Here is a 72089-nt window from a genome sequence, read left to right as displayed (position 1 = left end):
GACCTTTACCAAATTGCTGAGGAAAGACAAGATGGCTGGCTGTTCCCTAGAGAGGTAAATATAGGTGTAATGTTGTATGATGTTTTTGTAATTGAAGCTTATATACTATTGTTTGCTATCAATATTGTATGTATTTACTGCCCCTTTTTATATACAGATGTAACACTTGCAAAATGCATTTTCACCATATAGTACCAAGTGTACTGCGTTATTTGACCAATATTTTTAACATGGTGACGTGAAACTGCATGTTTTTATTTACAGAAATCTACGTTTGTTGATGGTGTGGAGATACCAGTACACATCATTGGGGATGCTGCTTACCCTTTGAGGCGCTGGCTGATGAAGGGGTTCACTCAGCAATATCACCTGTCTCAGGAACAGATCCGGTTTACACATACCCTCAGCTCTGCTCGGATGGTGGTGAAAAATGCTTTTGGGCGCTTGAAAGGACGTTGGCGCTGTCTATTGAAGCACATTGACACCAAGCTTGTGCCCCACGTGGTTGCTGCTTGCTGTATTTTACATAACATTTGTGAAATTCAAAAAGAGCAATTTCTACCTGAGTGGAATGTGCAGGAATCTGAAATGCCAGTGCTGTCAGTGGACTCCAGTACTTTTGAAGGAGAGCGCACCAATACCTCTGCTGAACTTATTAGGACCACCCTACTGCCAATTTGACCTCACTTGTTTGAATGTACCACACAAATGTAAAAATAAAAAATATATGTTTATTTCACATATTGTATTTTGTTTTGTACATATTTCCTCATATGTCTCTTCACAAAAAATATAAAATGACACAATATAAAAGTGCTTACTTGCATGTAGAAAAAAATAAAATATATACATAAGTAGTAAACCGAAGACACAAATGTGCCCAAACAGTAAGTGCAAATTTGCTTTTCACGTTATATATATATATGAGAAGCTAACGGTGTGATTCCAGATCACACGTAACATACATGATAACAATTAACTGTGAAACATTTGACCATAAAACATGATTATTACAATTGCCTATATTGTGGCATTTCTGGTGGTGGAGTGGTTTGGAGTGGAAAACCCGGTGGGTATTCTATGTTGGGGTTACCCATAGGTTGAGCATGTTGTGTATTCTGTACCGGGTTTGGAGGGTTATTGTTGCCTAACATGGGTTGCCCCCGCTGGTACATAGGATAATGTCCATCATAATAGTAAGGACTTGGAGGAGGTGCCTGCACCCGTGAGAGGAGTCTGTCCATGAATCCCATAATACACTCACGATTTTCGCGTAACACGCGTTCCTGCATGTTCATGATTTGCATGAGGAAAGAGTCCTGCAGTTCCCGCTCATTGTCCATGAAAAGCTGCAGTTGTGTATTATGGTGTTCCCTCATGGTGCTGTCCATCTCCCGCAGTTGATCCATCATGACAGTTGTCATTGTTTTAGTTGCTTGGTCCATTTTGTTGGGCCTTTTGCATTTTTTAGGAACGTTGTAAACTATACGTAGAAAAAAACACAGTAAAACATACATTAGAATATATAATGTGGCAGAACAAAAAAGCAGTGTTGTAATCTGATATTTGTGCTTGAGGCCTCCTCCCTCTTGCCCAGTAATTTTGCACTGCAACATATGTATGTTAATGTTTTAATACTTTGGAGTGTATTATATTTGTCTTTTGGGCTTTTTGTTGATATAGTTCTCTTTTTAAAGTTATGTAGAAACATTGGTGTTTGATTTGCATTTATGTTGATATACTTCTCTTTTTTTTACAGTTATGTTCAAACATTTTTTTATTTTTTTAAAGTTATGTAGATATATTTTTGGGTATTTGGCTTGCATTTCGGTTGATATAGTTCTCTGTTTTTGGGACTTTTGTTTATACAGTTCTTTTTTTTTACCAATTATGTAGATATAAATGTATGTATATATGGTTGGTTATTATGTGAGATTATTAAAGATACTTACTGTTGGAGCGTAAACTGTGACCTGGCGTAGACTTTGACACCGGCACTGGTTCTGGCTGCATTTCTTGCGAAGTCTCTGTAATGACTTGCGCAGCAGGGAATGGCTGTGAATCGTTCAATTCCTCCCAAGACATGTTGGTGTCATCTGTTGTGGCAGAGCACTCCAGTTCTGGGGTGTCTTCAATAGAATCTTCTATTATTATCGTTGCGGTCTCGCTTGTCTGTGTGCTCTCTGGTGGTGTTGGTATAGCCGCATCCACATTGCTAGAAGATGACAGTGCACTTGGATTTGTCAGAGGAGAATGTCCAAAGACCATATTGCACTGGTCATAAAAGGGCCAGTCCATTCTTTCAGCGCCACTTTTGCGCCTGTTGTGGTCATGGACTTTAGTGTACTGCTTCTTCAGGGACTTCAATTTGTTCAGGACTTGTTGCTGTGTCCTCTTTATGCCACGTTGTGTGAGTATTTTGGCAATGTTGTAGTACACTGTGGCATCCTTCACAGTCCCAGTCGCTTGCCTTCTAATTTCTTCCTCCCCTCTGACATTCAGCAGCTCACGCACCTCTTCCTCCATCCAGTGTGTCATAATTGCTGTAAATAAACACTGTTTTTGTAAACTATTAAAAGCAATTTTCTCACTAAAATAACGCTTCTGCTTCAGCTTTAGGTTGAGAACACCATCCACCATCTCTCCTAAAAAGCTTCTACAATGTTCCACGGGCTTCCAACGATGACATCATCCTCCAGAGACAGGCAGACAGCCAATCAGCATGTTTTCTGTGCACCATTCATAGTGCAGGCGACCCGGGTCCGACCCGGGAATTACCCCTCAATAAATCCCGGGTTGAAGACCCGGGTTTTTAGACCCGGGATTTTGGACTTGTACCATTCATACTGCACCAAGACCCAGGTCGTTTGAGCTCGCCTCGGCAAAAACCCGGGATTTTGGTGCAGTATGAATGGGGTATTATTATTAGAGAAGATGCCAAGGCCTCAACTTTGTCACTTTCCTCTGTATATTTATCAGAAAGAGTCTTTTCTTCATGGAGCAATCGTTCAAGCTTTTTACTCTCTGCAGCCAGATACAGTCTCTCTAATTTGCATTCCACAACGTCCTTTACAGACTGCCTTGATGTGTGCACCTCTTGCTGAACAAGCTTTTGTTTTAAAACAGCAATTTCTTGGTCTTTCTCTACTGCTATCTCTGTAAGAGCTCCCGCTGTTTTTTCTCTTTCTTCATACAATTTCTACAACTCCCTTAACTCTTCTTTCAGGGATTCAAAGACCACATTGTCTTGCTCACTATGCTGTATTGTCTCTGCAGTTTCTTTAAGAGTCTCTACTGGTTTTACTCTTTCCTCCTATCATTTTTTTTAACTCAACTATTAATTTGAGCTCCTGAATTATTTTTCATGCGAGGAGATTTGTGCTCTAAAAGTTTTCCTCAAGCGATCACACATTTCGCTATTCCCACATAATCCTCTATAAAACTTTTCTCCAAGCAATCATACTCTTTTCTGGCCACATAATCCTGCACAGGTAACACAGGCATGTGCAGGAGCATGAGATTTTCCAACTTCATATCCATTCTGCAAACTCCAATGCAGGTTTTCCAGATTTTCCTGCTGGGACTGAATTTCAGACACAGCTGTTTGTAAACTTTCTTTTTGACATATTTTCTTCTTCTTCTTGCCCATCATAGCTGTAATAAAGCCATTTGTACTGGCAACAACTTCTTTTTGTTTTATTGAGCCCTTTAAACCAGAAGTTTGATCTTTACATTCATCCAGTACTTTCCACAGGAAATTACCAATACAAACAGGTGCTTTAGCCTCCCACACATACAAAACAGCAGACTTCTGTGCACAGGACCACAACCAACTCACAGCTCAGAGAATAAACAAGGTGTGGCACTACAATGTCCAGCAATTTTTAAAACTTTTGCTTTTATTAAAAAAAAACAGGTGCTGAACAGTTCACAGTAATATTGCTCCTTTCTGTCTCTCCACAGAGAAAACATTTGCTTTCTCTGCAATACAGAAATCTCCCCACTGCAACTGAGAGCTTTAGAAACAGGTTAATGTGTGATAGTGGTATTCATTACATTTCACTCACCAGCATTGCATCTAGTTGGCTGGATAGACAGCCTTGCTTTGGCTGTCCTTTACAGATCCCATGATGACACCACTTGTAGAACTTGTGACACTGACACCCTGCAGACATCAGACACCAATAGCTTTTTGCATGCAATCAACCAGTGTTTTATTGTTCACATGACAATAATAGCATACATTCTTTCATTATTATTATTATTATTCATTTTTATTTATAGGGCGCCACAAGGTGTCCGTAGCGCCGTACAGGGACTAACGAATTACAATACAAGGTGAGACAGCACAGTACAGTAAACATTAAGCACAGTAACTCAGTAAGCTCAATGCACAGCTAGAGAGGGCTGGGGAAGGGGGAGGGATTATCCGCAATGATGGGGCCCAAGAAGGAGGGTGTGGAAGACAGAGAGACCCCCAGAGGGGGGAGGAGGGAGCGAGAGGGGATGGGAAGGAGGAGGGCCCTCGAGGAGGAGGGCTAAGTAGCTTGAGAGCAGAGTTAAAAGTGGTGGAAACAGGAGGATAGATGGCCCTGCTCAGAGGAGCGTACAATCTAAGGGGTGGGGTGGACAGACAGAGAGACGCAGGGGAGAGAGGGAGAGAAGGAGGAACGGAGGCAGATAAAGGGAAGGGGAAAGAAGGGGGAGAGGCAGAAGATAAAGTAGGAAGTTAAGTGGGAGACTGGAAGGCTTTAAGAAAAAGGTGGGTTTTTAAAGCCCGTTTGAAACTGGACAGATTAGGGGAAGTTCTGATGGAGGGAGGGAGCTTGTTCCAGTGGAGGGGGGCAGCGCGGGCAAAGTCTTGGATACGTGCGTGGGAGGAGGTGATCAGGGGGGAGAGAGGCGATGATCATTGGCAGATCGGAGAGGGCGGGATGGCGCATGAATACATAGGAGTGTGGAGATGTAGGGTGCAGTGGCGTTGGCGAGGGCCTTGTATGTAAGAGTGAGGAGCTTGAGCAGAATTCTGTAGTGGAAGGGGAGCCAGTGAAGGGATTGGTAGAGGGGGGAGACAGAAGAGAAAGGAAGATAAGCCTAGGGGCTGCGTTAAGTACAGATCGAAGGGGAGCGAGATGAGAGACGGGGAGGCCAGTAAGGAGGATGTTGCAGTAGTCCAAGCTGGAGATGGATAGGGCAGCACGGTGGCGAAGTGGTTAGCACATCAGCCTCACAGCACTGGGGTCATGAGTTCAATTCCCGACCATGGCTTTATCTGTGTGGAGTTTGTATGTTCTCCTTGTGTTTGCGTGGGTTTCCTGCGGGTGCTCCGGTTTCCTCCCACACTCCAAAAACATACTGGTAGGTTAATTGGCTGCTATAAAAAAAATAAAAAAAAAATTGACCCTAGTCTCTCTCTCTCTATGTCTGTCTGTGTGTGTGTTAGGGAATTTAGACTGTAAGCTCCAATTGGGCAGGGACTGATGTGAATGAGTTCTCTGTACAGCGCTGCGGAATCAGTGGCGCTATATAAATAAGTGATGATGATGATGAGATGATTGGGAGATGATTCTTGTCAGGATGACACCAGTAAGCAATACCAAGTTGCCTACACCTCTTGGTGACTCTAATGCTAGCTATCACAGTCCAGCTCTCTATCCACTGGCAGACTTGTTCATCATCAGTCACAAACATAGCAGCACAGTACAGGTTTAAATACCATAAAACCCTCCCTTTAATCTAATTACCTCATTAGACCATTTCATTAAACTTTTCAGTTAAATGTTAATCATATTCATCACGTTAATGATGTTAAATGCTGTATGTGTTCTGCAGCTGCATCAAGTCTTGTTTTGTTTTTTTTTGTTTTTTAATGGACATGAATTTTGTTTTTAGATATAAAGCTGCCAGATCCTAGGATATAATTTTATGGATTACAGATGAAGAACCTGGATTTCAAATAAAGTTGTTTTATTTACATTTTGTCTTGGTACTCGACAGAGCCCAGTGGGCCCTTGTTGCCAGTGCATGCTGGTACTGATATTGCCGTTTGAATGTTAACATTGTGACTGTCAACTTTATTACCTGTCAACAGTCACAAATGTTGCCATTTTAAACAAAGCGAATCTGTTGACAATTCTGAATGTCCACATTTTGGTGTCAACAGTCCAGCTGTCGACATGTTCGGCATCAACAGATTGACTACATGCCTTAAAATTGTTATAGTATAGTGTTAAAAGATTTTTGCTCAATTTCTAGGTATGTATCAAGAATACACAGTAGCATGGTAGAATACCTCATGAGTGTTCTATAGATAATTCCTGAGGGATAGGTAAGGAACAATTGCTTTAGGTTGCTTCCGTTCACTTTTGTAAGATTACACAAACATGAATTTGGCACATATTAATCATTAATTGCAATGAAAAGATAATATAGAACTGTTCTACAGTGCTTCAACCACTGAAAGAAAGGGAGGCTCAAATGAGCCCTACAGCACATGTCAGGCCTTCACACTGAAATAAGCCCATAAAGATCAGTGCCTAATATATTTTTTTATGAGATGTTGTTGGGTTTATGGAGCATTCTTCTAAGTTCATATTCTACTTACTGCTGCCTGACTGCTTTACAGGCTGCCTTATGGGTATGGTGGTGAGGGGGGGTTGAAATCCAAAGTACTAGGACCTGGGCCTGCCTGTGTAGTGGGCGGAGCTGCCAACCTGATATGTCGGCTATGGAAGGGGTCCCCAAGAAGCTGCTGTAAAGGGACCTGAAATTCCTCTTGGCAGCCCTGGGTGTTTTTTTATATTAACTGGTATCAATCCTTCTATGTATTATCCAAATTTTGGGTGTCAGTGCCCATCAGAGCCAGGCACAGTTTTATTTGAATGGTGTAGAGGGCACTTACATGACATATTTCATAACATAACTGGAGAAATTCCCTACAGAAAAAATGGTGATAAAGAGTTGCCCAAAACCATGAATTATATCTCAGTGTTACCTTGTGACCACAACCAAGTTATGTAGTGTTGCTGTGTTCCAGACACAAAAAGACAGGGGTGGGATAAGGATAGGTTTCCTAACACATGATTATTCTGTCAAAAGTCTGTCTAATGAAACAAAACATAGGCATTTATATAGTACGTGGTAATATATAGTGAGGAAAAATTATTGGACACTACAAAATATGGCTGTTTTTGTTGTGGTAATTGAGCTTTTGACTGTTTTCACAGCTTGTCCATAACAAGCTGTTGCAGCGATGATGGGATCACTGTGGATAAGGTGTATGCTGTATAAATCTAGTAGAGGAAAAGAGTGAGCCACTGGAGGAGTTTGTACCTCTAGATGTACAGGCAGTGGTGTGGCAGGTGCCGTGCACTGCTGGCAGTCAATTTCCCTATAGTGACTACACCGACAGTGACTATACCTACATTTAAAATCCAAAGACTGACAACCCCAACAGGACAGCAACAGCAACATACCATTACACAGAGACAACAAATTCACGACCCCATCTGTTCCCGACTATTGAAAATGACGTCACTTGAAAACGTGACTGCTGTTAAAGCGCCAGTGCACGGACCCGACTTACTATCATCTCAGGTAAGTAGGAGGTTGGGTTTAGGGTTAGGGGTTAGGGTTAGGGCTAACCTTACCATTAAACGCTGGGTCCATGTATTGCCACTTTAAAACAGAAAATGTCACAGTCGCGTTTTCAAATGACATAATTTTCAACCGTCGGGAACACAGCAGGTCGGGAATTTGCTGTCTCTGTGTAATGGTAAGTCGCTGTTTCTGTCATGTCGGGGTCTCAGTTTTTGGTTTTTAGATGTAGTTGTAGTTCCTGTCGGTGTGCTCACTATTGGTAAATCATACCACACCCCCATGCACCGGGCCCCATGGAGATAATGGGGCCAGCTGCATGGCAGATGCAGAGGGTCAGGGGCCCTGGTTCCCTCCTCCCTGCACCGGGGCCCACAGCTCGCTAGTTCCACCCCTGTGTTCAGGTAATAATTTGGAGCACCAAGCCTAAGATCTAATAAACTGCATTTAAAAAATTACTCATTTACTTCCCTTCTTCATAAAATTGAATAGTTACTGCAGGAGGTAGCGCTTAGTGATCAATCTTGTGTGTACGACATTATCACCTAGCAGCTGCAGTAATTGTTTGTGTTGTCATTTCTGGTTTTCATTTTTCTGGATAAACAAGTTTCAAGATATGAGATCCCATATTTTTTTATTTCTGATATTGTTTGTACATCATTTGATAATATAAGTTGATAGAAAAAGGATTTCCTGTGAAAGTTTGATATTTGGTAAAACTAATTTTGTAGGTTTCTTACTGTAAGTTTAGAAGGTATTGCACAAGCTTTAAGGTATAAAATGACCCATATTATATTTTGCTTGTTTAACCATTTTTTCTATACATGTATTGTCCCGACATGTGGAACCGTTGGGACGTATTTCCCACTCTTCATTTTCCTTCAATTCTGCGTGACCCAGTTATTGCTGAGTGTCAGGGAAGATGGGAGGGAGATGTAGATGGTTGGAGAGAGATGCTAGCTATGCACTCCATGGTCACACCACCTCTGGCAGGATGGCGCTTCAAACAATTGGCCCTTCAGAATGTTCAGTACTAGGCCCATGTGACCTTTAAGCTGACCCAGCACCTAAATAGTGTCTTGAGGGGTAGAGTCAGCAGGAATAGAATAGAGGAATAGAATAGAGGTATGAAGTTAATGTTGACTGGTAGCTAGATTATTAAGCACAGTTTTTGATTAGATGTAGTGAAATAAGATCAAAATGAAATAATAGTTCAAACCCATTGATAGTATAGACCAAGGTCCAATCTTCACCATCACAGAGAGCAGCTACTTTTGTAGGGAAGAAAATGGTTTTATGACTCCCTACAGAGCCAGAGTATACCCCATAAAATATGCTCTCTACATTGTTTGAACGCCATTTAAATATTTGGTGCCAGAAACAATATCTCATTTTTGCGTGCAACACAAGGAGTGTAAGTGCACCTACCTGTGTTCAGCAAGGAACACCCTGATAAGTCTTGCTCCTCCCATGAGAAGATGCTAAATGATTCCCTACCAGACACCACCATCTTGATGCACAGATTCATGTGTTTACTGTACCAATTGAGCAAAATGAGGTACACAAAACACCATTTGTGCTGTAGCTTTGTAAATGTGCGTTAGAAAATGTGAGCTGTATATTTGCGAAAGGCAGCCAGGTAGCAGACTCCCAGTTTATTAGATCTAGAATTAACCGTCACAGCCTTGTATCCTGATGAAGAATAAAAAAGGGTTATAAAAATCCTGCAAACCAGCTGCTGACAGGCGTATCATTGACCAGAGTTTATGAACATTTTGCTTATGCTTCATGATTAATGGTTCTGTTTGTGACTCAGCAGGCTTTAATATTAACTTTAAAGCAGGATGCTAAAAACTAATTGATCTATTTCACTGAGAAAAATACACCTGCTCACAACACAAAATACATACAGTGGTTGACCCTTATGCCTACTGCCATACAATACTGTAGAAGATTAGAAATAAAGACTAAAAGCACACGGGTATGGGATGGGATGTTAATAAACTTCTTCATAAATTTGTGCATGGTCTGGTGATGTGAGAAACACTATATGAACAAAAGCATTCGGACGCTTGACAATTACACCAACAGGGACTGTAATGACATTGTATTCAAATATATACATTTTAATGTAGTTGGAGTTGGTCCCCCTTTTGCAGCAATAACAGCTTCCACTCTTCTTGGAAGACTTTCCACAAGATGTTGGAGTGTTTCTGTGGGAATTTGTGCCCATCCATTCTGTAGAGCATTTATGAGGTCAGGCACTCATTTGGACGAGAAGGCCTGGGTCACAATCTCCGTTCCAATTCATTCCAAAGGTGTTCGATGGGGTTGAGGTCAGAGCTCTATGCGGGCCAGTCAAGTTCTTCTACACTGAACTCATCAAACCATGTCTTTGTAGTCCTTGCTTTGTGCACTGGGGCACAGTCATGTTGGAATAGAAAAGGGCCTTCCCCAAACTGTTGCCACAAAGTGGGAAGCATAGCATTGTCCAAAATGACTTGGTATGCTGAAGAGTTAAGATTGCCCTTCAGTGGAGATAAGGGGCCAAGCCCAAACCATGAAAAACAGTCCCATACCATTATCCCTCCTCCAGCAAACCTCACAGTTGTCATAATGCAGTCAATGAGGTAACATTCTCCTGGCATCCGTGGCTGAGTTGCTGTTGTTCCTAAACACTTCCACTTTCTAATAATATAACTTACAGTTGACCATGGAATATTCAACAGGGATGAAATTTCACAAACCGACTTATTGCAAAGGTGGCATCCTATCACAGTACCACGCTTGAAGTCACTGAGCTCTTCAGAACAGCCCATTTTGTATCACAAATATTTGCAAATGGAGACTGCATGGCTAGGTGTTTGATTTATACACCCATTGCAACGGGTCTGATTGAAACACCTCAATTCAACTCACTTGTGACCTATGAGCCTGATTCAATAAGGAAAATAACGAATAAAAAGAAGTATATATTCTCCTGGACAAACCATGTTACAATAAAAGGGGTGCAAATTAGTACATTTTTTTGCACATAAGTTAAATACTAGATATTTTTTCATGTAGCACACAAAGACAAATATTTTCACACTGAAATTGATCGAGGACATGTCCTAACCCAACTATAAATCTGTCCCCACATTTTAAATTTACCTCCCCCTCTAATGCAACATTTTTGCATCACACTGCTTCCGCCGGCTTGTCTTCTTCCCATAGTGCATTCCCCAAGTAAAAGACATACACGCAACCGGCCATCCACATGATGTAAAAGAAAATGTCATTCATAAGGCCAGGCCACCTTCTTCCATTGCTCCATGGTCCAGTTCTGGCACTCACATACCCATTGTAGGCGCTTTCAGTGGTGAACAGGGGTCAGCATGGGCATTCTGACTGGCCTGTGGATACGCAGCAAGAAGCGATGCATGGTGTGATCTGACACCTTTCTATTATAGCCAGCATTAACTTTTTCAGCAATTTGTGCTACAGTACCTCTTCTTTGGGACTGAAACAGACGGGCTAGAAGTCACTTCCCATGAACATTAATGAGTCTTGGATGCCCATAATCCTGTCGCCAAGTCAGCGATTGTCCTTCTTTGGACCATTTTTGGTAGATACTAACCACTGCATATCGGGAACACCCACAAGTCCTGGCATTTTGGAGATGCTCTGACCCTGTTATCTAGCCATCACAATTTGGCCCTTGTCAAAGTCGCTAAGATCCTTACGTTTGCCCATTTTCCTCCTTCCAGCACATCAATTTCAAGAACTGACTATTCACTTGCTGGCTAATATATCCCACACCTTAACAGGTGCCTTTGTAATAAGATAATATATGTTATTCACTTCACTTGTCAGTGGTATTAATGTAGTGGCTGATCAGTATATATATATATATATATATATATATATATATATATATATATAATATATTTATTTATTTTTAATTGTTTCATCACAATACATACATAGGAATTTAGGTATACTGCATTCTTACTCTCTGGTCATCATTTTAACAACATGTTTACACCGAGAAAGGGTCTAGTCACTTCTGTCAGTTGTTCTATAAATAAAAAGCTATTTAATTAAGTCTATATTTTGTAAAAGAAAAAAAAACGAGTCACATACCTCTGCTTTCATTAGTTTATACTTCCTTTTTCTCATTCCATTTAATGTTCCCTCTTTGTTGACCAAAACCTGTTTTTCATTGTGACATGCCACTCTACACATCTAATCTCCATCCTCATATTTCAACATCTTTCTAACTCTCAATCATTAATTTCATGGGGGTCATCGGGTTGTCGTCAGACAGATAAAGAGTGGGTGGTGGACAGGCTAGATAGATGAGCAATAAGTCGGTAACACAGTAAATGGATATACAGGGATGACTCAAGGCAAAGACGTAACAGTGCATTCAATTCACACACATAATGAACTAATACTAATAGATTGTTTAAAAACTCAACACTGAAAGATAAAATAGTTTTATTTGGTTTATCATTTTCTCAGTTTACATGGGCTACGCATGTATTTGTATTATTCATAAATAAAATTAAGCTAAAACACAGTGCAATGAAGTTGTTTTTCAGAATTGGGGATGTGTCATAAAAGGACAAATAAGTGATGGACTGCAGATGGATAGACCATTCTTAAATAATAGGACCACTGCTTATTGACCCATGAAATGGGAGACCCTATTTTCGAAACAGTACTGACCTTGATTCAGACCTTGAGTCTTTTTTTCCTGAGGACTGAAATGCCAAATTCTACATTGAATTATAACTAATGTACTTCATTTTAAATAATGCACTAACCTTTGGCATTGTATGGATTAATGGCATCGTTAATATCTTTATTTGACTGTCCACACCTCTTTTACTAGTTGTTCTTATTACATTTTATAGTATTTACACAAGCAACTTGTATTTGTTGGGTTGCTTTAAAAAGTTCTAATTTTATTAGTAATGTAGATATTTTCTGAAGTTGAATCATTTAAATCAATAATCACTTGCAGATATATTGCAAAAATTCATAAATGTAAATATGTACAGAAAATGGTTTACAGAGTTCATGCATGCATTAACCAATATATCTTGTGTATTATATAAAACTAAAGTGAAATGAATCTATGCTTGTTCATGGGTACATAGCTAGAAATTCCGAAAAAGGTCTTGCGATTGGGAAAAACATGCAGTTGTCGGACTTAAAAAACACAATTAATAGAGCACGATTAATTGTTCTTGAAAATACAATGGGCAAATTATAGGGAAAGGAAGGGAAGTAAGAAAGACAAAGGGGGTAAATGTATCAAGCTGAGAGTTTTCCGGTGGGTTTGAAAAGTGGAGATGTTGCCTATAGCAACCAATCAGATTCTAGCTATCATTTTGTATATTGTACTAAATAAATGATAGCTAGAATCTGATTGGCTTTTCAAACCCGCCGGAAAACTCTCAGCTGATACATTTACCCCAAGGAAGTAAAGAGAGCCAACCCTTGTTTGAAGGTAAGGAAGGACAGAAGCCCAATCTTTCCATTTTCTGATTTGCACTGCTCATTTTTTTTATAATTTGGATAATTCCACATCTTCTTTTTGCAAGACTTATGATTAGCTATGGTTTCATACAGAGGGCAGTGACATTTAGTTGGTTCTGTTAAAACGTGATAAGCATCAATGTGCTTTAAATCATAGTCTCCTGTTGTGGGGCCACTGGAAAGGTAACACCCAGTCTTAGCATTTTAAAGTTGCCAGCTTTTTCTTTTACTTATTGTTTTCAGCAAATGAACATAAGAAACTACTCCCCCAAAATACACACATATGAAAGTGGTACATCACAATGCACACCACCAAAGGTTGCCATTTGACCCACAATATTTCCAATAATAGTAAGATTTTCGATATTGGCACTATAGTTTTAGTTTTAGTTTCGTTTTAACAGATTCACAATCTTTATTACTGGACTAGACAAAAAAATGTATTTAAAAATATGTTTTAACAGTATAGAAGTCATATCTTTTAGGTTGCATGGTTACATTGTATAATTGTCATTTGTTAATTTTTTGTTACCTTTTATTTTACAGAATCTGCTGCTCAAGATCAATATTTGAAAAAAAAATTGTTTAGAAAAGTTGTGAATGGCTGCACCCTCGCTCCCCTGAGTTCCTAACATGTCCAGACAGGGTAAACTGTTTTAACTGATATATTTACTAAACTGCGGGTTTAAAAAAGTGGAGATGTTGCCTATAGCAACCAATTAGATTCTAGTTATCATTTATTTAGTACATTCTACAAAATGACAGCTAGAATCTGATTGGTTGCTATAGGCAACATCTCCACTTTTTCAAACACGCAGTTTAGTAAATATAAACCCCAAATGTCATCAAATTTGGATTATGTCTTGACATCAGGAATATAATTCTTTCTCCCATTTAGAGCAAGACTGACCATCTAGAACTCATTATTCCATTGCCAAAAGTATTAACAGGTGTCTTGCATACACGTCTTACATAACCTTCAAACCGTCACCATGATGTCTATTTTTGTCTCTCAAAATGCCTAAGGTGGGACCCTTCTGAATTTCTCCAATTATCCCGGACATTAGTTACAAATATGTATCCATCCTATTACATCCTTAAAGGCATGAGGAAAATGTAACTCATTTCCCTCAGGACAAACCATTTATTAGGATCAGATGAAAATTATTCATTGTGGTTGTAAGAAAAGTTCCAGCTTCAGAAAGGTTTCTAAAAGTTTGAGAGCAACTTATGTCCATCAATAGTTTCCTAAAAAAAAAAATAAGAAAAACTATTTTGGCCCCAAGGGAAGCAATTATTGGATAATTTGTAAATGTTTTTTGATGGTACCACTTACATATACTGTATAATTGTTCTGAACTGTCACATATGGTTGTCAAAGCAAAGGGCACTGCAAGAATTTGGTCCTCGTCCAATATCGGCCCCAATATGAGTCTTTCAATGAATATGCCAATCATTATTATAGACAGAAAAGTTTAATATGTCATTATTATTTTAACAGTGACTAACCATATACCTATTATACCTATATATCTATTGGGCCTATCATATTTTACTGATGTTTAATTTGGATAATGTCTACAATTTCTTGATTGACATTTATATGTTCAAAGTTTTCATCTTTGCTGTAGGTATAAAAAAAAGGTTATAATTGATATGATAACTGTCAATGAATCTATCCCATTGATGTTCCTGTAAATAATATTTGTATAATCAGCAATATCCTATGTCAGAATACACAGAGTAGACACTAAAGATGTTTCACACCTTTTCTGGACATGAAGGATCAGTTAAAGTCATTGATGTTCATAGTGTAGCAGCTCCCAACAGGGGATGCAACCTGTATTAAGAAACATGGCGTTGCATCCTCAAACACAATTATTACTTAGGCATTTATAGGAAAAAAAGGGAATGGTGGCAGCGAAAAAGATCAAAGGAAATGGCTGGGTGATCTGTCCAACTCTCAGTGTATGTGTAAAGGTTTAGATCTGTGTGTTAAAGGACATATTTTAAAATATGCTTGTGTATTAGGGAATAATGTACTCACTACTTTAAATGATCATGACTATTAGAAGTCCCCACATAGTTAAATAACCTATATAAAAGCACTTAGCTTGTATCCTGATCACAAAACTCCTTGGTAAGCTCTATTGTGCTTATAATTTGCAGAGAGTAGGGGGTAACAGGGGCAAATGCAGGATTTCTAGAGGGGGTGTTCCAAATGCTTGATTGCAAAGGGGGTTTGACCGTCTCCTCGAGAGGACAAGACCATCCAATGGAAGGAGCCTGTCTAGCACTTAACTAATGCTAGTCCACCTTCAGACCCTTCACTTTATTTTGTAATGCTACGTGTACCACTGTTTATTGCTTGCCACTCTCTTTGTGCTGCTCAACATTGCATTGGTGACATACTTTAAATGGTCTTTGCTTTCTAATGACATTATCCCCCCATTAAATACCCACAATACTCTCCTCCATATTACAGCAAGACTCCCTCATATCACCTTGACACAGATTGCCACATGTCATATCGCTCATTGTCCCCTTTCATATCTGTCATTACCATTCCGATTGCCCCCTCTCATTCTTCATTGCCATTCTCTTTGTCCATTGCCATGTCTCATCTTTCTCGTTGCCCTCTTTCATGTCTCATTGCCACACTAGTTGCCCCCTTTCCTGTCTCATTGCCACACTCATTGCTCCCTTTCCTGTCTCATTGCCACACTAATTGCCCCCTTTCCTGTCTCATTGCCACACTCATTGCCCCCTTTCCTGTCTCATTGTCACACTAAATGCCCCCTTTCCTGTCTCATTGCCACACTCATTGCCCCCTTTACTGTATAATTGCCACACTCATTGCCCCCTTTCCTGTCTCATTGCCACACTCATTGCCCCCTTTTCTATCTCATTGCCACACTCATTGCTCCTTTTCCTGTCTCATTGCCACACCTATTGCACCCTTTCCTGTCTCATTGCCACACTCATTGCCCTCCTTTCTGTTTCATTGCTGGACTAATTGCCTTCTTTACTGTCTCATTGCCATCCTCATTGCCCCCTTTCCTGTCTCATTGCCACACTCATTGCCCTCTTTTCTGTCTCATTGCCATCCTCAATGCCCCCATTCCTGTCTCATTGCCAAACTCATTGCCAATTTTTCTGTCTCATTGCCATCCTCATTGCCCCCATTCCTGTCTCCTTGCCATCCTCAATGCCCCCATTCCTGTCTCATTGCCATCCTGATTGCCCTCTTTCTTGTTTCATAGCCATTTTCATAACCACCTTGGCTGCCTCATTGTCTAGCTCCCATTCCCCACTGAATGCTTTATCGTTAGCCCCTCATAACATGTTTGTGTATACATATCTTTTGGATTGGGATGAAGCCACTGTTCCATCCTCATTGGCGTTGTAGTGTATGTAATTTTGACTAAACAGGTTGACCACTTGAATAGGTTAGGAACAGCAGTGGCTGAACCACCTACTTCTGATCATCATGCACATACACAAAAGATGACAGTTGGGCATATGCTATAAATACAATTCTTAGAACATCTACCTTAGAAGAACTATAAAGTAGTCCACATATACTACAACCCTCCCTTCTTAGATGAAATACAATATGACGAGCATGCAATGAAATAATTAGACACAAATATCTTCAGTATATGAATATTTTAACACTATAAATGAGTCTTGTAGGATGTCTCCATTGCCTTTCAGGAAAGTGATAGTGAAATCCTGGGGCACATGACTCAGCAAACTTCCTTCATAGACACTGGGACTTTCTCATGTACAATTGAAGATCTAAATTCTTATTGGGCAGCTGGTGAAGCTACTAAAGTTTCTGTAGCTACATCTTGTTGAACAGATTTCTGTGGAAGCAACTTGAGGTTTTACAACTAACCTTATTTTTCTAATACTCTTGTACAAAGCTTGGTAGGCACTACTACTGACATACACATTAAAATTCCTTGACCTACAGACAGTTGATCTCTTCTTTCTCAGAATCCTGGATACAAAGAGTTACCATCTTTTGGCCAACCTTTAAATGTAATATTATATACTTTAGATAATACTGGATCATATCTGATTTCTCGCTTGATGACAGCATTAGTTATTGGAAGCTGCTCAAGCAATATACAGTGATACATATCTTCCTGGTGCATTTGGACAGACTCATCATCCATCTTGTTGTAGAGGGGATTGTGACAATCCATCAACATTGTCGTGAAGTTTCAGTTCCCAAGAATAAGAACCATCTTTGCAATTTGGCAAATCATTGCAGGAATTCCCTTCTGAGGACTGAATATAGAAAAGAGGTTGGTGGTCTATTGGGGTCTTTGACCAATATGAACTGTCCATAAAAGCACTAGTGTCATTTCTTTACTAATCATACAAGACTTAAAGTTTCACGATTAATTTGTGCCTAATTACGTTCAGCTACTGTAATGAATCTCAACACAAAGGTGATTGGTTGCTCACTGTCATCCAGTAGAGTATGTGATAATACTGCACCTATTCAATAAGGAGAGGCATCACATGTCAACTTAACAGGTAAAGAGTGTAATACCCTTGATATGTAAAGTAGACACTTGTGAAAATAATTCACTAGTCCTTGATAAGATCTCACCTGGGCCACATATTGTAATTGTGGAGCTTGCAGCATTGCTTCCATGTTGTCTTGAGTTACATGTTCATAGCAAGAAATCTCTTCAAAGAATTCACATTTATCTCTATTGTCTCTTAGCCCATATTTGTGTAGTCTTGTGAATATACTTTTATGCTTGTTTAAATGATCATCGTCATTTCCTGTAATGGTAATATCAGCGAAGTAGCATTGAGTACCGCATAATCCTTGTAATACTTGATCTATGGCTCTTTGCCAAATTGCTAGAGCTGAAGTTATTCCAAAGACAAGACGGTTGTACTGAAATAAACCTTTATATGTATCCATTGTCAAATATTTCTTTGCCATATGTTCAACCTCATTTGTAAATACTCTTGTGGCAAATTTATTTTGTAAAGCAGTCTCCTACTACACATGTGAATGCTTCCCATTTTACCTTCCCTTCAATACTGGAACTATAAGCGTGCTTCACTCACTTTATTCTACAGATGACAAAGCTCCCAAATTTTCTAGTTTCTTCTGCTTTGCCTCAACCCTTGGTCAAATAGCATATGGTACAGGTCGAGGTTTGTGAAATTTTGGAGTAGCTTTTTTGACTATGTGCATACGCCCATTCCCCTCTCCGTTCCGCCCCTGAAATCGTAGGCTGTCATAAGGGTCCTGTCACTCACCGGACCGTGAGTGCCTCTTCCCGGACATTTAGGAACCGTGGCCGTTCACCATCCTGAGGGTCTGCGCATGCGCAGCCCTTTTCTATACTTCAGTGTATACCCCTTTAACTTAATTGGCAGATCAGGCAACCTCCCTATATTAAGCACCTGTGGTCACCACCACGTTGCCTGATCTTGGAGTCTCATTCCTCATGAGTCTCTGAAGGTGTTCCTGTATTTCTCGTGTATTCAGCGCTGCTGATTCCTGTGGTTTCCAAACCACTTCTACTACTGTGGTTCCATACCACTTCTACCATCAACTGTATCATCATGACTGTTTGCTGATTCCTATCCGCTGCCTCCGTGCACTACAGTCTTCTAAACCACTTCAACGTTATTTTATATCAATGTGACTGTTTGCTCATTGCTATCCGCTGCCTTCGTGCACTCCAGCTTTTACCTCACTCACCTGCTTCTCATCAAGTCTGTTTGCTGATTCCTATCCGCTGCCTCCGTGCACTACAGTCTCCTGCTTGCAACTCGCCTGGGTTTAACATCGTGACTGCCAGCTGACTACTATCCGCTGCCTCTGTGCACTACAGTCTCCTGCTTGCAACTCGCCTGTGTTCAACATCGTGACTGCCAGCTGACTACTATCCGCTGCCTCTGTGCACTACAGTCTCCTGCTTGCAACTCGCCTGTGTTCAACATCGTGACTGCCAGCTGATTACTATCCGCTGCCTCCGTGCACTATAGTCTCATCTCATCTTTGCTGTGACTTCCTCGAGACTGCCGCTTTCATTACCATCTGCTACACTTCGTGATCAACAGCTCCTGCCCTGCGCTGCACTCCTGTTTCCCATCGCTGTTGGTTCCTGTGGTTGCTACTGGTTACCCCCGTGTGCCGCTGAGTCCTGCTGCGGTGGTCAACGCTATCGTCCATCTCCTGCTGATCCACTCTCCACGCCTTCACGTGTTCCACTGGTCTCTACCCTCCTGTCAGCATTGGATTTGTATCTCATCTACTACCCTCTGCTGGATCATCTCCATTCTCCTGGGTCCCCTATGAGTCCAGTTCCACGTGTTGCTGACTCCTGTGGATTCGTGTCCCTGTTGGTCTACTCACCTGTGCGCTGCACCTGCTAGACCGCTGCTTCACCTATCCAGGGACTTCCTATCCAGTCGGCCTCCAGCCGCTCAGGTACCGCTGCAATCCCATCTGACTGCTACTGCTGAACCACGGTATGCATACTTCTCATTGACTGTGCTGTGTATTGCATATCTTGCTGGACTGTGTTTGGTTCTCTCTGGAGTCTGCTATCCGCTGAGTCTATTGCCATCATTGACTGTGTTATCATTGTGCTGGACTACTTCAAGAGACTTTCTAGATTGCAGACCTGATCAGTCATTTATATATATATATATATCTATATTGTGCATATTACTGTGGATCGTGTATAAGGTGCCTGTGTATATCCTGTGTTGCAGTTTTCCCCGTGCACCTCCTCACATATATATTCAGTGGTACAACTTGCTGATGTCAGACCACTGATCCCTGTTTCCGGTATCACCTGTTCCATTATCCTCTCACATAGCAGTGGTACAACTTGCTACCGCAGACCACTGACTACCTGGATACCTCCACTTGGATTCCATTCCTTCACTCAGACAGCGGTACAACTTGCTACCCGCAGACCGCTGACTCTCATCACCTCCTTGTTTCTGTTGGACATTCCTCCTCACTATAGCAGTGGTACAACTTGCTATCGCAGACCACTGACTACCTTCACGTGTCCTTGTCCATACAGTTCCTTGTGTATCATTACCTCATTATTACCAGTGTTGCTAGTCATAGACTTTCCTGAGCATCTCATCGGTCATCATTTCATGTTCCGTGATCACCCAGCTACCAGAGTACCCTATTACCATCTACATTGCTCTGGTAAGCCTACCATCTGGTGATCCCTGGGTAAAGACTCCTAGTGCCCGTGACAGTAAGATCAGGCCATGACAGACCCAGATGTGGAACCTACCGCCAAAGAGATGCTGCAACATCTGGTTAGCCGTGTGGAGCAACAGGATGCCCGCCAACAGCTGTTACTTCAGTGTTATCAGTCATTAACCTCCCAAGGAACATCTGGACAGACTGTGACAGCTACTACTGAAGCTCCTGTGCTTTCCTCCGTTTCCCCATTGCCATCCCAGGTGTCTATAGCTTCCACGCTTCACCTGCCTACTCCGTCAAAGTACGATGGAGACCCCAAAACTTGTAGGGGTTTCCTTAACCAATGTTCAGTCCATTTTGAGCTCCAACCTCAAAATTTTTCTACCCATCGTTCCAGAGTGGCCTATCTTATCTCTTTGTTTTCAGGACAAGCCCTGGCTTGGGCCTCCCCTCTGTGGGAGAGGAACGATCCAATATTACAAGATAGTGCCAAATTCATTTCTACATTCCGAAGTGTGTTCGATGAACCAGGTCGTGTGACCTCCGCTGCTTCCAGCATCCTCCGTCTGCGACAAGGATCTCATACTGTAGGCCAGTACGTCATTCAATTTAGGATCTTAGCCTCTGAACTTCAGTGGAACACTGAAGCCCTAGTTGCCGCCTTCTGGCAGGGGCTTTCCGATAAAATTAAAGATGCACTGACTACCCAAGAGCTTCCTTCGTCACTTGAAGATTTGATCTCTCTATGCCATCGTGTTGATATGAGATTTCGTGAAAGAGAGGCTGAGAAAACGACTTCTGCTAAAGCACCTTTTCGCTCTAACCCTCAATTTCGTCCAGTGTCACCCGCTGTGATTCCCATGGAGATAGGACGTTCCAAGTTATCTTCTGAGGAGAGGAAACGAAGAGTCAAGAATAGACTCTGTATCTATTGTGCTGATTCCACTCATGTCCTCAGCTCCTGCCCTAAGAGATCGGGAAATGCCAGGCCCTAACTAGTTCTGGAGAGGTGAAGTTAGGGTCCCTGGAGTCCTCTCCATCGTCTATGAAATCTAAAGTCTGCGCTTTTGATGTGACTATTTCCTTTGCTACCAAAACCTTTGAGTCACAGGCATTGATTGATTCCGGAGCAGCAGGAAATTTTATTTCCAAATCGTTAGTTAATCAATGGTCTCTACCAATGATTACCTTAAAAACTCCCATTACTGTGACGGCTATTGATGGATCACGTCTCATCAACGGTCTCATCACCCAGAGTACGTCTCCAGTAACCCTTCAGATTGGTGCTCTGCATCATGAAGAGATATCGTTTTTAATTCTTCCTGTTACGACAAGTCCGATTGTCCTAGGCCTTCCATGGCTTCAGTGTCACTCTCCCCAGATTGACTGGCGCACCCCTCAAGTCACGTCTTGGGGGCCTGAATGTCACCATCATTGCCTTTCCCAAGTCATTCCTCTCAAGGTACAGCAAGCTTCCATCTCAGCTATTTCACCGGGACTCCCTCCTCAATATGCTTCATTTACCGATGTTTTTGATAAAGCTCAGTCTGAACGTCTTCCTCCTCATCGTTCTTGGGATTGTCCGATTGATCTTCTTCCTGGCAAGACTCCTCCCAGGGGCCGGGTCTATCCACTCTCGTTACCTGAAACTCAAGCTACATCTGAATATATACGGGAGAACCTCCAGCGTGGGTTCATTCGACCTTCCACCTCGCCCGCTGGAGCTGGGTTCTTCTTTGTCAAAAAGAAGGATGGATCATTACGCCCTTGTATAGATTTTCGTGGACTCAATGCCATTACTATCAAGAATCGGTATCCCATTCCGTTGATCACTGAGCTATTTGACCGCATCAAGGGAGCCCGTATTTTTACTAAGTTGGATCTTCGTGGTGCCTACAATTTAATCAGAATCCGTTCCGGTGACGAATGGAAGACGGCGTTTAACACCAGAGACGGGCATTACGAATATCTGGTAATGCCTTTCGGGCTATGTAATGCCCCCGCTGTTTTCCAGGGCTTCATCAATGAGATTTTTCGGGACTTATTATATGTATGTGTCGTCGTCTACCTGGACGACATATTGATTTTTTCACAGGACCTGCCTTCTCACCACCAACATGTGGCAGAAGTCCTCTCCAGGCTACGGAAAAATTCATTGTTCTGTAAATTAGAAAAATGTTCATTCGAATTACCCCAGATTCCATTCTTGGGGTATATTGTTTCCGGAGTTGGTCTGAAGATGGATCCTGACAAAGTAAATGCTGTACTACATTGGCCCCAGCCAACTACTCTTCGTGCCATCCAGCGTTTTTTAGGTTTTGCCAATTACTATAGACGCTTCATTCAAGACTTTTCTTCCATTGCATCTCCTATTGTGGCCCTGACTCGAAAAGGGGCTAATCCTAAGCAATGGTCTACTGAGGCTATTCAAGCCTTTCAAACATTAAAAGAGTCCTTCTCTTCGGCTCCAATCCTTCGTCAGCCTGATGTGACACTCCCCTTTTTCCTAGAAGTAGATGCCTCTAATGTGGGCTTAGGAGCTATTCTCTTCCAACGCTCGGAACAGCAAAAATTCCACCCTTGTGCCTTCTATTCTCGGGGTCTCCTACCCGCAGAGAAGAATTATACCATCGGAGACAAGGAATTACTGGCTATCAAAGCCGCATTAGAGGAATGGAGATACTTGTTGGAGGGAGCTCGCCATCCGGTGACGATCTTCACGGATCATAAGAACTTGTCATATCTCCAGTCTGCCCAATGCTTGAACCCTCGTCAAGCAAGATGGTCTCTTTTCTTTTCCCGTTTTGAATTAATAATTACCTTCAAACCAGCTGCCAAGAACAAAAAAGCTGATGCCTTATCTAGAGCCTTTGTTACGTCCTCTGATATAGAAGAGGTTTCCAACCATACCATTCTAGACCCCAAATGTATCTCACTGGCTGCTTCATCCACCAAAACGCTAACATTTGGGAAGACCCTCGTGCCTCCTACTCTAAGGAGGAAAATCCTTTCGTGGTTCCATGCCTCTCGTTTTTCTGGACACGCCGGTGAACACAAGACTTTTGAGATCCTCTCTCGAAGTTACTGGTGGCCTTCAATGAGGAGAGACGTCAAAGAGTTCATTGCTTCCTGTGAATTATGTTCGCAATTCAAATCCTCCCGCAGAACCCCAGCAGGGTTGCTGCGACCACTACCCATTCCGTCCAAACCATGGACCCATATTAGTATGGATTTCGTTACTGACTTACCACCTAGTAAGAACCATAACACTATTTGGGTGGTAGTGGACAGATTTTCGAAGATGGCTCATTTCATCCCTCTGTCTGGTTTGCCTTCCTCGTCTATCCTGGCTGAACATTTCATTAAAGAGATCTTCCGTATCCATGGATGTCCATCTGAGATTGTGTCTGATAGAGGAGTACAATTCGTGTCCAGATTCTGGCGAGCCCTTTGTAAAACCTTGGGCATACGATTAGCACTCTCATCTTCTTACCATCCACAATCCAATGGACAAACCGAACGTGTCAATCAAGATCTTGAGACTTTTATAAGGATATTTTCATCAGCCAATCAAGACAACTGGGTAGAATTACTCCCTTGGGCTGAGTTCGCCCATAACAACATGTACCATGAGTCATCATCCAAAACTCCATTTTTTGTGGTCTACGGTCACCATCCGTCTTTTCCGGAATTTCCTGCCCTCCCGCCCACCCAAGTTCCTGCGGTGGAAACTGTTTGTCAGACTTTTAAAAATATCTGGTCTCAGGTCAGAACCTGTTTAAAGAAGACATCTGTCAAATATAAATCTTTCGCTGATAAGAAGAGGCGGGCTATTCCACCACTAAAAATTGGAGATCGTGTCTGGTTATCCACAAAAAATATTCGTTTGAAGGTTCCATCCATGAAATTCGCCCCTCGTTTTATTGGTCCATATAGGATCATTCAAGTAATCAATCCAGTATGTGTGAAACTCCTTCTTCCTAAGAGTCTTCGGATTTCTAATGCCTTCCACGTATCCTTGCTCAAACCTCTTATTATCAACCGTTTCTCAACTCCTCCCTCAGCTCCGCAGCCAGTTCAAGTTCATCAGGAGGAGGATTTTGAGATTACCGAGGTACTAGATGCAAAAATTTCGCGAGGAGTCCTCCACTTCCTCGTTCATTGGAAGGGCTTTGGTCCTGAGGAGCGCTCTTGGATCAAAGCTGAAGATCTTAATGCTCCTGCCCTTTTGAAGAAGTTTTACTCCAAAAATCCGGACAAGCCCGGTTCCAGGCGTTCTGTGCCCACCTTTAAAAGGGGGGGTACTGTCACTCACCGGACCGTGAGTGCCTCTTCCCGGACATTTAGGAACCGTGGCCGTTCACCATCCTGAGGGTCTGCGCATGCGCAGCCCTTTTCTATACTTCAGTGTATACCCCTTTAACTTAATTGGCAGATCAGGCAACCTCCCTATATTAAGCACCTGTGGTCACCACCACGTTGCCTGATCTTGGAGTCTCATTCCTCATGAGTCTCTGAAGGTGTTCCTGTATTTCTCGTGTATTCAGCGCTGCTGATTCCTGTGGTTTCCAAACCACTTCTACTACTGTGGTTCCATACCACTTCTACCATCAACTGTATCATCATGACTGTTTGCTGATTCCTATCCGCTGCCTCCGTGCACTACAGTCTTCTAAACCACTTCAACGTTATTTTATATCAATGTGACTGTTTGCTCATTGCTATCCGCTGCCTTCGTGCACTCCAGCTTTTACCTCACTCACCTGCTTCTCATCAAGTCTGTTTGCTGATTCCTATCCGCTGCCTCCGTGCACTACAGTCTCCTGCTTGCAACTCGCCTGGGTTTAACATCGTGACTGCCAGCTGACTACTATCCGCTGCCTCTGTGCACTACAGTCTCCTGCTTGCAACTCGCCTGTGTTCAACATCGTGACTGCCAGCTGACTACTATCCGCTGCCTCTGTGCACTACAGTCTCCTGCTTGCAACTCGCCTGTGTTCAACATCGTGACTGCCAGCTGATTACTATCCGCTGCCTCCGTGCACTATAGTCTCATCTCATCTTTGCTGTGACTTCCTCGAGACTGCCGCTTTCATTACCATCTGCTACACTTCGTGATCAACAGCTCCTGCCCTGCGCTGCACTCCTGTTTCCCATCGCTGTTGGTTCCTGTGGTTGCTACTGGTTACCCCCGTGTGCCGCTGAGTCCTGCTGCGGTGGTCAACGCTATCGTCCATCTCCTGCTGATCCACTCTCCACGCCTTCACGTGTTCCACTGGTCTCTACCCTCCTGTCAGCATTGGATTTGTATCTCATCTACTACCCTCTGCTGGATCATCTCCATTCTCCTGGGTCCCCTATGAGTCCAGTTCCACGTGTTGCTGACTCCTGTGGATTCGTGTCCCTGTTGGTCTACTCACCTGTGCGCTGCACCTGCTAGACCGCTGCTTCACCTATCCAGGGACTTCCTATCCAGTCGGCCTCCAGCCGCTCAGGTACCGCTGCAATCCCATCTGACTGCTACTGCTGAACCACGGTATGCATACTTCTCATTGACTGTGCTGTGTATTGCATATCTTGCTGGACTGTGTTTGGTTCTCTCTGGAGTCTGCTATCCGCTGAGTCTATTGCCATCATTGACTGTGTTATCATTGTGCTGGACTACTTCAAGAGACTTTCTAGATTGCAGACCTGATCAGTCATTTATATATATATATATATCTATATTGTGCATATTACTGTGGATCGTGTATAAGGTGCCTGTGTATATCCTGTGTTGCAGTTTTCCCCGTGCACCTCCTCACATATATATTCAGTGGTACAACTTGCTGATGTCAGACCACTGATCCCTGTTTCCGGTATCACCTGTTCCATTATCCTCTCACATAGCAGTGGTACAACTTGCTACCGCAGACCACTGACTACCTGGATACCTCCACTTGGATTCCATTCCTTCACTCAGACAGCGGTACAACTTGCTACCCGCAGACCGCTGACTCTCATCACCTCCTTGTTTCTGTTGGACATTCCTCCTCACTATAGCAGTGGTACAACTTGCTATCGCAGACCACTGACTACCTTCACGTGTCCTTGTCCATACAGTTCCTTGTGTATCATTACCTCATTATTACCAGTGTTGCTAGTCATAGACTTTCCTGAGCATCTCATCGGTCATCATTTCATGTTCCGTGATCACCCAGCTACCAGAGTACCCTATTACCATCTACATTGCTCTGGTAAGCCTACCATCTGGTGATCCCTGGGTAAAGACTCCTAGTGCCCGTGACAGGTCCTCTGTGCTTGTAGATGAATTGGATGTTTTTGCATTCACTGTCGTATAGTCCGGTTTTACGCAAAATACAGCATGTGACGGCATTTACATTCCTTACGGAATCAGGCCCTCTCTGTTTTAAATAAATTTTGTGCTTCACACGTTCAAGCAGGGCCCTCTTAACAACATTATGGGCCCCTGGGCAAAGCAGTGCACTGGGGCCCCTATATATATATATATATATATATATATATATATCTATAATATATAAGCCTAGTGGCGTGTGTTAGTCTGTGTGTGGAAAAAAAAAACAAGCTGCAGCGCCACCTGCTGGGCGGAGTTATACACTGACCTACTAGATTCTTAGCATTATCTAATATATAAAAGTAAAAGGGCTCATCCAATTGACCTGAAATTTGGTATACTGACATTATTTGACAAAAAAATTAGAATAGTGAAGTCAGGTAACTTCCATCATCCCCCCTTCCCCCCCGGGAGGGGTAGTAAAGGCTAAATTTTCGAGTTGAGGGGTCAAACTCATTTTCGTGAGGTAATTTTACCTCATGAACACACATTAAAAAGGGTGCTTGCATCGGGAAGTAACGCTCTTCTCCTGAGGAGGCCTGGGCTAGGCCTAAATGCATGACAAGAACCTTTTTAAGACCTTAAGTAGCTTGATTTGACTAGAATGCATGAGTATCATGCACGGGTTAACTTGTATATATATATATATATATATATATATATACACTTAAAGAAGAAAAAAAAGTGACCATATATATATATATATATATATATATATATATATATATATATAATATATATGTGTGTGTGTGTGTGTAAAAAAAGTGATATATATATATATATATATATATATATATATATATAAACTAACAGACGAAACGCGTTGAGTCTATTCACTGTGCTGTTACTGTTATTAAACTTGCTGAAAGGTGGTCTTGTCATAAGAGGCTGAATATTTGCTATTAGACATGTAAGTGGCTACCTTTTTTAATAAAGTGTTTTTTTGAGTTATCACATCATTGGCTCTCATTCTTGTCATTTCAGGACATTTGCCTTATGAATTGGCAGCGAAGAGATTGTGACCTGATCGTGCTGTTCTATGGGATAACCTTACAGATAAGCGCAAAAGTTTTTATTTCTGGTACACATACACCCGTATAAATTTAGATTGGGTGACCTGTAATTTTATGCTGAGGGGCCTAACATCTGCTATACCCTTATATTGTGAATTATCCACATGTTTGGTTCACTTGGGTGATGCATTGTGGTCTTTGGTTTCCTTCTCACCGGTGTTAAAGTCCCACTTTGGATTCGTGTATGATTCCATTTATATTACTGTACTACACTATTGTGCGCCTCCTCCTCCATCTTTTTTCTATATATATATATATATATATATATATATATATATATATATATATCACTTTTTTTATGCACTGGTCAGCCGTCAGCGTCCCTTGAAATAATTTTAAAAAAACAACAACCCTTTACTTACCTTATTCTCCGATGCGATTCTCTTCACTTTTCTTCCAAGTCCCTGCTGCTGCCTGCTGATTTAAATTGTTTTCGCGCTGCAAAAAAAAAAAGAAGAAAATACTTACCTTGCGGTCAGCTGGCGATCCGGCTCCCTCCCTGGTCTCCTCCTCTGTGCTGCGCTCTGCAATGGATGTCGGGCGGGCGTGACGCCCGACATGCACTGCGAGCGCCGCATGGAGGAGTAGACCAGGGAGTGAGCCGGATTGCCAGCTGGCCGCAAGGTAAGTATTTTTTTTTTATTTTTTTTTGCAGGATTTTTTTTTTGCGCTGCCTCAGACGGGCCCCCTGGGCTGCAGGGCCCCCATGCCCCTGCCCATTGTGCCCAATGGGAGAGACGGCCCTGCGTTCAAGCCCTTTTTTTGTAACTCTGAGGCATGGTCTCCACTGAAGTTACAATACACGCTGCATGGTCCGATGTTAAATCAGAGTCAGCTAATAATCTCTTTTAAATTCTTTCACTGTGCATTGCACACACCAGCCTGTCTCTTATTGCATCTGAGAGATCCACTCCAAATTGATAGGGTTCAGATAACCGTCTCAAGTCTTCTACATATGGTGATACACTTTCACCTTTAAATTGACTTTTCTTTTGAAAAAAAAAAATCTTTCCACAATTACTAGAGGTTTGGGTTTCAAATGATTCATTAGAACTAGAGATGGTCACTGACCCCCGTGCAGGCGCGGGCTGGGAGAGGGAAGCCCGGGGGGCACACAGACGGCCGCATCACTTGACAGGAGATGCGGCCGTGTCATTGATGACGTGGCCGCATCCCCTGTCATGTGATGCGGCCGCCTGTGCGCTGACGCGGCCGCATCTGATGTGATCAGATGCGCCCGCAGGTACAAATGTGTAATATTGCATCCGGGGGGGGCGCCTGGCCGGCTTACCCCCCGGCCATAATAGCTGCTCCCCTGCCCCCCGGGCCAGCCCGCCCCTGCCCCCGTGTTTTGGTTTTGTATTCGGTTTTGGACCTGGATTACCGTTGTGTTTTGGTTTCGCAAAACCGCCATTGCGTGTTTTGGTTTTGGTTTTGTTTGGTTTTGTTTTGCTATTTTGTTGCAAAATCAATGTTTTTGGGCCTAAAATAACCAAATTTAGTGCTCCACCTGTTTCTTGGATAAGTAATCTAATTGTAAAGCTAATAAATTATCAAAAAAACAGTTTAATTCCTGGTAGGTAGGCCTTCATTATTTCTACACACAAATCAGATTGTCTTCCTCTCCATCTATGCATATTGGCAATGCAGCCATCGTCTTTGGATGTATATTACACCCTACACTTATAGTTAAATATGTAAAGAAATGGAAAAAGGCAGTTTGCTTTCTGTCTCTATATGCCCCCCTCCACTTGTCGAAAATACCCAAAAAATTCAGCCGTTATAGACTGTACAATATTAATTGAAATGGAGAAAGCCAGTTTGGTTTCTGTCTCTATAGGCCCCCCTCCAATTGTCGAAAATACAAAAAAATTCAGCCGTTATAGACTGCACAATATTAATTGAAATGGAGAAAGCCAGTTTGGTTTCTGTCTCTATAGGCCCCCTCCACTTGTGGAAAATACAAAAAAATTCAGCCGTTATAGACTGTACAATATTAATTGAAATGGAGAAAGCCAGGCTGGTTTCTGTCTCTATAGGCCCCCCTCCACTTGTCGAAAATACCAAAAAAATTCAGCCATTATAGACTGTACAATATTAATTGAAATGGAGAAAGCCAGTTTGGTTTCTGTCTCTATAGGCCCCCTCCACTTGTGGAAAATACAAAAAAATTCAGCCGTTATAGACTGTACAATATTAATTGAAATGGAGAAAGCCATTTTGGTATCACTGTGCGTATGACACCCTACTCTTAAGAATAAATTGGCCAAACAGCAGCCTTTCAAGACGGTACGTGATATGGAACTGCCTCAAGTCCCTTTCCTCTTTGGGGGTAGATTGCACCCTAGACTTAAATAGAAAGTTTTAAAAAGATGTTATCGTCATTATCTGGATCTTCATCCTCACCCTCATCAGTGTGTACATCTTCATCACAGACTATCAATTCATCGCCGCTTGAATCCGCCATTAGAGAACAGTCAGTGCTTAGATGTCTTTGATTGTGAAGGCCTTCCTCGTGGAAGATGTAGTTCATTTTTATAAACATCATTTTCTCCATATTTTTTGGAAGTAACCTTTGACGGTGATCACTGACTAAGTTCCCGGCTGTACTGAATACTCGTTCAGAGTACACACTGGAGGGTGGGCAGCTTAGGTATTGCAAAGCAAGTTTGTACATGGGTTTCCAAATGGCCTGCTTTTCCTCCCAGTAAGGAAAGGGACGGTCTGACATTTCCATATCAATTACCTCTTGGAAATAATCCTCCACCATCCTTTGCATGTTTACACTGTTATTGGATGGAGTTATGGGCAAGGTGACACATTTTTTTGAAAAATCCTTCAAACCAGCCCAGGGGGTAAATGTATCATGCTGAGAGTTTTCCGGCGGGTTTGAAAAGTGGAGATGTTGCCTATAGCAACCAATCAGATTCTAGCTGTCATTTTGTAGAATGTACTAAATAAATTATAGCTAGAATCTGATTGGATTTTCAAACTCGCCGGAAAACTCTCAGCTTGATACATTTACCCCCAGATGTTAAATTGTTCTGGTCTGCCCCCTGCGTCTTCCCTGCTTCTTTTTGGGAAATTTATTTTTTTACGAGCAGCAGCAGCTTGAGAAAGTGAAGGAGGACACGACGTCAAGCCGAGGCCCAGTTCAGCGGCCAACTTGCTGAGCAATAGCTCCTTGTAAAATTTCACATCTCGCTCATTTACAAGTAAAGACTCAATGTAGATCTTAAACCTTGGATCAAGCACAGTGGCGAAAACGTACTGATCCGAGTTCAAGATCTTAATAACTCGAGGATCATTGTGAAGCGAATGAAGTACTTGATCGACAAGGCCAACATACTTTGCGGAATTGCTTGCTTTCAGTTCCTCCTTCAGTTTCTCAAGCTGCTTTTCCAATAGTCTAATTAAAGGAATGACTTGGCTCAAACTAGCAGAGTCTGCACTCACCTCACACGTCACAACTTCAAATGGTTTCAGCACCTTGCACAGCACTGAAAGGATTCCCCACTGTGCAAGAGTGAAATACATCCCCCCTCTTTTCCCAATGTCATGGCTTGTGCAATATGCTTGGATGGCTTTGCGCTGTTCCTCCATCCTCTGAAGCATGTACAGGGTGGAATTCCACCTAGTTACCACATCTTGCTTAAGTTGGTGGCAGGGCAAGTTAAACTGCTATTGGAGCTGCTGTAATCTCCTACATGCTGTGGCTGAATGCCTGAAATGGCCTGAAATTTTACGTGCCACCGAAAGCATCTCCTGCACCTCACGGTATTTTCGTAGGAAAAGTTGATGGTGTGAGCAAAACAGGGAATATGTTGGAAATCACCCAGCTGTAATGCTCGCACTATATTGTTGGCGTTATCAGAAATGACATATCCTGGGGAGAGTCCAAGTGGTATAAGCCATGTATCAATCACATCTCTCAGTTTGCATAACAAATTGTCAGCTGTATGCCTGTTAGTGAAGCCGGTGATACAAAGAGTGGCCTGCCTGTGACAAATGTTACGTAGTGGTGTAAATGCTGCTGCTGTTCCTGCTGGTGAAGGTGAAAGACAAACCCAGTGGGCTGTCATAGTCATATAGTCTTTGGTTTGGCCACTTTCACTTGTCCACATATCTGTGGTTAAGTGGACAGTGGGCAGAATGGCATTTTTCAGCGCAATCTCTACAATTTTACACACTTTTTGGTATAGTTGTGGAATAGCTTTACGGGAGAAATAGTGTCGCGATGGAATTCTGTAACGCTGCGTTTATTGTGGAGATTTGACGCACATCTAACTCTAACATTGCAGCCATGGCGTCTGTGATTCACTTGGCGACTGGGTGACTGCTGTCATATTTGCTTCCCCTAGCAAATGATTGTTTCGCAGTTAGTTGCTGAAATGTAAGACTGCTCATTTTCTTGACCTGCCTCTGGGATGATGATTCACCCCCAGCAGCAGCAACAGCAGCAGCAGCAGTGGGACTAACAGCCTTAATAAGTGGGATGCCGGGCTAACTCCGAGCGCTACTGAGGATATTGATGAGGATGGTGTGGTGGGTGTATTTTGTAGCCGTCGGGATGTCGGTGACCAGAGGGTCTTAGCTGATGATGGAGTGCTTGTATTTTTTATGGAAGAACTTTCAGCTTTTCCCAACACTTTGCCATGAACTCTCGTTAAATGGCGTAACATAGACGAGGTTCCAAGATGGTTAAGGTCCCTCCCTCTACTGACTGTGGCTTGACATACACTACAAATGGCTATACAATTGTTGTCTGGATTTGGGTAGAAATAATTCCACACATAAGAAGTGGATTTTTTTGTTTTATGCCCAGGCATGACAATGGCCTTTTTCTTGTCACGTGCCAGAACTGCTGCCACTGGTGCAGGACTTACACAAACAACCTCATCCTCATCAACATCCGCATTAGCGCCCTCGTCGCCTACACAAATCTCCCCCTCATCCTCTTCTAATTCCAAAGTGGCATCCTCAATTTGGGTATCACCGGCTACACTCGGGCTATTAAGGCACAAATCAGCAGAATGCTCACAATTAGACATCCCACTGTTGGATGGACTCTCCACAGGGATTGGTGTCATTTGTGAATCAGAGCAAACATCATCCTCTAATGCCTTCCTGTTATCTTGCAGCTCGGCTTTGACGCGTAACAGTAGTTGTGCACCAATTGTAGGCTCGGTAACTTTTTGGGATCTGCCACTAATAGCCAAAGGTGAAGACCTCATTCTCTCTTTACCACTGCGTGTGTAGAATGGCATGTTTGCAATTTTTTTTTTTTATCGGCACTTAACTTTTGCTCAGTAACACTTCTTTTTCACTTCAACACAGTAAATTTTTGGTTTTTTTTTTTTTTTTTTGAAACACTGTGTAGTTTGACATCGCCTTGCCCAGATGACATACTGGGAACACTAACATCATGACTGGTGACAGAACCTAGTTGCTCATTCTGATCATATGTGGACTGCTTTGAATCCATTCTGAGCGCAAAGCACTTGTAGTGGTAAAAATTATTTGGTAAGATACTGCTGAGAAATATGATTTTTGACAGCCAGAAATATTTATGCACAATTATGAGGGACACCCCAAAACCACTGGGGAGTGCTAAAAATTATTTGGTAGATACTGCTGACAGATAGTAATTTTGACAGCCAGAAATATTTATGCACAATTATGGGGGACACCACAAAAGCACTGGGGAGTGCTAAAAATTATTTGGTAGAAACTGCTGACAGATAGTAATTTTGACAGCCAGAAATATTTATGCACAATTATGGGGGACACCCCAAAAGCACTGGGGAGTGCTAAAAATTATTTGGTAGATACTGCTGACAGATAGTAATTTTGACAGCCAGAAAAATTTATGCACAATTATGGGGGACACCCCAAAAGCACTGGGGAGTGCTAAAAATTGTTTGGTAGATACTGCTGACAGATAGTAATTTTGACAGCCAGAAATATTTATGCACAATTATGGGGTACACCCCAAAAGCACTGGGGAGTGCTAAAAATTATTTGGTAGATGCTGCTGACAGATAGTAATTTTGACTGCCAGAAATATTTATGCACAATTATGGGGGACACCCCAAAAGCACTGGGGAGTGCCAAATATTGAAAAAAAAACAAAAAACCTCTATCCTCCTCTCTTCTCTAGCGATTTTTGTTACAGCAATTGCAAGAACAATATTGTATTCTCTGTCCCTGCTCTAATTAGCCTATGACTACACCCTGCTCTCTCCCTCTGTCAAATGGCGATGGATTGCTGTGAAGGCGTGTATTTATAAAGTTGAAGTATCGCGAGAACCGAGCCCCGAGATCCAACGACGTCACAATGACGTTCGGCCTCGATTTGGATTCGGAGTGGGCGGGAGAGTATCGAGCTACTCAGCTCGGTACCCGGATACCCAAAGTTCGGGTGGGTTCGGTTCTCAGGGAATCGGACCCGCCCATCTCTAATTAGAACATCAACAATTTCCTGAAATGTTTTTTTGATGGGTTTTACTGGTGTTAATAAACTGCACAACAAAAGGTATGTCTTTGTCCCCATTACACTAAGTAGGACTGACATTTTCTTTTCAGCACTAACATAATTTGCATTACAATAAAGTTGCACTCTTTCTACTATAGATGAGCGGGCTCGGATTGCGCTAATCCGAGCCCACCCAAACAGTGCGGATCCGACGGGATCCGAGCACTGTTAGGGTACTTCCGGTGGCGAAATGAATTGAAAACGAGGCTATGACATCCAAGTCTCGCGTCGGATCTCGCGAGACTCGGATGTCATAAATTCCCCGCTCGCGGCCGCCATCTTCCTTCTGGCTCAGATCACTGAAGAGGGAGGTTGTAGTTTGAGAGCCCCTGTCACTCTGTCCTGCTTATTGAAGTGGTTACTTAGTCCTGTGCTCTGTCCTGCTGATCAGTTTAGTGGTGCTTTGTCCAGTGCTCTGTCCTGCTGAGTCCAGTGGTGCTTTGTCCAGTGCTCTGTCCTGCTGAGTCCAGTGGTGCTGTGTCCTGTGCTCTGTCCTGCTTAGTCCAGTGGTGCTGCCTGTTTCCTGTGCTCTGTTCTGCTAAGGCCATTGTTATTTTAAAATTATTAAAAAATCATAAAAAAATAAAATTAAAAAAAAAAAAATGTTACAAAAATAATTTTAAAAAAAATATTAAAAAATTATTTGAAAGTCTAAAAAAAAATTCTAGTGCAATATATTCTTGCAGTCCAGAAATATTAGTACTGCAATATTTACCTACGTTCACTGTTCTTGCAGTCCAGAAATATTAGTACTGCAATATTTACCTACATTCACTGTTCTTGCAGTCCAGAAATATTAGTACTGCAATATTTACCTACGTTCACTGTTCTTGCAGTCCAAAAATATTAGTACTGCAATATTTACCTACGTTCACTGTTCTTGCAGGCCAGAAATATTAGTACTGCAATATTTACCTACGTTCACTGTTCTTGCAGTCCAGAAATATTAGTACTGCAATATTTACCTACGTTCACTGTTCTTGCAGTCCAGAAATATTAGAACTGCAATATTTACCTAAGTTCACTGTTCTTGCAGTCCAGAAATATTAGTACTGCAATATTTACCTACGTTCACTGTTCTTGCAGTCCAGAAATATTAGTACTGCAATATTTACCTATGTTCACTGTTCTTGCAGTCCAGAAATATTAGTACTGCAATATTTACCTACGTTCACTGTACTTGCAGTCCAGAAATATTAGTACCAGAGATTAAACTATAATGGAGTACAAAAATTTGGAGGATAAAGTGGGGAAAGATCAAGACCCACTTCCTCCTAATGCTGAAGCTGCTGCCACTAGTCATGACATAGACGATGAAATGCCATCAACGTCGTCTGCCAAGGCCGATGCCCAATCTCCTAGTAGAGGGCATGTAGAATCCAAAAGCCCAAAGTTCACTAAAATTAGCAAAAAAAGGATATTAAAAACATCTGAGGAGAAACGTAAACTTGCCAATATGCCATTTACGACACGGAGTGGCAAGTAACGGCTTAGGCCCTGGCCCGTGTTCAGGACTAGTGGTTCAGCTTCACCCAAGGATCTAAGCCCTCCTCCTCCCCCCCTCCAAAAAAATTAAGAGAGTTAAGCTGTCATCAACAACACAGCAAACAACTCTGCCTTCTAAACAGATGACATCACAAATCCCCAAGGCGAGTCCAAGGGTGTTGGTGGTTGCGAAGCCTGACCTTCCCATCACTGTACGGGAAGAGGTGGCTCCTTCCACCATTTGCAGCACGCCCTCTGCATATACTGGAAGGATCACCCACAGTGTAGATCCAGATTTGGATAATGAAGGTGTCAATGTTGTGCACCAGGAGGAAGATATTGATGTAGCTGGCGCTGAGGAGGAACTTGACGAGGAGGATGCTGATGTGGTTATCTTAAATGATCCACCAGGGGGGGAAACAGTTGTTGTCCATGGGAAGAAAAAGCCCATCGTCATGCCTGGCCAGAAGACCAAGAAATCCACCTCTTCGGTCTGGAATTATTTCTATCCCAATCCGGACAACAAATGTATGGCCATATGTACCATATATAAAGCTCAAATAAGCAGGGGTAAGGATCTTTTCCACCTAGGGACATTCTACCTTATACGTCACCTGAATAACCTTCATAATTCAATGTTTAGTTCAGGAACTGTGGCTAGGACCATCCACAGTCCAGGGACACCTAAATCCCTTGGTCCTGATGTATACACACCAGCAACACCCTCCTCGTCAATTACTGACATTATCTCGATCAGAGATAGTCCTGCAGGCCATGTCACCGGCATGACTGAGTCTTCTTCAATCCGGGATTCTTCCGGAGGATCCTGCAGCGATACGCCTACTACTGCCGCTGCTGCTGTTGCTGCTGGTAGTCGGTCATCTTCCCAGAGGGAAAGTCGTAAGACCGCTACGTTTTTCACAATGCAATTAACCGTACAACAGTCATTTGCTATGAGCACGAAGTACGACACTAGTCATCCTATGGCAAAGCGGATAACTGCGTCAATAACAGCTATGTTGGTGTTAGACGTGCGTCCAGTGTCCGCCATCAGTAGAGTGGGATTTAGATGGTTTATGGAGGTATTGTGTCCCCTGTACCAAATCCCATCTAGATTCCACTTCACTATGCAGGCGATACACGGAATGTACAGAGAAGTACGAAAAAGTGTTCTCAGTGCTCTGAAAAATGCGGTTGTACCCACTCTCCACTTAACCACGGACATGTGGACAAGTGGTTCAGGGCAAACTAAGGACTATATGACTGTGACAGCCCACTGGGTAGATGCATCGCCTTCTGCAGCAACAGCAGCAGCAGCATCAGTAGCAGCATCTCCACAACGCCTGATCGTTCCAAGGCAGGCAAAGTTGTGTATCACCGTTTTTCATAAGAGGCACAATGCTGACAACCTCTTAGAGAAACTGAGGGAAATAATCTTGCAGTGGCTTACCCCACTTAGACTCTCCTGGGGATTTGTGGTGTCATACAACACCAGTAACATTGTGCGGGCATTACATATGGGCAATTTCCAGCACGTCCCATGTTTTGCCCACACAATAAATTTGGTGGTGCAGCATTACCTGAAGAGTGACAGGGGTATGCAGGATATGCTTGCGGTGGCCCGCAAAATTGCTGGACACTTTCGGCATTCTGCCACTGCCTACCGCAGATTGGAGCAACATCAAAAAAGTCTGAACCTGCCCTGCCATCATCTCAAACAAGAGGTTGTGACGCACTGGAACTCCACCCTCTATATGCTGCAGAGGATGGAGGAGCAGCAAAAGGCCATTCAAGCCTACACAGCCACCTACGACATAGGCAAAGGAGTGGGGATGCGCCTGAGTCAAGCGCAGTGGAGACTGATTTCCGCATTGTGCAAGGTTCTCCAGCTGTTTGAACTTGCCACATGAGAAGTCAGTTCCGACACTTCCAGCTTGAGTCAGGTGATTCCCCTGATCAGGCTGTTGCAGAAGCAGCTGGAGAAAGTGAGGGAGGAGCTGTTAAAGCATTGCAATTCCACCAAGCATGTAGCTCTTGTGGATGAAGCCCTTCGTACGCTTTGCCAGGATCTGAGGGTGGTCACTCTTTTAAAGTCAGAGGAATACATTCTGGCCACCATGCTCGATCCTCGGTTTAAAGCGTATGTTGTGTCTCTGTTTCCGGCGGACACAAGTCTACAGCGATGCAAAGACCTGCTGGCCAGGAGATTGTCCTCTGAAGAGGACCGTGACATGCCAACAGCTCCTCCTTCATTTTCTTCCACACCTGTGGCTGCGAGGAAACAGCTGAGATTTCCGAAACGACCCGCTGGTGGGGATGCAGACAACATCTGGTCCAGACTGAAGGACCTGCCAACCATTGCAGACATGTCTACTGTCGCTGCATTGGATGCTGTCACAATTGAAAAAATGGTGGAGGATTATTTTGCTGACACCATCCAAGTAGACATGTCAGACAGTCCATATTCTTACTGGCAGGAAAAAAAGGCAGTTTGGAAGCCCCTGTACAAACTGGCTCTATTTTACCTGAGTTGTCCCCCCTCTAGTGTGTACACGGAAAGAGTTTTTTGTGCAGCGGGGAACCTGGTCAGTGAGCGGCGAAGGAGGTTGCTTCCACAGAACGTTGAGAAAATGATGTTCATAAAAATGAATTATCAATTTTTGAATCAAGACCAGCACTGGCCTCCAGAGACTACAGAGGGACCTGTGATTGTGGAGTCCAGCGGGGACGAATTGATAATGTGTGAGGATGAGGAAGCACACACTGAAGGGGGCGAGGAATCAGAGGATGAGGATGAGGACGACATCTTGCCTCAGTAGAGCCAGTTTAGTTTGTACAAGGAGAGATAAATAGCTTTTTCTGTGTGGGGGCCCAAACAAACCAATCATTTCAACCACAGTTGTTTGGTAGGACCTGTCGCTGAAATGATTGGTTTGTTAAAGTGTGCATGTCCTATTTCAACAACATAAGGGTGGGTGGGAGGGCCCAAGGACAATTCCATCTTGCACCTCTTTTTTTTCTTTGCCAGCTTGTTTTGTGGGGGTCCAAACAAACCAATCATTTCAGCCACAGTTTTGTAGGCCCTGTGGTTGAAATGATTGGTTTGTTAAAGTGCGCATGTCCTATTTCAACAACATAAGGGTGGGTGGGAGGGCCCAAGGACAATTCCATTTTGCACCTCTTTTTTTGGCATTATGTGCTCTTTGGGGCCTAGTTTTTCAAACTGCCATCCTGTCTGCCACTGCAGTGCCACTACTAGATGGGCCACGTGTTTGTGCCGCCCACTTGTGCCGCTTAGCTTAGACATCCATCTACCTTGGTGCAACATTTTGGCCTTAAAACAATATTGAGAGGTGTGAGGTGTTTAGAATAGACTGGAAATTAGTGGAAATGATTGTTATTGAATGTTATTGAGGTTAATAATAGCGTAGGAGTGAAAAACAAAAAAAAAAACCTGGTTTTTTGCACTTTTTATGCTTTTTTTAAAAAAAAATCAGAACCCAAAACCCTAAATCAGAACCAAAACCTTGAGTCGGGTGTTTTGGCAAAACAAATCAGAACCCAAAACCTCAAGCTAATCAGAACCCGAAACACAAAACACTAAAAGTGGCCGGTGCACACCCTTACTGCAGACAGGGTTAAGTCCTTGCACAGTAGAACTCCTAGGTAATTAGATCTAAGGGAGAGGTTTATGGTATTTAAACCTGTATTGTGCTACATTGCAGTGTGACTGATGCGAGATAGAGACCGGTGACTATGCAGGAGGACTGTGTCCTAGCGCCAGAGTTAGGTCGCCTAGTGTCATCCTGACGGAAAGTGTACTGTTTATCTGTGAAGTGAACAATAAAAGCACTATTTATTCTGCAAGAAGTTGTTTGATTAATGAAGCCTAAAATAAACCTATATACATGCATCAATCTGTTTATTATTCTGCTAAATAAGATAAAAGCAATGAATCAACCTGGAAGACACAGCTTCCCTATACATACTATAGAGATTTACCAAACTCTTATTATATATCCCTGCTGTGCATGTGATATAGCTAAATGACCATTATTTCTACGTAACAATGACATATTTTCTTCTTCAAATCTATTTAGACGACGCCGAGAAGTTTCATCAGCGTTTATATCAATATAAAGATTCAGAGCTGAGGATGATATATGAATATTACAGAGACAATCTTATCTACATCATAGAGTCCTTAAACACTCGTCATTTACTCAGTGAACTGAGAATATGGACTAAACTCAAGCCAGAGGTATAGGGACTGTTAGCATATGTACCAATAAATGTTACTGTTTAAATAATTTTCACTATATAAAAATATTTTTTCCAAACCAAGTTCATTTAGTGACACTAGAGCAATAATCTTGAAACTACAATCTAATTTTGTCAATTTGTCTTGTATTTCTTTATAATCTAACAGTGTTATTAAATACTTGAAATGTCCTACTCTTTTAATTACTGCAATTGTTATGCTTTTTACATAAGTGATAAAGAGGAAGGGGGATTAAGATTAATGTTTTAGGATCACTTTCTACAGTATTTTTGGAAAATAGTTTTTGACAAAAGTGATCTATTTAAAGGCAGTTGTCTGTCGGTTTTGTTGTCCATACAATAGGACTATAGCACAAAACAGAAACAAATTTCTTGCAACTTACTGCTTACTAAATAACCAGCGTCTTATTTACCACTGTGAGGCTTCTCCACTCCAACTTGATAAAACAAAACATAGTTTGATTAATTCAGGAACAATATACCTTTGTCGAGAATGTCTGGCTTTTTTGAGAAGTACAGGTCTTTGCCGTCTCTGGAATGGAAGAGATTAACTCTCTGCAAACCTGAGGTATATAATACACCTTCAATGCCTCAGCTGCGTCAATACTTGTAATTCAGCTCTGCACAGTACTACACCGTAGACTTGGATTGGTCAGAAATTAGGAGAAAACATGTTCTGGATTTCCTGTGCAGTTGGTTGCATGGAATGGAGCAAACGTCCCTCTATGTTTCTCCAGACCCAGAGACCTTAAAAAAATTACACAAGTCTTCTTGGGACCTACACAAGCACAGATCTCTCTGGGCCTACCTATTCCATCTACCAGGGTACATGCTGTACAACAATCTTGGACTAAGGCAGCATTGTTCTGCAACAAAACCAGACACTTTGTCACACATTCCCCCTCCCAGCTTGTGTCTTATGGATTGAATGTTCATGGATATTGGATGAGGCCATTAGGGGTAGAAGACTCAGCAATACAATTTTTGAATTGATTGTACTAATGTATCAGGCATTAATTATTCCCTCTCAGCTCTTCAACCATTGGTATAACGTGATCAATAAATGTAGAGAGAACATTTAATCACACTGATTAGACAACTGTATTTTGGGAGAAGCACAGTAGAGTTACATTACATTTTCTTTTTTTTTATTACTTGTAGCTTCATTTCAATCTTCTGGTATTCTTTCAGGTTTATCCTTTTGCCAGGCTAAGAAGCATTATCATGCTCTATTTTGTCAGTTCTCCCTGGAAAACCAGAGAACATAACTTTATTTTGCTTTACAAAGAAAATCTTTAATTTTCTGCTCTTCGTAAACTGCAGAATCACATTGACCTCCGATTCTTTTTGTTATTTTTCCACATTAAAGTGGGATCTTGGTGGTAGAATATTTCTTACTCAGCCATGAAAATCTCTCACAGACGCAATATCTATTCTTTGCATTTTATGCCACAATTATTTTATGCTTGATTCACAATTTTATTTGCAAACACTGGAGACTGCCATGGCCACTAACTTTGTTCCAAGTTTTGCAAAGTTATATAGGGGACTCTTTGAGGACCAATATACTTGGAAAGGCCCCTTAGGAGCAAACCTAGTATTGGCAGGTAGGCAGACATTCTGTTTTTTTTATTTGTGACGGAGCTACTGTTTATTTTTTGGAATATCTGGAGAATATACTGCTTGGGGGTAATCAGAAAAGAAGGACAATATGTATTCATCTTTTATGCTAATAATCCCTGAATTTGGAGTTTTATATTTTTGATCTTTGTTTTTTTTTATTAATCTGGAATTGGAAGCCCAATTTTGAGCTTGTAGTTATAATGCACATGATCATGCTATTTATGCAACAAAAAAGGCTATGCACCACACTTGGTATATATGAATGTTATCAGCTCAATAATTAAATACATTATTTAATGAATTAATTAGTCATATCACCAAAACAAGAAAATTGGTACGGCCGCAAAGGGGCTGAATACCTCTGCAAATAATTGGTTAAATTATAATGACCTATAATGTTTTATCCTAATATGTCGGTAGTTGTCTCAAATAATTAAGAAGTTAAGAGGTAAATTTGTTTAAAATTGTGTTTTTCTTATCTTGTTTTCTATCTAGCGCTATTTGTCAATGAAAGAAGTTCTTGGTGACTCTATATTTGCTGAGAGGTTGGTACAAGATATTTTGGAAGCAGGAAGAGAAGCTGTGATAGGATTCTGGAAATGCCTCTATGCTCTAAAGGCCTATCATCCACATCCTAATTTACTGTCAGTACTGGATGAAATGCATCACGGAGGTAACTAATCTTGTGGACCATTTTGGAAAAAGTGGACTTTATTAAAATTATTAGATACACCTTTTTAGCACTGGGTATGACCCTCCTCTGCCCCCAAAACAACCTGGATGTTTCAGGGCATGGATTCAATAAGGTGCTGGAAACATTCCCTAGAAATTTATTTTGCAAATCTCCCGTTTCACCACATCCCAAAGATGTGCTATCGGATGGAGATCTGGTGACTGTGGAGGCCGTTGGAGTACACCGAATTCATTGTCATGTTCGTGCTTTGTGACTTGACACATTATCCTGCTGGAAATAGTCACTAGAAGATGGGCAGACTGTGCCCATAAAGGGTTAACAACCTCAGGCTGTGGCATTTAAACAATGTTCAGTTGGTATTAAGGGGCCCATTGACAAAAGGTGGGATGGATCTGTGGATTCATGTTGTTTATGCCAAATTCTGACCCTACCATCTGTATGTCAACGTGCTGTATGTTCAGAGATGTCTTCTGCATTCCACTGTTGTATCACATGGTTATGTCAGTTACTGTTGTCTTCCTGTTAGCTTAAACCACTCTGCTATTCTCTGCTGACCTCTCTAACTAACAAGGTGTTTTTGCCCACAGAACTGCCTCTCACTGGATGTTTTGTCCACCATTAAAATCTAAAGACTTTTGTGCATTAAAATGCAAGAGATCAGCAGTTTCCTAGATACTCAATCCACCCCATCTGTCACCATCAATCATTCAGGTTCAGTGTGTAAGAATCTCTCGGGTGTGGTAGAGTACGGGGCAAAGTTTCTCTAGGCGCTAATGTAGTCTGAAAAAGACAGAATAGTTTATAGGGTCTGGAAGCTTTTCCTGATTTTGTGTGGCCCAATACAAGGTGGTTTCTGGTCCAGTCATTTAATGCAATTTCACATGCCTAATGCCATGACAGCTATGTTGTACAACCCAATTGCCAGTTACATTATACACATAATGTTATATAAACCACGCATCACACATTCCCCCATGCTTTCCACTTTATGATACATATTTTAACTGCATATAGTGGCAGCTGATTGGTGCATTAAACAGTGATGAGCAGCTACTGCTGCAAATCATATCTGCAGCTTTCCTGTAGTGCTTCTCCGAGCCTGGCTTGTCATGTTACTGAACCACAGCTGACTATTACCGGCCAGAAGCTTCCTAATTCAGTTCTGGCTCAGTAAAGGAGGTGGAGGACAGGATCCGGCATATTTACGATTTACCAATCGATATGTCAAGAAACTAGGATTGTATGTTTTCATGTCAGGAAAAAATACAATCTATATAAGGGTTTTCCTTTATGTAAAAGCAAATTGAATCTTTGGCTATGTTTTCTATTATACTCTTCCACTCTTCAGGGTCCAGAGTCTCCCTTATGTCCTTGTCCCATTTGAATTTGTGGGGATCTTTCATTGTTTGATTGTGCAAAGTCAACAAGGTGTCTAATATTAGTAGAAGAAGGAGTTAGGGAGTAGGAAGTGTGCCTGAATATAAACAGGAGGAGCAGGAGATGAAGACTGAATATATTAATGAGCTCAGGCGCTAGTCAAAAGCAAAAGCGTCAACCATTGCAAAACTATTTTTGTTTTGCCTAGTGGATATAATAGAAACACTTAATGAATTTTCACCATAGTTATTCTAACATTTGTTAAAATTAAGTGTTTTCATCCATTTAGGTGACCGACTGAAGTTTCAGATACTATTGGATGAGTTTGGATACACGACTCCAGAACTGAAAGGTAAATAATTATTTTGCTGAGTATGGTGTAAAGGTCCTGCCCTGAAATATTTGGATATAGTCATTTGTTTATATTTATTAACCACATGTTTTATACAGCATTCTTTGATTGTACAAGAAAAAAAGTGTGTCTACAGATAATGTAGTATATATATAAAATCACATTTATTAATATAGATCTGTGAAGATACCGGGTTTATCTGGCCCAGTGCTACCCAGTACCTTCTAGGATTCGTATTGGTCACTCAGGCAAAATGCAGTTATAAAAATACAACAGTATATTTATTGTCATACAAATCACACTACAATATTATGTACACACAGTAAATAAATGCCAGGCAGATTTACCACATCATCTGTCCCTTACCCCAATAACTTAAGGAGATATAGCCACCTGCTGTTCAGACTTCATGACCCATGGATCCCTCTCAGCTGCATATATAGACTCGAGTTAGAAAACGACAATTCAAAACTCCATCTTGCACCTTCCTGAATGAAATCCAAGCATGACCACCCCTCCCCCTTGGAGTTGTTTTCTTATATATCACAGGTCTAATTTCCACAGTCTTTCCCCTCCCTGGGCAAACCCCTGCGTCTATTCTACTTAACCATTGGTCAGTGCTGGACTAGGGGGGCGGGGGGGGGGGGGTTGGACAGGGGGGTGAAGATGAGCTGTCCTTTCAGAGAACCTCCCCTGCTAGATGGCCTGTCTGGACTAGCCCGGTGAGAACAATGGAAACGAATTAGTTTTCCTACTCAGGCAACCTGATAAAAATAGAAATGTTGTTCAGCGCTCCCTCTTTGTGTCTTAATCAGTGGACGAGCAGCCACCTGGGAGTAGGGGGATGATAGGGATAGCTCAACCCTAAGTTAATATTAAATTTTCCAACAGTGACTCCCTGGGTGCTTGAAACAGAGGGTACAGTAAAGATAGCAAAAACAAATTTATTAAGGGCAGTTAAACATATAACAGCCCTTCCGTGTATTTACACTGACACAGTAGTATTAAACCAGCACATAGAAGTACCATCCTAAGGCTAACAATATCCGTGTCAATCCCAGATAGATCAACATGGACCATGGGTAACACAAGTCTTGGTCAGGGCTAATATTAGTCCACTTTCATGCCCAAGAAACGATTGCAGCCAATCTGTGTCAAAACCGGAAAGTGCACAAATCTCCTTATGGTCTGTCAGCCGACTGTAGGTTCCAGCGGAGAAAACTTGAAAAGGACTTTGTAATAGGGGACTTACCCTTGGTCATATAGGGCCAATCTTGTCCCCTCAGGTCCTTACTTGTTACCAGGAACAAACGATAACTCCGTTCCCAATGTGCTGGAGAGCAATGTAGCAACCCGGAAGTTGCTGACAATCTCGTGGTCGGCGAAGTTGCGCATGCGCATGCGTGACCAGGTCCGTTTGCTATCCACAGCGGTGGTGAAAGTCAGTTTGTGTTGCCCTAAACGGGCAAAGGTAGGTCGACCCAATGCGTTTCGCACTATGCTTCTTCAGGGATCAATAGTGTACTGCTGGCCACGGCTGGAGTTAAATACATAACTTCCTAAAAATCCTCCAATGGGTAGTGGCCTGGGCTGAGTCTGTCAATGACGGACAGGTGGATTGTCCAATCCTCAAGTAATATAGTCATTCAGGATAGGAATAGATTTCCCCTTTGTTTGGTAAACATCGTTCACGTGTTTACCAGTAGAATCAAAAGAACTGAACTTCATTATTTCATGCCGAATAAGCTGATTCATCATAAAGAGCCAGAATAAAGTCATTTTCAGTAAACACAGTTGCATTATATCCTGCTATTCTTACTGTTTTGTTAAGTACAAATGTAAATCACTATTAAAAGGAACAACGTGGGTACAGATCATTAAGCCATACATTATTCCTTAACGGGATTCTGTTGGATTATTCCCGTTATCCTTAATATCTGGCACAGGTAAAAGGCATTTATAATGAAGATAGAGATACGTATAGCTCCTTAGCCACTCATACATATACTAGATGACCATTCTCAACATGTGGAGTTAAAAAAAACTCCTGGTTAACGTATCACTTGAAAAGAGATAAAAGTTAAAATGTAAAAAGTAGTAGTCCTAATCTAATATGGGGTGGGCACTATGTGGCCAATGATGTTAATGGAGAAAGTGGTTAAGCTCAAAATCTATATTCAGGCCTTTTGGTGTAAGGGTCTTGACACTGAATATTAGTTTGGACTAGACATAAGCTTAATATAATCACCGCCCCTCCAAGGCTTTGAAACTTTTTTTATTCCCATGAATTTGAGCAGAGAAGGGTCCTTTGAGTGGTGGTTAGCAAAGTGATCAGATACACTATGCTTATCGAACCCATTCCGTATATTCCTCTGATGCTCGGAAATGCGGATGTGTAATTTCCTAATAGTTCTACCTATATACTGTAACCCACAGGGGCATTGCAAAAGGTAAACAACCCCTGTGGTGTCGCAAGTGATCTTGTCCTCTATAGGGAAAAGCTCCCCCGTGCTATAGGATGTGAAATGGGTAGTGGGTTTAGTGGAACTGGTATTACTCTCCCTGCAAGCTCCACATCTATTGCAGTGGTAGAACCCAGTTCTATTCTCGTTAAGCCAGGTGTTAGTATTACTGGGTAGGCTGGGTGGAATGGTACTTTGAACTAATTTTGTTCTTAAACTTCGGGCTTTTGTATATATAAACCTTGGTTTGTCAGGAATGTAACCCTTTAGTTTTTCGTCTTCCAACAAAACCTTCCAATGCTCTTTTACAATTTGCTCAATTCTTTTGGCATCCTTGTTGTATTGGTTGATAAAGGGGATCTCTATAAATGGTATTTTGTCTCTTTTATTGTTCAGGATACTCTCCTTATCAATATCCCTGACAGCAGAAATGGCTTCTTCTATGGGCAATTGTTCGTAGTTTCTTTCTAGAAACCGATTTTTCAAAACTTCGGCCTGAGTGTTGTAATCCTCGATTTTCGAACAATTACGTCTAATTCGCATGAATTGCCCTTTGGGGATGTTTCGCAGCCAATTCGCATGGTGGCTGCTATCAGAGGGAATATATGAATTGGAGTCGACCTCCTTAAAAAAGGTTCTGGTCTCTAGTGTGTTATTGTCAACAAAAATCTGCAGATCTAAAAAATTGATAGATTCAGTACTAGTGCTAGATGTAAAATGCAGATTGAGGCTATTCTTATTTATGTACTCAAGGAAGAGGGTAAGGTCATGTTTATCTCCTGTCCAAATGAATAGGATGTCATCGATGTAGCGACACCAGAGTTTAAGGTGTTGTAGGTATGGGTTGTTGTTCCAAATGGCCATGTTTTCCCAAACAGCCACAAACAGGTTCGCGTAGCTGGGCGCAAATTTCGCGCCCATTGTTGTCCCGTGAACCTGTTTGTAGAATGACCCCTCAGACCAAAAATAGTTATGGTCCAAGGTAAAGGAAATAGCATCTAGGATGAACTCTATCTGTTCTAGTGCAAGAGTGGATTCATGAGTAAGGATGTCCCGAACATGGGCACAGCCAGTGCTGTGTTCGATGACAGTATATAATGAGGTGACATTGCAGGTGGCCAAAATATAGCCTTCCTGCCAATTAATACCCCTAAGTTTTTCTAAAACTTGTCCAGTGTCTTTAAGATAGCTTTTTTGGGTGGAGACCAAAGGTTGGAGGAAGGAGTCTATATAGCTAGAAATATGTGTGGTTAATGACCCAATACCCGAAACAATTGGTCTACCTGGTGGATTTAGTAGTGATTTGTGAATTTTGAGAAGGTGGTATATAACCGGTATTCTGGGAAATTTAACGTAAAGATAATCAAACTCTGCTTTCTTGAGTATTCCCTTTTGAAGGGCAGGAGTGAGGACGTCAAAAAGTTCTTTTTGGTAGAGTTTAGTGGGGTCTGATTTCAAAGGTACATAGGTGGTTCTGTCATTAAGCTGTCTATTCAGCTCTTTAAGGTATTGTTCTTTGTCCTGAATAATAATGCCTCCACCCTTATCTGCAGGTTTGATGATTAACTCCGGATTGGTTTGGAGGTCCTTTAGGGCCTTCTTTTCCCTAATACTGAGGTTATTGTTTTTGTGATTATGTCTATTAATAGGCAATTTGTCAATGTCTGATTCCACTAATTTTTGAAAGGCAGTGATAAAAGGGCCTTTAACATGTTGTGGATAGAATGTAGATTTGTCTTTAAGATTTGTGTGTACATAGTTCTTATGCTGGGTGAGTGACTCTTCCTGTGTAACTGTTCTGCCCATCCCAGCAAAAAACTTTTTTAGAGTAAGTTTCCGTACGAACTTATGCAGGTTTATATACACATCAAATTTATTCAAGGATTGTTGCGGGGCAAATTTAAGGCCTTTATCTAGGACACTTGTCTGCGCTGTAGTCAGCATGGTGCTACTCAGATTAAATATACCTTTTTCTTTCAGGGTTGTTTTCTTACTTTCGGTCTTGCCCCTTGAAGTTCTACCTCCTCTTCCTCCTCTAGTGGTTTTGGTCTCTTTCTGCTTAATGGGGTTTGATCTTTTTGGTGAATGGTGGTTGTTGGGCCGAGTAGAGAATTGTTGGACAGACATGTGCTGGGGAGATCTGCAGGGGTCTCTGCTAGTTCTAAAAAAAGGGTCAAATTGTCCTCTACCTCTTTTTCCAGATGTGGTCTGGAAAGTGGTTCAGCTTGGTTAATTTTGTGACAGAGTGTGGATTGGGTGTTAGTAATTTCCTTTAAAGTAAGAATCTCTCCCTTTATTGAAACTATCTGAAGCTAGTTTGGGATGATAAGGTCTGTCATTGGATGGGTGGGGAATTTTAAAGCTTAGGTTCCTAGGGTTAAGTGGTTTGTAGAACCTCTTCCCTTTTCCTGTTCTCGGATATTTTTTATGAGTGGTGACCTAGGGGGCCTTGAATCACTTGAGTATTGCTGTCTAGCAGAGTATTGTTGGTTACTTTGCTGACATGGTGACCTAGGGGGCCCTGAATTGTTTGAATACTTGTGTCTAGCAGAAAAGTGCTTGTTATTGTACTGATGTGGGAATTGGTTCCTATTGCTATTCCCTTGTTTAGGTGGGTTCTCATAATCTTGTTTGTCCCTGGCGAACTTACTCTCTTTAATTCTAATAATGTCCTCTTCTATTCCTTTAATTTTGTTAATGGTAAGGGTTTCTAAATTTATATAATCTTCAAGGTGTTGCACTGGCTTAAGTCTATTGTGTACGAGGGTGATTTCCTCCTCTAAACTGGTAAGTGATAGCTGTCTATCAGAAATGATGAGTTTAATCAGGGCTGCTGAGCAGGACCCCAAAATTTTATTCCATGATTTCATAAAAGATTCATTGTGTTGATTAAATGTGGGTCTCTTGGTGATACGTAAACCTCTAGGGATAATATTATGCTCTAGGTATTTTAATAGGGTGGCTACTTCCCACCATTGTTTCAGTTCTTGCGTAAGTAAGGACTCATATTTCAGAAAATTATCGCAGAAAGTGTTTTCGTAGTTTTCTGTTATAACAGGAGCTATGTCCCTTTTAGTAGAAAAGAGGCCATCTAACCTGGCCACTCTTTCTTTCCTCCACGTGTGTATCATGCCTGTCAGTAATGAACAATAGGGTGCAGCTAAACCAAGTGAGCTAAATTGGAATAATAATAGAAATGTTGTTCAGCGCTCCCTATTTGTGTCTTAATCAGTGGACGAGCAGCCACCTGGGAGTAGGGGGATGATAGGGATAGCTCAACCCTAAGTTAATATTAAATTTTCCAACAGTGACTCCCTGGGCGCTTGAAACAGAGGGTACAGTAAAGATAGCAAAAACAAATTTATTAAGGGCAGTTAAACATATAACAGCCCTTCCGTGTATTTACACTGACACAGTAGTATTAAACCAGCACATAGAAGTACCATCCAAAGGCTAACAATGTCCGTGTCAATCCCAGATAGATCAACATGGACCATGGGTAACACAAGTCTTGGACAGGGCTAATATTAGTCCACTTTCATGCCCAAGAAACGATTGCAGCCAATCTGTGTCAAAACCGGAAAGTGCACAAATCTCCTTATGGTCTGTCAGCCGACAGTAGGTTCCAGCAGAGAAAACTTGAAAAGGACCTTGTAATAGGGGACTTACCCTTGGTCATATAGGGCCAATCTTGTCCTCTCAGGTCCTTACTTGTTACCAGGAACAAACGATAACTCCGTTCCCAATGTGCTAGAGAGCGATGTAGCAACCCGGAAGTTGCTGACAATCTCGTGGTCGGTGAAGTTGCGCATGCGCATGCGTGACCAGGTCCGTTTGCTATCCACAGCGGTGGTGAAAGTCAGTTTGTGTTGCCCTAAACGGGCAAAGGTAGGTCGACCCAACGCGTTTCGCACTATGCTTCTTCAGGGATCAATAGTGTACTGCTGGCCACAGCTGGAGTTAAATACATAACTTCCTAAAAATCCTCCAATGGGTAGTGGCCTGGGCTGAGTCTGTCAATGGTTAGAAAAGAAAAAATGAACCAATCCGCTCCAAGGTCTGGACAAACCTCAATTAAATATGTTTAATTGTAATACATGCTTTGAGGGGGTGCTCTCATAACTAGAAATATCTAGAGAATAACAGGTACAGGTGATAATAAATATCAACTGAACAAAGTAGTGTGTGAGGCACTCCTGTCCGAAAGAAATATGTCAGTATAAAATCAACTTTATTTATATGTACTTAAAAATTTTTGACATAGACAAATAACTAAATCCCACCTGGATCGGTGAATTAAAATATACAAGTGAATAGAATTGAAAATATGTGTAAAGAGAATTAAAAGATGACCCAAAAAAAGGGGGTGGTGGCCGATCTTTTTTTTAAATGAAAAACTGGTGTTGTACTATAGTTGGTATTTATAGTTTAGGTCTGGTCCTCTAATTGTATATTTCTATTATGACAATTCATAAGACCATCAAGACCTGATATAAAGTGTCTCTCCAGAAAAAGCCTAGGCAATTATCTCTATGACTAACATAAGATGGTATGAATTCCACAAAAATTGAGATCCGAGCGTGTCTTTATGTGTGAAACGCTTCCATTATTTTTAAATCTCTCATAATGTATAAGTAAGAGGAAATACCAAATATGTTATGTTAATATTTTAATTCAATAGTAATGGTAGCGGGCGGTTCCGTTGGATTGATACATCATCAGAAGGATATAGCATACAATGCAGTACCTATATATGAGGGTGATTACTTCACATATGATCCCACTCTAGATGTAAATAACCAAACAATTGAATCTGTGTCTCAAGCTGGTACACATGCCACAATGTGTTAAACCTTTATTGTATTAGTAGAGTCGATCTAATTTATAAAACCATTGTTGCTAGATAGCTTAATAGGGCTGTAATCCACCAAAGTAGTATCGGTATGTTTTCTCTCAAATATATCTCTGCGTGCATTGATATTGCAATGTGCGTGACCAATATTGAGAGTTCCAAAAGGTTCTCACTAAGTTATATTGCAGGGATTCCTCTCGGGTATATCCCTTCATGCAGCGGTATTGCCAAAATTATGGCTGTGTTATAATCCCCAATGGACTATCTAATATTGTGAGAGATAACTTCCCTAAAGGCTAGCAACAACAGAACTATATAGTGTAACAGGTTGCATTGTGCAGTGCACCAACAGGCACATTTGATTATGCAGGGATATATATGAGCTGTCTATTGGAAATCACACTCATGGTGTGTAACTCCCATTGAAACAGCCTACGCTACCATTAGATGAAAATCGTCAGTATTCATTAGGACTGATGTTACCCTTAATGTCAAGCCTATAGTTGTACATAGAGATATTGCCTACTATTTAGCATTGCAATATTAGCCTATAGTTGTACATAGAGATATTGCCTACTATTTAGCATTGCAATATTAGTCTGGATTAATGAAGATAGAGATACGTCATAAGCTTATGTCTAGGGAGGAGTCCAAACTAATATTCAGTGTCAAGACCCTTACACCAAAAGGCCTGAATATAGATTTTGAGCTTAACCACTTTCTCCATTAACATCATTGGCCACATAGTGCCCACCCCATATTAGATTAGGACTACTACTTTTTACATTTTAACTATTATCTCTTTTCAAGTGATACGTTAACCAGGAGTTTTTTTAACTCCACATGTTGAGAATGGTCATCTAGTATATGTATAAGTGGCTAATTATAAATGCCTTTTACCTGTGCCAGATATTAAGGATAACGGAAATAATCCAACAGAATCCCGTTAAGGAATAATGTATGGCTTAATGATCTGTACCCACGTTGTTCCTTTTAATAGTGATTTACATTTGTACTTAACAAAACAGTAAGAATAGCAGGATATAATGCAACTGTGTTTACTGAAAATGACTTTATTCTGGCTCTTTATGATGAATCAGCTTATTCGGCATGAAATAATGAAGTTCAGTTCTTTTGATTCTACTGGTAAACACGTGGACGATGTTTACCAAACAAAGGGGAAATCTATCCCTATCCTGAATGACTATATTACTTGAGGATTGGACAATCCACCTGTCCGTCACTGACAGACTCAGCCCAGGCCACTACCCATTGGAGGATTTTTAGGAAGTTATGTATTTAACTCCATCTGTGGCCAGCAGTACACTATTGATCCCTGAAGAAGCATAGTGCGAAACGCGTTGGGTCGACCTACCTTTGCCCGTTTAGGGCAACACAAACTGACTTTCACCACCGCTGTGGATAGCAAACGGACCTGGTCACGCATGCGCATGCGCAACTTCGCCGACCACGAGATTGTCAGCAACTTCCAGGTTGCTACATTGCTCTCTAGCACATTGGGAACGGAGTTATCGTTTGTTCCTGGTAACAAGTAAGGACCTGAGAGGACAAGATTGGCCCTATATGACCAAGGGTAAGTCCACTATTACAAGGTCCTTTTCAAGTTTTCTCCGCTGGAACCTACTGTCGGCTGACAGATCATAAGGAGATTTGTGCACTTTCCGGTTTTGACACAGATTGGCTGCAATCGTTTCTTGGGCATGAAAGTGGACGAATATTAGCCCTGTCCAAGACTTGTGTTACCCATGGTCCATGTTGATCTATCTGGGATTGACACGGACATTGTTAGCCTTTGGATGGTACTTCTATGTGCTGGTTTAATACTACTGTGTCAGTGTAAATACACGGAAGGGCTGTTATATGTTTAACTGCCCTTAATAAATTTGTTTTTGCTATCTTTACTGTACCCTCTGTTTCAAGCGCCCAGGGAGTCACTGTTGGAAAACATGGCAACCTGATCCCTACCCATAATCCCCTTGGCTTCACTTTAAAGACAATGAATAGCAACCTTACTTCAAGTTATCAATATACAATAAACAATATACATATGTACACTGAACTACAATGTCCCCTTAGCCACATGTTATTGGACAATGCAGTTGTAGTCTGGTGAGCTGGGGAACAAACAGCATGGGCTATAAAAAGTACTATAATCCACATTATGTGAGAAATGAGACATGCTCACAGGGTTATCAAACTCATTTAGTCACAAGATCCTATATAGGATCTTGATGTAAACTGGGATAAACCTGATCATGTAACACACATGATAAACATAGCATGTATAAAAACAATCACAAGTGTAATACAGTTACTATAAGAAAATATACAAAAGAATTAACACAATTCCTGAGTTGTGAAGAGAGCTGAAAAAGATATTGGCATATAAATCAAAAAATCAAGTCAATATATTGTATAATGAAAAAGTGAACCAGCTTGAACGTGGATCATAAAGCTGGATAATCAACCAGCTACTCACGATTGATGGTATGATGGTGATTCCAAGTTGAACACTGCAGTGTTTTGATGATAATTGATGTGTCCTGTGGAACAGCTAAAACAGTGTGGAAAAGACCAAGTCGATATCACTGCACTGATTCTTCTAGCAATAGGCACAATGATAGTACAATGGTGTGTTACTTGTTACTGAACAGAACTGATTCGTGCAGTACTGGCCAAGGATTTAGCCCGATATGTCAGAACAAGTTCCTTGATGGTATACATCCAATATTAGTTAAGGTATATTCACTACCTTGTGACTGCAGCTTTTTATCATTTATTATATATAATCACAACCTCACTAGCGCCATCAGGAAAGTGAGTTTGTATCAGTGACACGATAGACATACCAGACAGTGTGGGTGTCTCTCATAGCCACCTTTTTTATTCTCATTATTTTTTTCTATTCTTTGATTGTGATGGTTTGGTTTTCTTTGTTTTTCGACAAGCAGCTAACAGCAACGGACCTTAAAATAGCAACAGAGGTCAAAGGTGCAAGATCAGGTTGGAGAGAGCAGCGCTATCTGGTAAAGTCTTCCACCAGTTACTTTGCTGTGGTGCCCGGCTCAGGAGTCAAATTTCCTTGTGGTGAGGGAGATTGTGACTTGGAAATCTGAGGGTTGAGTAGGCAGAGAAGATTTAGCAGAGTTGTGGCCATGCTCCAGGATCTTCACAGTGTGGTTATTATTCTTATGTGTTATAATCAGTTGAATTATTGACAACTTCATGTTTAAATTCCACCACAGCAACCCAGAGTTCTGCTTGAAGTATTGATTTAACCTCCTGTAATAGGACCAATATCAGTTTGGTTTCAGCTGGAAGTAGATCATCTAGGGCTAACTTACCGATTTGCCTGGTGTCAGGATTCCCAATATGAAAACCCCGGACAGAGCGTAAGTGAAATTAAATGGCTCACACAGGTCACACAGGTTAAAATAGAGATGCAGTAAATGATAAGGCAGTTGGTACAAGTTCATGGAAACAGTAAAACCAGTATACCAGGATTACTGGGTAGCTGAGGAACAGGGTTACTGGATATCAGACATGGTTGGTGAAGTGTAGATTCAGTACAGGTAACTGGGTGTCCAGGAAAGCTAGGAAGCTGGTAGTTCTGGTTGTCCAAGTTAACAGATGACTGCAGAGAGGATGTCTGGATTGTCAGGTTTGCTAAAAGCTGGAGACTCTGGTTGTCCAAGTTAACAGAGGACTGCAGAGAGGATGTCTGGATTGCCAAGTTTGGCACTACTGGCACAGGATATCACAGAGGAATCAGACAGGAGAAAGGTCAGGCAAGCCAGGGGTCAGAAGCCAAGAGATCCACAAGTATATCAGGGAGTAAGCAGGAAAAAGGTCAGAACAAAGCCGAGCTTTGGGTCACAGAGGAGGTGCATAAATATAGGGAAAAGCAGAAGTCAAATACCTAACAGCAGGTCAGGATCAAATCACAAGGATTTCACAGAGGAAGCAGCAGTAGCAAAGACAATTGATAAACAGATATCCTCTTAAAGACCAGCCGCAGGTGATTAGGATGCAAGTTCAAAGATGAGGAATTAACGCCTTGCAGGCACAATGTGCAGAAGACACCGCAGCATCCACAGAGAAGATGCTGCAGTGCAGCTGGAGGCAGATCGTGATACCAGTCTTTGCATAAAGGTGCATGCATGAAAAACTGTCAACTTTCAACATTCTAAAAATGCTTTATTCTACTTCTTGAGACCACCCCCTAAGCTACATGTGCAGCCTACATAAAAAGCTAGAGCTGCATGTGCAGCTTATGGGGTATCACTGCGGACACCAATAGGAAGGTATTGGTTCATGCAGTCACATACTCCTGCTCACATTCCAGCTCAGGTAGGGTTGTGAATGGGCAGATGGGGCTGTCCAATCTGGCACTGCCAGGCCCGCAAAGGAGGCCAAGGTGCTTTGTTCCTGACCCCCCCACCCTTTCAGCATTGCTAAGTATAAGAATATTAATTTGTGTTTTGTTGCAAGCAATGATTATCTTTGAAACTGTTAGCAACATTATATTTTATTACTTGGACACTCCTTGCATCTTTTTAGTAAAATTATCTAAATTACTTATTTATGTCTGGTTCATTATCATAGCAAGATTGGCCTCACCACCTAGCGTGGTGTTTCCCAGCAAATTCAGAATTTTTGTTTTACTTGTATTTTTGACTTAAGCTTTCGGTTCTACTTAGTTAAAAAAAAATTCTAATTAAAAAAAATTATAAAATATGTAAAAACCAAAAAAAAATGACCATTGAAAAAATACTTTATTCAAAGATTATCCTGAGATGGTGATGACAGAAGGATTGCAGTGGTACTTGTATTGATGAATGTTACCGCCGGCACTGCTATTACCAACTGTGGCCTCTTGATGTATAGGGTGAAGCGTTATCACTGGCAAAAACAACCAGATATATTGGTTTTTGCCTTTTATTAAATAGACACCTTAATGGTGGATAACCTTTAAGATAATTATGGTAAGTATTTTATTTTAAAGTGAGAGAGAAATTTGGATTAAGAAACAAACTACATTAGGAAGCATAAGCTTTATCATTATGTTATTTATAAGTTTATATTTCACTATTTTTTTTCTTAGATATTCAGAGAAAGCACAAGCAACATCTTCTGGAGAAAACCCAGAATCTAGTGGAGCACGACCAGTGGCACACGCAGGGGGGGTTTCTGAGTCTCTAGAAACCCCCCCTTGCGCTAACTAAGTGGCCACTGTCCTATACAGCAGCCGTGGCGCTGCCATAGAAGCGTTCGCGGCGGTGCTGTATCGTATACAGCACCGCCGCAGACGCTTCTTAGACAGCGCCACGGCTGCTGTATAGGACAGCGCTGGCGGAACGGAACTGCTGCGCATGCAGGGGCGCATGCGCAACAGCTCTCTCTCGGGTTTTTTTTTTGGGGGGGTCGGCGGGGAGTAACCCCCCCCCCGGACAATCCTCGGTGCGCCCCTGCAGACCCCCGAGGTCTATGCAGGAACAGCAAAAATTCTACATCACTGAGCGTTATGTGAACATTATTGTTGTCTCCACCAATCATTTCAGACAACGTGCTCAGCACGAGCTCATATAGACTGGGAGAAACCATGAGGATATAATGAGAAAAGAAAGTCTTATGTTGGAACATATAGCTCTTAACAAGCTGTTCCGCTGGTCTCGCCAAAAACAATGTGAGCCAAGTGTAGTGATGGTGAGCGGAGTACCAGGAATAGGGAAGACCACAATGATGCAGAAGTTCCTCTACGACTGGGTGACTGGAAAACTCTATCAGATATTTTCTTTTATCTTCCTCAAACTCCGGGAACTCAACAGACTGGATAAGATCAGCTTGGAGACGATGATCCTTCTACAATATCTATATCTTCAGAGACAGCTGAGAAACATCTTACAGGATCCAGAAAAACTGCTATTTATATTTGATGGCTTAGATGAAAGTAGTCACGAAATGGATTTCAGATTGAGAAATTTATGTCACAATATAAAGCAGATAGAAAATGTTGGTGCGATTGTGGTTAGTTTAGTATGAAAATCTCTGCTAAATGGGGGTTTTGTACTAATAACCAGTCGCCCCACCAAACTGACATCAACCGATTCTGGTGCTTTCCAGCGAATAACTGAGATAATGGGATTCTTCCCTAAAGAAAGACAAATGTACTTTGATATGTTTTTCCAAAATAAGGAATTATCAGAGAAAGCGTTTCATTACGTGCAGGAGAATGACACGCTATACACTTTCTGTTACATCCCATCGTACTGCTGGATCATCTCTACAGTATTATCAATGTGCTTCAAAGCCCAACCAACAACCACTGATCAGCTGATGTCATCATTGCCAAAAACAGTGACAAAACTCTTTGTGACTTTTGTCAGCAACATTCTGTCCAATCACAGCCAGGATATACGAGATGCCCGGGAACAGATGACATCTATTGGGTGGATGGCAGAACATGGAGTAATGAATAACCTCATTGTATTTGATGAACGAGATCTGGGATCATTCAATGTGGACACTTCCTCACATCTCACGTCAAGTTTTATGATAGAATCTGACCAACCTCCTAATGTCACCTTCTCCTTCTTACATCTCACCATCCAGGAGTTTTTGGCTGCCCTGGTCCATTATCTGGACTATTCTCCTAAAAAGTTGCAGAGTTTACTTAATAAAGCTGAGTTATATACAGATGGACCAGCTGCAATTTTCCTCCGCTTTCTCTGTGGTTTTTTGGATAGTTCTACCAGATCCATTTTGAAATGTTTAGGAGAATTTTCCATTAAAGCTTTGAAAGATGTAACCAGTTGGTTATAGAAAACTCTTACTGATGTCGTGAAAGATGGAAACTTTGATATGGGGAAATGTCTTAATATATTTGTCTACCTCTTTGAGAACCAGAATAGGCTTCTAGTAGAAGAATGTTTGGGGTCAAATATAAGTTTTACATTTTCCAGCTTTAATAATCTTACACCTATGGACCGCACAGTGTTGGCTTTTGTTCTCAAATCCTGCAGAGAGACAGAAACAATTGATCTACAGAAGTGTAATATTCAAAGTGAGGGCTGGGAGAGACTGGCACCTGTTCTACACACTATCAAGCACATCAAGTAATATTGTATAAATGTAGGGTAGGCCCAATTGCTATTTTTTATGTCTAGTTCAGTTCAGTAACTTCGAGAAAATATAACTTGTTGTAGCACATCGGGCAGTAGCTAAGATCACTGCTCATTGTCTGGATCTTGACTAAGATGATGATCATATGGTAGTTTGATGGATAGGGGTCACCATCAAGGGATGACTGAAGATGAACTAGATTCGTTGTTTCCACCATAATTAATAGAATATCAGCTGATGGAATGCCTCATGGAATTAAGTTGTTGCATCCTTCCTATAGAGTTATGGACACTCTTAGGATCTGTGTAAAGGTCCAGTGATACCTTTCTGGTGGCTCATTATGGCCAACACCCTGTATCTGATATGCAAACCTTTACTCTCACTGGCATAGTGTAATCTCTTATTCATTTGCTTTCTAGCCTCTCTGCCACTGGCCTGAATGATTCCCATATTCACCTAATAACATCTGTTTTAATTCTATAATGAAATACAATGTACAGCGCTCAATCTCTGACAACGAACCTATGACATGATACATAATGATGATAAGTAACAATGCTCCTACCAACCAATTGGAAGGATTGTTGTGTTCAGTGTCCAGATAATAACTTGTTACAAAAAGATTCCTGCAGGTGGCTTGATCTTATAAAGTCAGTGACGACGATGATCTAGATGTCCTGTGTCTAGCAGTATGGGCTCTACATCAAGCTCTACAACAATATGTAGAAAAATAAACAGATGATATCAACGAATTAGAGAGTTGATGGATGGCATGTAACTCAAAATGTAATAAGCACTTGTAGTTCAAATCTGTAGCATATGCGTAGTGGTCATGCATTGTAGTCCGATTAATCCTCAGAATGTGGAAGCCGCATATGAATCATAACCGGTCCCAATTGTAGCCTGTCACTCAAATCATTATCCCACACTAGTACCAAGTTGGGGTCGTCGCATATGTGGATGTTGTCATGAAAGAGAATAGGCTCGCATTAAAAACTGCAATGGTTTATTGATACAACAAAGTGACCACTTACATATAAATTTTGGGTGTCCAGCGACCATAACTAACATAACATAACATAACTAACATAAATAACATTGTCCACTCCTAGAATAAGATTCCATACATGTGTGAGGCAAGAGGTAACGTTCCCCAATGCGTTTTGTCTATTTAAGACTTTTTCTAATTCTATAGCTGTATGCATTCCTCAAAACCCAGTTTACAAGTTGTTTTAGCTTTGGTTAACTGTGTTGGATATGTCCACTAATAATCCAGCTCCCCAAGAGCTATGAGCTTAGGCAAAAAATATGTATCAGGTGGTTAAATTATAGGGTGGCTGACATGAGATTCTCACATCCTCTCCTGGCATCCATCTTCCCTCTCTCTATCTCTCTGAACACTCCAGCTAGTAAACTTCCATGTTCCCCCTGCCCTGGCAGAGTATAACTAAGGGGTCTATTTATTCTTAGCCCTCCCGATTGCTAAGATATGTATGACTTTTTACTAATACTTATTAAGGTGATAAAAAATCATTTATAACTTGAATTTATACAAAAAAAATTCTGTGCTGCCCCTATGATATTAGCACGGACCAGTAAATGTTCATTCTTTCCCGTTGCTGTCCTTTCCAGGTTCTTCACCCTGAACCTATTCCATCTCTTTCTCCTCCATTTGCCTCTTCCACCTATCCCACCTCCATGTGAACATTATCTTCCATCCTCCTGGTTCTATCTCCTAATTCCTTGATCACTTTGCCACCTGGCTCCCTCACTTTCTCTCCTCTGATTTTCTCTCTCTTCTTTGGGGACTTTAATATCCCTATAGACAATCCTTCCGACCCTGCTGCTTCCAAACTTCTCCTCCTCCCTCGATTTATCTCAATGGACCTCCTCTCCCTTCCACAACAGTGGCCACTCCATTGATCTGGTCTTTTCCCAGTCCTCAAACCCCCATCCCATTGCCATCTTCAATTCCTTCCTCTCCCCTCTCACTCTCATCCTCTCTCTCTGCTATCGACTTTACTACCCACTTCACCTCCAAAAGTGAGTCCATATGTCATGACATCTCCATGAATCTGTCCCTTCTATAATGGGTTGGTTACAGCCGTCTCATCGCCTTTCAATGAATTGAGTACAATTTAATGAATCGTACATCCAGCAAAAAGTTGCATATGGGAAATTCAGATAATTACACAGACCCATCATTACGTGTTAAGCTCTAGTTTGCAGGAAATTAATTTGAACATATTTACATTATTAAAATATTTGAATGTTGAAAATGTAAATTGCATTGTTCAATGATCTTGTGATCTCACTGTTGTACAGCTCAGATAAATTGCACATACACATTTTGATTGTTCCACAATTCATGATTTGGTGGCTCTTTCTAAAAAAAAAATGTATTCTCCTTTTCTACAGCTTGAGTTATACTGGCTTAATAGACGCCTCTTGTTGTAATTTGGCCTCTGCAGTAAGTAAAAGCCAGTCCCTGAGGAATCTAGATTTGTCTGCTAATTTCCTGGATGGTCCTCACTTTAGTGATTTGATGACAGCTCTGTCCAGTCCTACCTGCCGACTAGAGGAATTGCTGTAAGTATAACAGCTCTATGTGGGTGAGACATGTACTGTAACCCATGTCAACCAATCAGATGCTAGCTCTTTAGTTACTATTTCACATTTTGTTACTTAATGCAACGCCTGAAATCAGCTATTTTTTGTTTGTGGTACCAGTACTGGTCACTTGGCGGACTCTTACACACTGCAATAGTGATTCATTCATTAGATTCCGTATACAGCAGGATAGGACAACCCGTGTCTCTACAAATGTTGTGAAACTACAAGTCCCAACATGCTTTGCCAGCCGACAGCTAGCAGATGGCTGACAGAGTATGCTGGGACTTGTAGTGTCATGACACCTGGAGAGAACGGCAAAAGCTTGTCCAGCTAAATTAAGTTCAATGTCATATGTGAGGGATGCTCCGTTGATCGTGGATGAAGATTCCGATTGGAATACTACAGGATAGAATATTTGTGTGTCTTCATTTTTTGGAACTTCATGGTCCACAGCTGGGCATGCTGGTGCTTGTAGTTTCAGTCTTCAGCTTGCATAAACAGTCTATGGTGGCCAGGGCTTGCTGGGACATGTAGTGATACAACAGTTGTAAGCATTAGGCTGCAATTTTTGCCACTCCAGTGGTCCCTATGTTTTACAATCACTATCACCTGCTGGCCACCGATTTGCCTTGAAAAGTCTGAGTGCTATTTGGGAGGAGGGGAGCACTTGCTCATTTTTGCAGTCCATCCGGAGGAATCAGTCCTGTGCTGAACAAGCTATGGCTCATTCATATTATGACAGAGGTACCCTAAGTTGCAGTTATTCCTGTTATAGTGTTATCCGGCTCTGCACGTGAATTCTGGTGCTGGTTTACACTTCTGCTCATTGTCCCCCTACCTTAGTGGGAACAGGGACATTTGAGATAGACAGATGGATATGAGACATTCTATTAGGGAAATGAGAAACAGTAGGAACTAATTGGGCACAAATGAGCGCAAGTTTCATGCGGGTCTGCACCAGTAGCAAATACACCCTGTTTATGCACATTCACTTACACTCATGTCACTAATAAAGCAGGAACAACTCTCCAACACATATAGGAAACAAAAATCGCTAAACCACACACACAAAAGCATATTATATGACTGAGCAACGGAGACAGCACCTAAGTGTCTGTAGTGCATTCGCAATCAGCCAATCACATTTGGCTCGCTAGTGCTGGGGACCCTCATCATCATTATCTATTATTTGCACCTGCCCTTGACCACCACCAGCACCAAATAATACAGCTTGGACAGGTGTATATGGGTAGGTTACAGTAGAGAGAATACTATTGCACGTGGCTGTTGGGTGATAGTGTGTATGTGCTGCGGACGTGGGTTCCTCCGGTAGATCTAGAAATATAGTAATACTTTTCTGTCCGTAGCCATGGAGTGATGTTAATAGTATGTGGCTGTGGTTCGGTACAGGAGCTGTGGTCGGTAGAGGTTGGATATGTGGATGCGAGCATGGTCCATGGAGGTGGACGAGTAGGTAGTTCCCGGTTTTCAGAGCTAGAGGTTTGAGCGGTAATAGCGTGAGCAGGGCTGTCTTAAAAGCATTATAGGCCCCCGGGCACAGCAGTGCACTGGGGCCCTACCCACACAACCACTCACCCACTTATGTACAATTAGTACATGTACGTTGTTTTCGTCAAGGTCAAGATAAGTATTCACAACAACAAGATCACATATACACATAACAGCTGATACTGAGGTGATTAGTCCGCCTGAACCTTTTAATAAAGAGGGTTTGAAGTTTCTGAGTAAATCTCCTGAACCAATATACTGAAAAGTTGGCAAGCCTATGGGGCCTCTATACTTGTGGGGGCCCCCATGTAGCTGCCCAGCGTGCCCATGCGTTAAGACGGTTCGGAGAGTGAGTAAAGAAATGAGTGTTATTAATGTTAAGCATCAGGTGTAACTACAGATGCTGAGAGGTTATACATGAGGTCCAATGATATGAGTGTATTAGAGGTTGGTACAGTTATAGGCAGATAGACGGAGATGGGACAGGACAGTACGGCAGACGGGAGTGGAGGAGTTAGGTGAGGTGTGAAGGAGGGGAGGGGGGATATATAGAAATTTTACAGGGTAGGGGATCTAAGGGTCTTCTCAGATGAGGTGTGTGCACAACATAAGCCGGGTACTAGCAGAGGTAGACTGGGCTGGAGGACAGGTGGGCATCTGTGCATCTTGTGATCTCACTATTATACAGCACAGATTTAAAGCACATACACACTCTGATTGTATCACGATTCATGATCGTTATAACAATTTTTGATTCTGCTTTTCTACAGCTTGAGGCAAATTGGCCAAACAGAAAGTTATTGGTGTAATTTGATGTCTGCAGTAAGTAAGAACCAGTCCCTGAGGAGACTTAACCTGTCTGGTAATCAGCTGGCTGGTCCTCACTTCAGTGACTTGATGACAGTTCTGTCCAGTCCAACATGTCAGATAGAGGAGTTACAGTGAGTATAACACATCTATACGTGGGTGAGACATCTAAAGAAAGTGTTGAGAACTGACTTGTAGCTGCTGATATGATAAACAATACAAATCTTGACATTTACTCAAAAACCTGGTGTATTGAACAGAGATGTTCCATGGCGACCAATCAGATGACAGCTTTCATTAGCCTGACTGCACTAGATTGGCGTCATGTGATTAGTTGATGTGTTTTATTGAATATCATTGCTCATTACCACATGTTATCAATTAACCCTCTTATTGTCAGATGGCATTTACATAGTTGTAGCAAACTGTGACTACAGAGTGAGAAAAATTGTGGATTCTCCATCTCTTCCGTTTTTCCAGATTTTGTATGTTATTGTATTTTTAAAAATGGATATTTGATTGGGATGTAAAACAATAGCTGTTAAAACAATTGAAGTACTCAATAGTGAATGTTGTCAGATGTTTAACCATACATCATGTGCCAAGACGAATTTGGGACAAAATGTGCTCTATCCTGATCTGTGCAAGACACGCCCCTATTTCATAATGCACGCTCCAATTCACCCAATCACACCTACTTTATGATTAAGCCCCACCCACACTTATGTATGATTGGGGGGACTGTCCTGCCTAAATTGGGACAGTTGGGGGGTATGGTTTAATCACACTGCTACTTCTTCTCTAGCCACTTGAATACCCCGGAATTGTAGAAATTCTTTGGGAATGGGGGACAAGGTTGAGGCAAAATTGGACATTTGGGGGGTATGGGTAGTAAACTTTTTATCGTAAGCCCTAAGCCGTGTAATTTATACTTTTTTCAAAAATTAAACTAAAAGCAGCAAAAAACAGAAAGCATGGTGAGTACAGTACAAATAGAGAAATAGAATGTTCCTATATCAAATATATGCTATTCAGTTTTGTTTTACTGCTATCTAATTTTCAGCAACTGCAACAGTGCTGATCAATAGGCTGTGGATAATCAAGAAGGCGATATCGTGTCCCATTGTCCTTGCTGCCCAAGTAGATTATGCAGAATACTGGTATTGCAGTTAGCAAATAGTTTTGTGAATTCGGTGCTCAAATAAAAGTTTGGAAAATATTTTCAACAGAAATAGTTTTATAATGTGATTCTTGGTTTCCTATTTACATGAAGATTTTCAAATTTGCTTTTTGACAGTTTCTTCAGGAATATCAGAAATAAGTGTCTCTAGGCCATGTTGGAAGTATGCAAAACATCTCTGCTTTTTGGCTGCTCACTTTTAGTTCCCTCTAGCCCGCCCATACACAGAAAGACCTCCTGCTGTTTTTGGCTGCTAGAATTATGAAAAGGGCTCAGAGAATATTCTCTATTAGTGTTCCCTATCCTGTTGCAAGCACATTAAAACATGCTGGGTGGTTTGTGAACAGAAATAGACATATATAAGTTAGGGATGTGCACCGGCGACTTTTGAGGTCTCGTGTTTTGTGTTTTGGATCCGGATTTTCGTTATTTTTGAGGTTCGGATTTGTCTCGCAAAACACTTGACGAAAGGTCTCGGTTCGGATTTAAGGTATTGGATTCGGATTTTTTTTTAAAAAAACATAAAAAGTTTAAAAATCAAGTTTTTGGGCTTATTTTCACTCCTAGGCTATTATTAACCTCAATAACATTCAATAACAAGCATTTCCACTAATTTACAGTGTATTCTGAACACCTCACAATATAGTTATTAGTCCAAAACGTTGCAACAAGGTATCTTTCTGGACTGCGTAGAGGAGTGGGTCACCACAATATATATTAAAAACCCTGAACTTTTATGATTCGCACCAATAATTGTACCTGGACTGCGTAGAGGAGTGGGTCACCACAATATATTAAAAACCCTGAACTTTTATGATTCGCACCAATAATTGTACCTGGACTGCGTAGAGGAGTGGGTCACCACAATATCTTAAAAACCCTGAACTTTTATGATTCGCACCAATAATTGTACCTGGACTGCGTAGAGGAGTGGGTCACCACAATATCTTAAAAACCCTGAACTTTTATGATTCGCACCAATAATTGTACCTGGACTGCGTAGAGGAGTGGGTCACCACAATATCTTAAAAACCCTGAACTTTTATGATTCGCACCAATAATTGTACCTGGACTGCGTAGAGGAGTGGGTCACCACAATATATTAAAAACCCTGAACTTTTATGATTCGCACCAATAATTGTACCTGGACTGCGTAGAGGAGTGGGTCACCACAATATATTAAAAACCCTGAACTTTTATGATTCGCACCAATAATTGTACCTGGACTGCGTAGAGGAGTGGGTCACCACAATATCTTAAAAACCCTGAACTTTTATGATTCGCACCAATAATTGTACCTGGACTGCGTAGAGGAGTGGGTCACCACAATATATTAAAAACCCTGAACTTTTATGATTCGCACCAATAATTGTACCTGGACTGCGTAGAGGAGTGGGTCACCACAATATATTAAAAACCCTGAACTTTTATGATTCGCACCAATAATTGTACCTGGACTGCGTAGAGGAGTGGGTCACCTCAATATATTAAAAACCCTGAACTTTTATGATTCGCACCAATAATTGTACCTGGACTGCGTAGAGGAGTGGGTCACCACAATATATTAAAAACCCTGAACTTTTATGATTCGCACCAATAATTGTACCTGGACTGCGTAGAGGAGTGGGTCACCACAATATATTAAAAACCCTGAACTTTTATGATTCGCACCAATAATTGTACCTGGACTGCGTAGAGGAGTGGGTCACCACAATATCTTAAAAACCCTGAACTTTTATGATTCGCACCAATAATTGTACCTGGACTGCGTAGAGGAGTGGGTCACCACAATATATTAAAAACCCTGAACTTTTATGATTCGCACCAATAATTGTACCTGGACTGCGTAGAGGAGTGGGTCACCACAATATCTTAAAAACCCTGAACTTTTATGATTCGCACCAATAATTGTACCTGGACTGCGTAGAGGAGTGGGTCACCACAATATATTAAAAACCCTGAACTTTTATGATTCGCACCAATAATTGTACCTGGACTGCGTAGAGGAGTGGGTCACCACAATATATTAAAAACCCTGAACTTTTATGATTCGCACCAATAATTGTACCTGGACTGCGTAGAGGAGTGGGTCACCACAATATCTTAAAAACCCTGAACTTTTATGATTCGCACCAATAATTGTACCTGGACTGCGTAGAGGAGTGGGTCACCACAATATATTAAAAACCCTGAACTTTTATGATTCGCACCAATAATTGTACCTGGACTGCGTAGAGGAGTGGGTCACCACAATATATTAAAAACCCTGAACTTTTATGATTCGCACCAATAATTGTACCTGGACTGCGTAGAGGAGTGGGTCACCTCAATATATTAAAAACCCTGAACTTTTATGATTCGCACCAATAATTGTACCTGGACTGCGTAGAGGAGTGGGTCACCACAATATATTAAAAACCCTGAACTTTTATGATTCGCACCAATAATTGTACCTGGACTGCGTAGAGGAGTGGGTCACCACAATATATTAAAAACCCTGAACTTTTATGATTCGCACCAATAATTGTACCTGGACTGCGTAGAGGAGTGGGTCACCACAATATCTTAAAAACCCTGAACTTTTATGATTCGCACCAATAATTGTACCTGGACTGCGTAGAGGAGTGGGTCACCACAATATATTAAAAACCCTGAACTTTTATGATTCGCACCAATAATTGTACCTGGACTGCATAGAGGAGTGGGTCACCACAATATATTAAAAAACCTGAACTTTTATGATTCGCACCAATAATTGTACCTGGACTGCGTAGAGGAGTGGGTCACCACAATATATTAAAAACCCTGAACTTTTATGATTCGCACCAATAATTGTACCTGGACTGCGTAGAGGAGTGGGTCACCACAATATATTAAAAACCCTGAACTTTTATGATTCGCACCAATAATTGTACCTGGACTGCGTAGAGGAGTGGGTCACCACAATATATTAAAAACCCTGAACTTTTATGATTCGCACCAATAATTGTACCTGGACTGCGTAGAGGAGTGGGTCACCACAATATATTAAAAACCCTGAACTTTTATGATTCGCACCAATAATTGTACCTGGACTGCGTAGAGGAGTGGGTCACCACAATATATTAAAAACCCTGAACTTTTATGATTCGCACCAATAATTGTACCTGGACTGCGTAGAGGAGTGGGTCACCACAATATCTTAAAAACCCTGAACTTTTATGATTCGCACCAATAATTGTACCTGGACTGCGTAGAGGAGTGGGCACTGGGCACCACAATAAAATATATAAAAAACCTTCAACAGATCTGCATTACACTACACATACGGCTGCTCCTCCATCCTCTCCATCATATACATGTTGGAGTTTTAACGTGTGACAACCTCTTGTTTTTGATAATGTCAGTGCATTTTGAATATTTTTCAATTTGCCCCACACCACTGAATGTACTTTATCTATAATACGCAATACGCATCTATCTATCTTGACTGCGTAGTGTGGTGGCCCCGGTACACAATTTGGTACCGAGGCCACAATATAATTAAAAAACCCTCCACGTGTCTGAATTCCACCAAACAAGTATCTGGACTGCATAGTGGGGTGGCCCCGGTACCCAATTTGATACCGGGGCCACAATACCTCCTCCAAACATGGTACAGACAATTCGTCATTGAGATCCCAGACAGACAGGGTCAAAGTGTTATTGTTTGACTTTGTAAACCCAAAAAACTGTCCCTGTTGCACATAGTCGTGCAATGAAGACTGACTTTTTCATTTAAAGGCACGATCTTTCAAGTGTAGTGTTTGTAAGTCTAAGTCATATTATACTTTTGGTAAAATTGGTTTATTTTGTTCCTCTTTATGGTAATTAATTAGTAATAGAATTAAAGTATGAAATAGAATTAAAGTATGAAATAGAATTAAAGTATGAAATAGAATTAAAGTATGAAATAGAGTGGTATAGAGTTGTAGTGTGGTATAGATAGAGTGGTCCACACAATATAATAATAAAACCCTCAACTGGTCTGAATTCCACCAAACAAGTATCTGGACTGCGTAGTGTGGTGGCCCCGGTACACAATTTGGTACCGAGGCCACAATATAATTAAAAAATTGGGCATCAACTGTCACCGTTGTTTAATATCTGATACACCTAAATATGGACTGCACAGTGGAGTGGCCCCGGTAGTAAATTTGGTGCCGGGGCCACAATACCTCCTCCAACTTCCAAGTGTAGTGTTTATAAAGACAGACAGCGTCGAAGTGTTATTAGTTGACTTTCTTAACCCTAAAATTGTCCCTGTTGCAAATATTCGTGCAATGGACAGTTACTTTTCTATTGAAAGACTCAAGCTTTCAAGTGTAGTGTTTATAAAATATAAACAACAATACAGTAGTTTTAGAGCACGTCAATACCTCTTGTTTTAAATTATGACACGGCATTTTACTTTTGGTTTAATTTCTTGAATTTTTTTACATTTGGTTTTACTTTTTGAACATGGCAAACGACTGTTGCTTGGTCATATAATGCAAAAAAAAAAGTTCCAAGATGGAATTGTCCTTGGGCCCTCACACCCACCCTTATGTTGTTGAAATAGGACATGCACACTTTAACAAACCAATCATTTCAGCGACAGGGCCTACCAAACAACTTTGGCTGAAATGATTGGTTTGTTTTGGCCCCCACACCAAAAAAGCTATTCATCTCTCCCTGTACAGACTAAACAGGCTCTACTGAGGCAAGATGTCGTCCTCATCCTCAACCTCTGATTCCTCTCCCCCTACAGTGTGTACTTCCTCCTCATCACACATTATCAATTCGTCCCCGCTGGACTCCACAACCACAGGTCCCTCTGTAGTATCTGGAGGGCAGTGCTGTACTTCATTGAGGAATTGATTATTCATTTTTATAAACATCATTTTTTCAACGTTGTGAGGAAGCAACCTCCTTCGCCGCTCACTGACCAGGTTCCCCGCTGCACTAAAAACTCTTTCCGAGTACACACTGGAGGGGGGACAACTCAGGTAAAATAGAGCCAGTTTGTACAGGGGCTTCCAAACTGCCTTTTTTTCCTGCCAGTAACAATATGGACTGTCTGACATGTCTACTTGGATGGTGTCAGCAAAGTAATCATCCACAATTTTTTCTATTGTGACAGCATCCAATGCAGCGAGAGTAGACATGTCTGCAATGGTTGGCAGGTCCTTCAGTCCGGACCAGATGTTATCAGCATCCCCGCCAGTGCCTCTTTTGGGAAAACTGAGCTTTTTCCTCGCAGCCATAGATGTGGAAGAAAATGAGGGTGGAGCTGTTGGCATGTCACGGTCCTCTTCAGAGGACAATCTCCTGACCAGCAGGTCTTTGCACCGCTGTAGACTTGTGTCCGCCGGAAACAGAGACACAACATACGCTTTAAACCGAGGATCGAGCACGGTGGCCAGAATGTATTCCTCTGACTTTAAAAGAGTGACCACCCTCGGATCCTGGCAAAGCGTACGAAGGGCTACATCCACAAGAGCTACATGCTTGGTGTAATCGCAATGGCTTACCAGCTCCTCCCTCACTTTCTCCAGCTGCTTCTGCAACAGCCTGATCAGGGGAATGACCTGACTCAAGCTGGCAGTGTCGGAACTGACTTCTCGTGTGGCAAGTTCAAATGGCTGCAGAACCTTGCACAACACGGAAATCAGTCTCCACTGCGCTTGACTGAGGCGCATCCCCACTCCTTTGCCTATGTCGTAGGTGGCTGTGTAGGCCTGAATGGCCTTTTGCTGCTCCTCCATCCTCTGCAGCATATAGAGGGTGGAGTTCCAGCGCGTCACAACCTCTTGTTTGAGGTGATGGCAGGGCAGGTTCATGCTTTTTTGATGTGCCTCTAGTCTGCGGTAGGCACTGGCTGAATGCCGAAAGTGTCCAGCAATTTTGCGCGCCACCGCAAGCATCTCCTGCACACCCCTGTCACTCTTGAGGTAATGCTGCACCACCAAATTAATGGTGTGGGCAAAACATGGGACGTGCTGGAAATTGCCCATATTTAATGCCCGCACAATGTTACTGGCATTGTCTGACACCACAAATCCCCATGAGAGTCTAAGTGGGGTAAGCCACTGGGAGATAATTTCCCTCATTTTCTCTAATATGTTGTCAGCGTTGTGCCTCTTATTAAAGCCTGTAATGCACAATGTTGCCTGCCTTTGCATGAGCAGCCATTTTGTAGATGCTGCTACTGATGCAGCTGTTGCTGTTGCTGCGGAAGGGGATGCATCTACCCAGTGGGCTGTCACAGTCATATAGTCCTTCGTTTGCCCAGAACCACTTGTCCACATGTCCGTGGTTAAGTGGACAGTGGGTACAACCGCATTTTTAAGAGCACTGAGGACACTTGATCGTACTTCTCTGTACATTTTTGGTATCGCCTGCCTAGTGAAGTGGAATCTCGAGGGGATTTGGTACCGGGGACACAATACCTCCATCAACCCTCTAAATCCCACTCCACTGATGGCGGACACCGGGCGCACGTCTAACACCAACATTGCAGTTACAGCCGCAGTTATACGCTTTGCAATAGGGTGACTACTATCGTATTTTGTGGTCATGGCAAACGACTGTTGGACGGTCAATTGTTTTGTGAAAGACTTAGCGGTCTTACGACTTCCCCTCTGGGAAGATGACCGACTAACAGCAGCAACAGCAGCAGTGGCAGTAGTAGGCGTACCGCTGCAGGATTCCTCGGATGAATCCCGTATTGAGGAGGACTCAGTCTGGCTGCTGACTTGGGCTGCAGGACTGAATCTGATGGAGATTGTGGAGGAAGTTGACGAGGAGGGTGTTGCTGGTGTGTATCCAACTGGACCACGGGATTTAGGTGTCCCTGTACCGATGAGGGTCCTAGCCCCAGTTCCTGAACTAACCACTGAACTATGAAGGTTATTCAGGTGACGTATAAGGGAGGATGTTCCTAGGTGGGCAAGATCCTTACCCCTGCTTATTTGAGCTTTACATAAGCTACATATGGCCATACATTGGTTGTCTGGATTTGGATAAAAATAACTCCAGACCGAAGAGGTGCATTTTTTGGTCTTCTGACCAGGCATGACGATGGGCTTTTTCATCCCATGGACATCAGCTGTTTCCCCCCCTGGTGCCTCATTTACAATAACCACATCACCATCCTCATCATCAAGTTCCTCCACAGCGCCAGCTACATCATCAATAGCCTCCTCCCGAGCCACCTCTTCCCGTACAGTGATGGGAAGGTCAGGCTTGACAACCACCAACACCCTTGGACTCGCCTTGGGGATTTGTGATAATTTCTCTTTAGAAGGCAGAGTTGTTTGCTGTTTTGTTGCTGACAGCATAACTCTCTTCAATTTTTTGTAGGGGGGGGGAGGAGGAGGAGGGCTAAGATCCGTGGGTGAAGCT

At 41.8% G+C, this 72089-nt stretch overlaps 1 pseudogene; it reads left to right on the top strand.

Moving 5' to 3' along the window:
- The first annotated feature begins 39861 nt into the window (after positions 1-39861).
- Positions 39862-58573, top strand: LOC142106602 (NACHT, LRR and PYD domains-containing protein 3-like; annotated as a pseudogene).
- The last annotated feature ends 13516 nt before the right edge of the window (positions 58574-72089 follow it).

The sequence above is a fragment of the Mixophyes fleayi genome, chromosome 11 (assembly GCF_038048845.1).
Source record: "Mixophyes fleayi isolate aMixFle1 chromosome 11, aMixFle1.hap1, whole genome shotgun sequence".
Taxonomy (NCBI): domain Eukaryota; kingdom Metazoa; phylum Chordata; class Amphibia; order Anura; family Limnodynastidae; genus Mixophyes; species Mixophyes fleayi.
This window is presented reverse-complemented; position numbering and strand designations above follow the sequence as displayed.